Here is a 70,573-nt window from a genome sequence, read left to right as displayed (position 1 = left end):
GGGGGGTGGGCACCATTTAACCCAATACACCACGTGTCCAGTTCACATGGAAATAAAATTCTTTTATTAGGAGGATTAAAAGGGAGGTACGGACACTGGGAGACAACAGGCAGCCTACTCCCCGTACAGGAGGGTGGGCACCCTTGGGAACCCACAGGGCCGAGCTTTGCAAAACCGAGAGAGTGGTTGGGGAGCTGCAGGTGGCTGGGAAGTTCTGGGAACTGGTTACATTGTCAGTCCCTGCACAGCAGCACCTGCCACCACTGTGACCACTGTGCTCTATTTCTGCCCCTCCCTCCTGCCACTGCCCATCAACACCCTCAGCCCGACTCCCTGCACCCCCCAGGGCTCCCCTGGGCTCTTCTGTCTCAGGGCCTGTCCCCTGCCTTCTCTCTCCGTGTCACAGGCTGGGATCCCGGTTGGGTAGACTCTGAGATGGAGTTGAGTGGGTTGGAGGGTGTTTATATGCCCTTGGGACCCGAACCGAGAAGAGGGAAGGACAGGAAGCAGGGCAGATAGCAGAAGTTGAGCTATGATACGGGTCCAACCACAGACTGGGCCCATGATGAGTCTATATCTATTCTTACCTTGGTCTGCTTCTCTTCCCACACAAAGTAAGTGAGCAGATGCCCTGCCCAAAGCTCTACCCACCGGGAGGACTTTTCCCTGCCCCCGTCTTTCAAGACAACTCCTATGTGGGCTGCCACTCCTTGCCTGCTGGCACCCACATACCCAGCTGGCCCGAGTATGAATCAAGCTTAGCTTTTACTTCTCTGTTAGCTTGTCCTGCGGGGCCTCCCGCCCTCTGCCGCCTAATCGTGAGCATGGTAGGTGCCCTGGTGCAGGCAGGCTGCCCGTTCCTGTTGCGTGTTTGCTTTTTGCCCTGGGTCCTGTTCACACCAGAGCCAGGTGCACCACCTCCACCTGATGGTGTCATGCTCCAGGCCTGCCCCCCATCGCGACCTGGTGTGTTTGACAACCACTGTGGCCAGTTGCAGCCATGTGGTCATGGGGTGCCCCATAACCAAGCATTGTGTCTTTATTAGGACCCCAGAGCGTGCAAAGGACTGTCTTCCAAACAGTGTACCATTCTCCCCTGCTGACGGCATGGCCTTGCCCCAGAACCCCAGGGATCCCCGTCACGATGCTCTCACTGGGGCCTGCTGTGTGGCATCTTCGCCCACCACTGACTCCTCCAGTAGGATCCAGTCTGCTGAGCCACCCGGCCTGAGGGGCAGGGCTAGGGGCAGGGCCGCTGGCACAGTAGCTCGACCTACTGCTGAGCTCTTTCCTCCTCTGGGTCCCTCTCAGATCTGGCAGCATTTTAAGTGGCTCCACTGGGCTGGGGGGGGTGGGTCGGGTCACAGACATCTTCCCAAGTTTGGAATATGCGACATTTTGTCCTTTACTGTGGATGGAATGTCCCAGTACTCCCTCGACCACTGGACCCTGAAAAAGTGAAAATCCCTGAATTTCCGTGGGTTTATTTTCTACGCACTGGGGCACACGGCACTCGAGCACACGTGTCTTATCAAGGTTGCTAGTGTGCTAGCTGTTTCTTGCTCATCGGGTTGGATGAGTACGGCGTTCTTTCAGGATTCGTGGGAGGAATTGGTTTCCCTGGTGGGGGAGCTGCTGTGACGTCCTGCAGTTGGAGAGTTTGTGTTTTGAGCCCTCAAAATTCCACCCCCCATCACTGGACCATCTCAGGGGCTTTGCCTTGCACCAGTAGCTCTTCCAAGGCCGAAGGGTGCCCAACACACATCTCCCACTGGCAGGGGCGTCCTGAGCCCCACAGGGGGAGCTGTTGAAGGAGGCCCCCCCAACCACCTGCTGTTTTTCAAGGGCAGGCCGAAGTGGTGAAGGAGATAGCAGGAGCTGAACTGTGTGGTTTGGAGTCATGAGGAAGATTGGAGCCTGTCAGCCTTTCACCTGTGCAGAGGCAGATGAACAGCTGCTCTGGCGAGCGGATTCCAGGAAAACCCCTGCCCTGCAGGCCGCTCCTTTCTGAGATGCATCTGATTCACAAGCTCTCCGGGCAAGAAAGTTCAGAGCTGAGAGACGTCAGGCCGTTACTAGTGGCAGGTAGCAGTCACCCAAGGAGAGGGGTGTCCCTGTCCGAGGCTGAGGAAAGTGACAGGGAAAGCAGGCTTGTTCTGAAGGGCAGGCTGTCAACGCACCCGAGGGCTGGGGGCTGAGAGCACTGGACGCGGGGTTAGGAAGCCAGCTGGGGAGGGGCAGAACAAGGCAGGCCTTCATCTTGAGCTTTAAAAAGAATTGTAGGACTTCATTTTTTTAGAGCAGCTTTAGGTTCACAGCAAAATTGAAAGGAGCGTACAGAGATTTTCCCTACACCCCCTCTCCCCACACATGCATAGCCTCCCCCAATATCAACATCCTGCCCCCCAGGGCATGTCGGTGACCATCCCTGGACGTAACACATCATCGCCACCCACGTCCACAGATCACATTAGGCTCACTCTTGGTGTTGTGCCTTCTATAGTTGGGACAAGTGTGTGACGACGTGTATTCACCATTATAGCACCTCACGGAACAGCTTCGCTGCCATGAAAATCCCCCGTGCTCCTACGCATTCCTGTCCCAACCCCTGGCAACCACGGATCTGCTTCCTATCTCCATCGTTCTGCCTCTTCCAGAAAGTCCTATAGTCGGAATCACATGGCATGAAGCCTTGTCAGACTGCTTTTGTTCACTTAGTAGTATGCATTTAAGGTTTCTGGGTGTCTTTTCATGGCTTGATAGCGCTGAACAATATTCCGTTGTCTGAATGTCCTACAGATTACTTATGCCCTCATCTGCTGAAGAACATCTCGGCCGCTTCCTGTGTCGGCCATTGTAAATGCTGCTGCTATAAACATCTGTGTGCAGGTTTTTGTGGGGACATAAGCATTCAGCTCCTTGGGAAGGAGCCTCCCAACTGTTTTCCTAGGTGGCCGTGCCATTTTGCACACCCGCAGCAACGGCAAGCCTCCCCGGCGCTCCACAGCCTCGCCGCCCTGCTGCCGCCGGGGCTCTGGACCTGGTGTGCGGGGCGGGAGGGGGGGGTGCGTCTCCTCATTGTTGTTCTCGTCTGCGTTTCTCCGCTGACCTAGGACATGAATTTTTTCATACGTTTATTTGCCATCTGGTCATCTTCTCTGGTGATTTTTCCATCCAGTGGTTGGTGCTCTTGTTGAGTTTTAAGAGTTCTTTGACTTCTTTGGATCATAGCACTTTACCAGACGTATCTTTTGCAAATATTTTCTCCCATGCTGCGGCTTGTCTTCTTATTTTCACGACATTGTCTTCTGTAGAGCGGAAGTTTTTAACTTTACTGAAGTTCGGCTTATCGAATTTTCCTTTCCCATATCGTGCCTTTGCTGGTGTACGTAAAAGTCGTCCCTCTACCCTGAGTCACCGAGCTTTTCTCCTGCGTTGTCTCCTAGGGGTGTTGTGGTTTTGCATTTTACATTTAGGTCGGTGATCTGCTTTGAGTTAATTTGTGCGAAGAGCGTCTAGATTCATTTTCCCCCCTATGGGTGTCCGGTTGTTCCAGCACCTTTTGTTGCAAAGACTGGCTGTGCCCCGTTGTATTGCCTTTGCTCCCTTGTCCAAGTTCAGTTGACTATATAGACGGAGGTCCAGCCAGGCTCTCTACTCTGTTCCGTGGATGTATCATTCATCTGTTTCCTCACCAGCACCTCACTGCCTTGATTGCTGTGGCTTTACAGTAGGTCAAAGCCAGGTAGCATCGGCCCTCCCACTTAGTTCTTCTCCTTAGCACTGTGGTGGCGATTTTGGGTCTTCTGCTTCTCTGAATGTATCAGTTGATGTCCACAAAATAACTTCCTGGGGTTCTGACTGGGATTGTGTTGAATCTCTAGATTAAGTTGGTAAGAGCTGCCATCTTGAAAATAATGCGTCTTCCTGTCCATGAACGTAGAATACCTTTCCATTTAGTTTGTTCTTCTTTGATTTCATTCATCAGTTTTATAGATTTTCTCATATAGATCTTGTATTTTTTTTGGTAGATTTATACATAAGCATTTTATTGTAGGGGCTAATGTGAACGCCATTCTGTTTTTAATTTAAAATTCTCCTTGTTCATTGCTGCTGTAGAGGAAAGAGCTGACCTTTGACTTCGGTACGTGAATCTTGTATCTTGCAACCTTGCTGTAATCACTTATTTCCAGGAGATGTTTTGTCACTTTTTTTAGATTTTCTATATAACCAATTCCATCATCTGTGAACAAAACCAGTTTTATTTGGTACTTACAATCTTTCACTTTATTTCCTTGTCTTCTGCATTAACTAAAAAATCCAGCGCAATGTTGAAAAGCAGTGTGAGAGGGAGCACCCTCGGCTTGCCCCTGATCTTGGTGGGAAAGCTTCGAGCTCCTCATCATTAGCATAATGCCAGAGGTAGGTTTTCTTTGTAGATATTCTTTAACAAGTCGAGCATCACCCTATGTTTTTAGGCAGAAGTGTAGGAGTTCAGTAGTCAGGCACAGGGGGGCCCCGGCTCTCAGGAAGAAGGCTGGCCCAGGGGTGAGGACCATCTCAAGGGGAGCTGAGGAGCAGCTGCCACTCTGGGTCAGGGCTGGTGCTAAACCTGAGAATGAACCTGAGTCTCCAGCTGGGGGGTGAGGGGACAGCGGCTCAGCCATGGGTACCAGAGAACCTGAGGACATCACGGAGGACACTGTCCTGGGGCCGTGCTCCAGGTGAGAACGCAGAGGCTTCTGGGAAGCTTCTTGAGGAGGGGCCTGGACAGAGGTCCTGTGAGTGTGAGTCAGAGCTGCCTCTGACCAAGGGTGTTTGTTCCGAGGACAGAGGTGCCAGCGAAGCAGCCAGGAGACGTGGGTGCAGAGTGCTGTGCTCAGAGAGGCCAGGCTGGGTGGGGGGCCTGCACAGCCCCGGGGAGTCTGGGGCACTGGCCCTGAGGGGGGAGCTGACAGACAGAGGGGGGGAGCTTGAGGCCCACGTGGCTCCTCTCCCCATTCTGGGAATCCCCACCCCACCCCACTATCGGAGGCCCTGTCTGGGACTCCTGGAGTGCTCAGAGTCACTCCTAGTTTCAACGTGTCTTCCCTGAGGCCCTGCGTCTGTTCCTGCTTCCTCTGTCCTGTGCTTTGGCCTGATCTCTATCTCTAGGCTGCTCTCTGTGTTGCCTAATTTGATTCTTTTGAATCGATCATTTCTTGAGTACAACAGAGGAAGTGGTAAGCATGTGTCTCGGGGTGATTGGCCTGGGAGTGGGGGGCTGACTGGACATCTGTGGTCTCTGACACCGCACTGCCTTGGGTGATGGGCAAGGGAGGCTAGATTTTGGTGAGGAGGCAGAAGAGGCGACTGAGTAGACTCAGAGTATGTGAGGCCATCGACCCTGGGGTCCAAGGCCATCAGTGCCTCTCCCATCTGGGTGCCGCCCAGGGGCCTGACACCCCACACTGTTTCTTCCTTCCAGCCTGGCCAGTGGGGTGGCTTTTGGTGCAATGGAGTCTCTCTCAGGCTCCAGGAATTCTCTGTATCACCTGCTTCTCTTCAAGGGGCAGCTCCCCCTGCCACCTCAGGGCCCCATGCCCCTCCCCTCACTAAGGTGGATGCCTCTGAACGGCCCTAAGCTCACTCCGTGTTCTTATGGGTTTTGTTTTCCTACTTATTACAAAATGAAAGTTGATGGGGTAAGCACTCTGGCTAATTGAGGGATGTCAAAAAGGTTCTGGAATTATCATGGATCTTGCTCTGCATGGGAGAGTCAGTGGAGTTCAGCAGTGCTAACTTGGTTCTCCGATGGCCTTAGGGGGACCGTCTGTCCCTTTATTTCTAGGAGGAACCCCTGCCACCCTCCACGCTGCCTGAGAGAACACCCCGAAGAGGCTACAAGCCCAGTAGGCAGCGAAGTACAAGGAGTGGCAGAGAGGGAGCTAGAGCTGGTTGCCATCTTCCCCAAGAGAACACCAGCACCAGGGCCAGCCCACTGACTCCCTGGCTCACCCCGTCACTGCCGGAGTCCAGGCTCCCGGGGCCTCTCAAGACCTAGAACTTCACATGGGAGCACTGGGTATGCTTCCCAGTCAGACCCCTCTGCAACCTCTCAGCCTTCCCAAACCCTTGCCGGCACTCACTCACGGGAACCCATGGCGCCCACGGAGAGCTCGCTGTCTTAGTCCCCTCCCTGCTCCTTCCAGTCTTGTCAGGGCTGAACTGCACCCCCACCATCGAGTTCACACATCGAGGGCCGAACTCCCAGTCCCTCAGAATGTGGCCTTATTTGGAGTCTTCATAGAGGCGGTCCAGTTACAACGAGGCCCTTAGGGTCCAAACGAGGTCCACACGGGCCCTAGCCCAGTGCAAGGGGTGGTGGAGCGGCGGTCCCCAGGCTGTTTCCTTCCTCGACGCCGCAGCCAGCGGGCGCAGCGCGTGGATCCTGGGGCTCACTGCCGCCCCGACTCGAGCTCGGAGACCCCCGCAGGCCTTTTCACCCGTCGGGGTGTCGGCAGCCTTGGGCACAAAGTGAGGATTATACTAGTATCTCCTTTATGGGCCGTTTTGAGGGCTAAGTGGGAAAATACAAATAAGGAACCACGGGGCACGTAATAAACTCATAGCCAGTGATAGTACTAGTACTATTATTAGTATAATACTAATTACACTCATAATTACGAACAGCCTAGCAGGTAGAACTTTGTAAACCAAAAGGTGGGAGCAGAGTGAGAGGGCCCGCTGAGGGGCCATGTACTCAATTACTTCAGAAACTGGTGGTAGAATCAGGTCTGGGACTCCGACCTCCTAAGTCCCAGCAAATGACGATGGCGTATATATAATTAACTTATATGTATCACACAAATTAGGGACAGAAATCACACCAGTTACTCTACCGGAGAGAACGTAACGTAAAGATTTGTTAACTAAGTGTAAAGTTAACTAGGCATCGTGCTAGGTGAAATGAGCCAGACAGAGAAAGACAAGGACCACCTGATCTCACTCATGTGTGGAATCAAATGAACAAACTGAATTCAGAAGCAAAACAGAGACAGACTCAGAGACGGAGAGCAGATGACAGCTTGTGGGGGGGGGGGTTGGGGTGTGGAGGGCTCGAGCAAAAAACAAAAAATAGAGAAAGAACTCATGAACTCGGACAACAGTGTGGTGATTGTGGGGGGGAGGGCGTGGGTGGGGGTGGAAGAGTATATGGGGGATAAAGGGTAATGGAAAAAATACAATAGAATAAAAAAAGTATACAGGTGACTAGGTAACTAAAAGTTTGGAGAGAGAGAGGGAACTTTAAGATGCCAGGAAGGCAGTGACTGCAGGAAGCAGCCACCAGCCCCTGGGCTGGCAGAGCGAGGGGGAAGGGAAGCGTTTGGAACAACAAATCAGAGACTCAGAGGAGAGACCCCATAAAGGTGGGGGGCGGACCTCTGAGCAGGGGACACTTGTTGGTGTTGGAGTCTGGGGGACGGGTGTTGCTCAGTGAGGCTGGTCCTGCCACAGGACAGAACTGCCACAACCAGGGGGACCCTGGGAATAGCTGGGCCCCCCCTTCCCACATAACAGTGAGCCAGGCCATCTCTTTCCTTCAGCCTCATCCTCCCCTCCCACGCCCCCCCTTCCAGACCAAAGAACGGGAAACCAGCTGACAGTGCAGAAATGTGACGGGGGAGGCCCAGCCCCGCATCCTGACAAAGCAGAGGGCCGAAGGACCTGAGGAACAATAGCTTAATAACCGTCCAGGCAGGCTATCTCCAGGGGAGGAAAAGAAGGACACGGGCTGGGGGAGGGTTAGGAAGGGGCTGGGTTATTCAATTAAAAGGTGAATTCCACCACTAATGCCGTAAATGGTACACTTAAACTGGGCACACGACTGTTTTCTCTCCTGGGGGGTCAGTGGGACAGCTGATGGGAAGCGCTGGAGCCGGCCCTGGCTGAGGTCAGTGTGCTCCTGTGGTCGGAAGCCTGGCCGTTCCTGACTCGGGGCAGTTTTACCCCTTCCATGTGGTCGGCTTAATTAACCAAGCCAGTCACGTGTTACCCAAGTGCGTTTTAGTCTTTGCTCCATTCATCTGATAGAAACTGACGCATTTTTAAAATATTTTACTTATTTTTATTTACTCTTTAGCAACCGCCCCCTTTTTTTTTTTCTTAAGAGAACTTTACTTTTCCCCTTTGGCAATGTATCTTAACGGTTTCAGCTGTTGATTTTTTCTGAGTTATCGACTTTCTTGATGTTTTTATTAACCCTGCAGGACCAAGAGCAGTGATGAGTCTTTCAGAGCCTTCCGAGGAAGGTGGGAGGGGCATCTGGTGGCTCGGCCTCACCCTCCGGCCACCCTTTCTGTGAGCCAGCAGAGGCTGGCACTGATAGCACCTACCTGATGGCCTCTGCCTCCCCTGGGACCAGGGGGCAGGGAGCAACGCTGGAGCATCATCACCAGGTGTCTGTCTACTTCAGGCTTCAGAAGCATTTTGTCTTTCGTGTGTGACTGATCTCATCCACCACATGCCGGTTGTGTTGTTTTGCTATCTCTGCCCCACACCCCTCTCCCAATATGTGTGCACACACGCGTGTGCGCACACGCACATGGGGCTTCAGAGGGTCTGTGACACAGTCACGGGGATTCTAGGGTTCCAGCTGCCCAGGTTTATGAGGTTCTGAGGCTTTAGCATCTCAAGAGATAGTGTTGCTACTCAAAGGCCCCGCTTTCCAAGCAGGAAAGACATAAGCGCGGGACCAAAATCACCAAACACCGCAACTGGTGTTATTTGCGTTCGAGTGTACGTTGCCTAAACGTCCAGTGGTTGAACCAGTCGATCCGCCTTACAGGAAACCTACCAATGAATTCTTGTAGGCACGAGAGGGAAAGAAGGCAGTTTGGACACACCCATTTCACAGTAATAACTGTGTCACAAGCGCACTTCCTGGATGATTTCATGTGCACGGGGGCAGCTCTCTGCTCTGAGGAACTGTCCAGAACCCCTGGGCAGGGGCGCGCTGGGAGCTACGATGGCGGTGTCTGCGGTTCCCTCCAGACCCCAGTGGCCCTCACTGGGCCCCATGCCCTGTGGCGCCATGGGCCCCGCTCAAATGCTCACAGTTGCCTGTTAAAGCTCCTTGATTCAAGTCTGCATTTATTGGGGGAGTGTTGTGTGCCAGGCAACATGCAAGGTACATTTCTTTATTTTTAGCCCATTTTACACACAAGGAAACTGAGTCTCTTACACAAGTTACCCAGCCAGGAAGTGATGGAGACGGTCCCACGTTTTCACCCATGGGGCCAGACAGCCTCCCCTGCTTTTCCTCCCTGCACAGCAGCCTCCACGTGGGCAGCCGACTCCCTTTCCTTTTTAACATGATGCTTCCTCTCTACCCTCCGCCCTCCCATGTCCAATTACACCCTCCCTCACTTCCTTTATTCCCATTCCTCCTTGGCCCCAAACACGGACAACCTTCCAAACCAGAGCTATTGAAGAGTTTACTGTACTTGTTTGTGGGGAAATGGCACATTAACCAGAATGTCAAAGGTGGAAAGTCCCAAAATCTTCAGCCTGCGAAGAGAGCTCCAAGCCCCTCCCCGAAGACAGACTGAACCCCCGCCCCAGCCTTATTTTCGAAGGCCAGGCTCGCCAGTCCACAGTCTGGTCCTGCTGATTTTCAGGAAAGCCCCTCTCCCATCACATTCCTTGGCCAGAAGAGCAAGCACTGAGGTCCCGTGGCAGTCTTGGGCGCAACAAAAAACGGGAATTCACTCCCTCTCAGAAATACTGGCATCGCCCAATCACTGCAGAGAAGGGAAATGCCACTTCTCACTCCTGCTGTGCCCCTTCTGGAGTCAGGAGAGGAAGAATTGACCATTGTCACAAATGTGTGAAGTGACCCAAGGTAGGGAGGGAGCCAATGGTCTCTTAACAGAATAGATCAAAACAATTCATTCAAATAATAATAACAAAATAAAGCCAAAGTTCTGAAAACTGGATAATATGAATCTCCCGTGGAAGTCAACTTTTAAATGTTTAATCTGTATCGTATCTTTAAAGTCATATGTGAGACACAGAAAGAATACGTGTAACTATATGTAAGCTACAAAGTATAATATAACAAACAGTTGTGAACCCACCACTCAACCCTGCTAGAAGACATTACCAGCCATTCGTCTGTGTCTTCCTCCCAGTGCCTTCCCTCTCTCCCTTCCTCCCAGAAGTACCTCTACTCCGAATTTTGTGTTTGCTATTTTTTTTTTCATAGGGTGAACCCTGAGAAAGAAGACACTTAGTACAAAGGGCTTCAGGTGGCTAACTGGGCTCAAATTTTTAAAAACAGAGCCTAGCAGCCATTTCTACACAGGAGCCCCTCACGCAAACTGCGCTGCAGGGGGAAGCCTGCACTGACCCGCCCGCCCGCACTGTGTCTCTGCCATCTGGCCCAGCCCTCACAGTGGAGTCCTGGGATCCCGTTTCAACCAATAGCAGGGAGGCTCTCCCCACCCAATAACTCCCAACAACCAGAGCAGCTCTATTCTGACCAATCAGGACAATGCCTTTTGAACCAATCAAACAGAGGATTTGGGGGCCTCATTTACATGAGGACAGACCAAGCAGGGATCAGGTCCCTTTGAGCCAGCTCCGCTCTGGCTTTGAGAGTGGGTCCCGACCCAGCGACGATATCTTGGCAGAGCAGACCAGTGCAGGGCAAAGCAGGCCGGTGTGGAGCGGACCGCCCAGGAGCAGAGCAGGGCTGTCTACCAGGAGAGAGGCCTTGGCCCCGGCGCTGCCTCACAGCCGGGCTGTATCACAGCCAAGCTGTTCTGCACTAAAATTTCTTCTCCACACCTCAAGCTGGGGATTCCGGTCGGGATCGGTGCCAACAACCATGAATTGACAATAGTTCCTGAACTTTGTAAGAGTAGGACCACATCTTCCAAGACTTGCTTTTTTCATTCCACTACGTTCCTAAAAGTCCTTCACGTCTGCACGTGCGTTTCACCATTGTGCTACAATCGGCGGATGAGCCTGCTGATCTCTGGGTGTTCGCATTTGTGTGTCGGGGGGCGGGGGTTGTTTGAAAGAGGGCTGCCATGAATATTCCTGCTTGTGTCTCAAGAGTTCATTGTGGGGTCGTAAAATACAAGAATGGTCAACTTCACACAGTAATGGCAAGCGGCTTTCCAAAAAAGATTGAATTAATTTACCTTCTTCTTATTATTATTACTGAACATCTTTTCATATATTTATTGCCCATTTATTTTTCCCCTTCAGTGGAAGACGTATGCATCTCTTTTGCTCATTCTAATATACTTGTCTGTGTTTTTCTTATGACACGTGGGAATTCTTTATATATTCTGTATACTAGTCTGTCAGTTGCATATCTTGCAAATATCTTCTAGTTTTGGGCTTATCTTTCCCTTATATCTTTTCATGAACAGAACTTCCTATGTTTAATGTAGTCACATTAATTAATTATTTGTCTATTTCGTTTTGTTTAAGAAATCCTTCCCTACCCCGAGCTAAGGTAGCTAGTAGCCTATATATCTTCTCAAAGTATTGCTTTTCCTCCTTCTGACGTAAGCCATCTAAAACGGCTTTTTGGAATGGTTTGAGCCAGGGCTCAGCCCCATTTGCTGTGTTCCCTACAGCTGAGCAATTAGCCCAGGCACCATTCTTTGATTTTGCTCTCCTTTCTCCCCACGGATCCATTAACGACCCACCCCCCACGTCTGGTACAATGAATACCAATTGTGCATAGTACTTCTGGAGGCTGTCTTCTGCTCCGCCGCAGAGCTCCCAGTCCCTATGCCAGCAACACGCTGTTGTCACTTCCTTTGCTTTATATTCTTCGTGTTTTTTAGAGAGTCATTTCAAACATTTCAATAACTTTATTTTATAATAGTTTTATTTTTACATTAAATGTGTTGGGGTGACAGTGGTTAACCAGATCACATCGGTTTCAAGTGTAAAATTCTGTGACACATCATCTGTACCTTTCATTGTGTGCCTACCCCCCAGAGTCACGTCTTCTTCCGTCACCGAGCATCTGACCCCTCCCCCTCCTCCTGTCGCCCTATAGTAAGTCTTGCTGCCTGGAGGGCGTCCCTGTCACCTTCCTCTTCTTCAGGACTGTGTTGGCTATTCTGGGTCCTTAACTCTTCTGTCTAAATTTTAGAATAAGTTTATGAAACTCTAAACAAACCAACAAAACCAGAAAAATATATATTGAAAAATTCTTTTCTAATTGCATTAAACCCATGGGTATCAGTGGGTCCATGGGGAAAACTGACATCTTTATATATTAGCTTTCTACCCATGAACATGGGTTCTCTTTCTATTTATTTTGGTTTTCTTTAATATTTCCGTTGAATTTCATAATTTTATACATGCCGGTCTCATACACCTTTAGTTCGATTTAGGTCCAGGTACCTTGAAGATTTTACTGATGTTGTAACATGTCTTTTCAAATTGCTTATTGCTGGAGTATAGAAAGGCAATCAACTTCTAGCATTATTATAATGTTACGTAGTTAAACTTTATTAACTAGCTAAACTCTATTATCACGTCTAATAATTGGTCTGTACTGGGTTATCTCTGTAGATAATTGTATCAGATGTGAATAATGACAGATATACTTTTGCCTTCCAATCCTTACGCTTTAATCTCTTTCTCTTGCCCTCTTGCCCTGGCTAGCACTTCCAGTGTCGGAGAGATGGGGGACAACGGGCATTCTTGCCTTCTTCCTGCTCTTTAAAGGAACTGCTCTTCGAGTTCTGATATCTTCTCATTCAGGACGACGTTTGCTGTAGGTTTTCTTGAAGACGGTCTTCATCAGTGTGAGGAAGTCTCTTCGTCCCCGGGAGACTGAGTTGTGTGTGATTGCATGTGCGATTTCATTATCACTGGATTTCTAATTGTTTCAATTTTCTCTCCCCATCTGTTGGGGTGGCCGTATCGTTCTTCTCCTTTAATGCCGTACATAGTGGTGAATGTTTGTAGATGTTCAAATGCTAAACCTCCTTTGAATGCCAGGTTTAAACTCAGTGTAGGCATTTGCGTTTCTTCCCTGCCCCCTGCCCCTTTGCTGGATTTAATTTGCTAAAATGTTTATCTATATTCATCTGTGTGATTGGCTTATACATTTTACTACATGTACTGTGTTTGGGCATCAAGATTATTCTGTGTGCGTAGGAGAGCTGGGAAGTATTTTGCCTTTTCTATTCTGGAAAGTTTTTTCATCATATTAATGTGCTCTGTCCCTTGAGTGTTTGATAGAATTTGGCACTAAACCTTTAGATGCTGGATGAAGCCCAATACTTCTGCTTCAATTTACTTAACTGTTAAAGGAAAATTCAGATTCTAGTTCTCTTGGTGTGTTTTTACCAAGTTATACTATTCTGAGAATTTGTTTTGTCTAAAACTTAAAATTTGAGCTGTACGGCTTTTGATAGAGTTCTCTTAATTTCTTTTAAATCTCTGTTTTACCTGTAATTGCGCCTCTTTTCATTCCTAGTACTGTTTTTTCCCTTCTTTTTTATCGTCATCAGTCTTGCCAGAGTCTTTCCAAAGAACCGATGTTTAGCTTTCTTCACCTGCTTCTGTTGCATTTGTTGTGGACATGGGCTCTGCGCTTACCCTTTACTGTCACTTCTTAGTGTCCTTGACACAATTGTATTGTTTTCTCCCTTAAACTTTTCCCCTGGGAGCTCACCCTGTTAATTTCCAGCTATTTTTCATGTCTGGTTATATTTTACAGTGAAAAGTGGTTTTCTAATCCTCACCAATGTAGAAACGTAAAATCATACACCTCAGGAACCGAGAGCTCAAAGCAGCGATCATGATTGAATCTGCAGACCACTTATGGTAGAGTGACGTGGGCCGTATCAAAACTTGTGGGATATGGCAAAGTCACATTTAAAAAAATTAGAGCCATTGGGGGCGCATTGGGCCACCGAGCCAGCAGGCAGAGAAATGAGTCCCCGTACTGACGAGGGGCGACAGGGCAGGGGGTGAAGTCAGTTGTCGCTACACGGGAGTGGCAGTGTCTGGAGCTACGTGATTCATCTGGGTGCCTCTTACCCACTGGTGTTTCCTCCCCCACTAGTCCCAGCTGATGGAACACTAAGGCAACCCAGCGAAGACCAGACTTCTAGGAGCTCGGGCCCCGTAAGAAGGAACGCTTGGGCCATCCCACCAAATAAAGGCCCCAGTTTGACCCACACACAGGCAGAGAGTGAGGGAGCGTGCTGTGGGCAGCGACAGGGAGAAGCTTGAACTACCAATTTAAGACCCGTCACCAGCTGGGGATGCAGGCACTGCAGCAGCCGTGGGTCCTTATCTAAACCAGCGCCCCTCCCACCACCTTATATAAAACAGCTCACACTGAGGTTTCCCGTGAGAGTTTGGGTTGGTATTGACCTGCAATGCCGCTGTAGCCGATGAGTCTTTCCGTGGTGGCTGCCCGGAGGGCGTGGCACTTTCACTTGGATGAAGGACAAGAGTAGGTGGTGAGGGACAAAATGGGTAGATTGTGCCAGCTGTCTTCACTTGGCCATTCCTACCTAGCCTACCTTCTACTCCGCCCAGCTCTGCGCCCTAGGAAGCCGACCTGGGCGAATTATAACAGCCTAGTCCTCTGGCTTCCACTTAGGTCTGGCAATGGGGAAACCTTCCTCCAGAGATCAGAGGGAGGAAGGAGGAAGAGGATGGGATATGCATTTCTCTGGTTCTCTCCTTGCAGTTACTTTGGGCCAACTAGGTTCACTAGGCAAAGGCCACTGGCCCTCTCCAGGTGGGCTTCTCTACACAACTCTGCATTCTGGTCTGGTAAATACTTCTTTGCTTTATTCCTATGGATCCAGGAAGGCAACAGGTCCATAGTCCTGTCTCTGGAATATTGAACTATACTTCGTTGTTTTCCTACACACTGCCTCTTTCCTTATAAGTAACTCCTTTATTAAACCGTCCTTGAATTACCCTAATTTGAGGATGCTATGGTTTTCCTATTGGATGTTTGATCACGGGTCAGGAGCAGGGTTTTCAAATGTAGAAGCAGCATTGCAATCAATTCTTTTTTTAATGAGTTCGTCCAGGGATGTACGCCCTTGATGTAGATTTCTACCTAAGAAGTCTATTTCTAATTAGGTAATGTGCCATTACCTTCTACTCACTATGAATTGCGAACTGTTAACTGATCACAAATAGTCACCATATTACCGGTGAGAGTGTTTTCATCTGTGTTCATGTCGTCACTGTTACCCTGATTACCAGGCAGCTGCTACCTGCATTTCACGCTCCAGCGAGTTCCCGGTCACGCAAGGAAGGAGTGATGGATGAATCACAGAGTTCAGCATTTTTCTGCCAACGGCTCCTCTAACTTATGCACACTTTTGGCTGATAGATGTTTTCTGCAAGAATGAGGTTTTATATCATCATCTTTTCATTTGTCACAGAAAGGTCTTCAAATTTCGTATGGGCAGGTTCATTTTTCAAACATTCTCGTAGACAGAGTCTGTGCCAACCCTTTGGGAAGGTTGATTTATCAGCATCATTCCTAACATTGGCAACTGTATAAATGGCGTTCTTAACCCTGAACTCTCTCGGGAAGTCATGGAATTGTAGCAAGTACACAGTCTGAAATAAGCGTTTATCCTCGCTCTCCAATTCTTTGTTCAGGCTGCGATACACATATCCCACTGGGAAGAAATAAAAGCTGAAACACTGCTTTTCAGGAGTTCAGGAAGGAGGTGTACATAGCAATTTTCGGGGAATGATGATAACATCTTACAGCTGGTGTTTTCCCAGTCCGGAGTGGCCGCAATGGTTTGCCCCAGAGATACAAAGTGGCTGCTAATCGGGCAGAGAGCCTTTCTCTGGTTACTCCTGCCGTCTCATTTGCATAACAATGGGCAGTAAATTGCAAGCGCTCTTCGAAGATGGCCAACGTCGCCCATTCCAGGCACTCGAGCGTGTCCTGCGTGTGCCCGCAGCACCTGGCGTGGAGAACAGTGAACAGAGCGGAGCCACTCTGCAGAGCAGGTGCATTCCCACGGTCGACTGATTACGTCAAAGCTTTCATCAGAAGATAGAGCAATCCCGCTGCTGCGATTTCCAGCAGCCTCACGATCAGTAAAATCATTCTCAGCTCCGGTGTTCACATTTTCTTACTTCGGTTAAACATGAAGCCTAAAACCTTTCCCTAAAAGCCACAGAATGTAAAAGAACCACAGTGGCAAGCGTGGCTGGTAAGCGTAACTACTCAGTTTAGGGTCAAGAATTGCCACTAAATGAGTTTCGGTGCCAAGTTTCCACAAAAATAGACTGTGAGTCTCATCGGCTGCCCCCAAGCTGTCTTCCGCTTAGTAGCTGCCAGAAATCCATTTTCTGCGCCTTTCCTCTCAGTGCGCCCGTGTCTTCACCTTCTGTGTCCCTCATGTGTGGGGCCCTTACACGGGCGTGGTTATTTCCATCCCATCTGACAATCTTTTCGTTGGTGCTTTGAGTCCACATATGTTTACACTATCAAAATTATTGATATATTGGTACTTTGATATATCTGTACCAACTAGCCTTTGAATCCTCTTTTTTCCTCTCTTGCCTCTTTTTAACAGATTTCTCCTTTTATTATCAATTTTGATCTAAATATTAAGAAATACATATGTTCTGTTTCTATTCTTTTTGAATTACTTTCATTGAAATTTTACCATGCACATTTTTTTTGGCAAAGCCTGATAGTTAACAACTTTTTTTTAAAACTCTGCTTATGAATAGCCTAAACACCTTAGAATATTTTAATTCTGCCTTGCCCAATGCCATTATTATTATTATTTTCATCATCATCCAGTATTTTAGTTCTGCCTTTTTTTTAACCTGACAAGTTAGACACTGTTATTACTTTGTGCTGAGAATGTTCGTTTGGATTTACATGCATGTGAATCAGAGAGGCAGGGTCGCTGGGAAAGATACAGCAAGAGGTCTGCTTTGAGAGTTCAATCTTCCTCCATCGTGGGAGCTGGTCAAACCATTTGCATGACGCTATTGCATCTGTGTGAGGTCTGCCAGCCAGACAGGCAAAAATAGCAGATGCGTGTGGAGTGAGAGAAGCAAAGCCAAACTGTAACCTGCAGGCGTGACCTGGAACCACAAAGACAGACGGTAACCGGGTCAGTCTCTCACCCCTTCTGAGACTCCAGTGAGGGTGACCTGCAGAAGAAACTGGTGCCCTTGTCATGAAGCTAAACACGCACCCGGCCCAGGAGGAGGGGAATCCACGGGAGCTGCGGCCTGACTTTAAGGCGGTTACTGAGAAGTCTGTTCATCGGTCTAAGTGTTACTCTTTTGCGGTGCTCCGGAGACCTTTCCTTTGGACTCTTGTGTTCTGAAGTTTCAGAATGTGAACTAGCAGACAAGCAACGATGTGCACAAGTTGAAACAATCTCTTACCTGAACTAAAAAGAAATTGGCTGCTGCCTCCCATTTGCCTTCTAATCTGTTACAAAATGTCTCTGATCACCGGCGCTAATCCAGATCCACACGGGAAAGGTAATTCTCGGAAATCTACTCCCAGCCAGGCTAAATCAACAGAATGCAAATCCACCAACACAAATCCACAATACAAAGAAATTACCATTGTCTTTGCTTATCATTTGTTCTTGTGTCTATTTATTCTTCAAGGATGACTCACATTCCTTCTTCCTGAAGAAAAAGCTTTAAAGATGCTTTTAGTTCAGGTATCTTGGTGGCAAGTTCTCAGTTTTTATCTGTACTTGTCTTCGTTTCATCCTCACTAATGGAAGATGATTTTACTGAGTATGTCATTCTTTTTTTAAAAGACTCTATTTTTAGAGAGAGAGGAAGTGACAGAGAAAGAGAGGGAGAGGAACATCATGTAGCTGCCTCTCATGCGCCCCCTACTGGGCACCTGGCCCGAAACCCAGGCATGTGCCCTGACTGGGAATTGAACCAGTGACCCTTTGGTACACAGGCTGACACTCAATCCACTGAGCCACACCAGCAAGGTGTGAGTTTACAATCCTCAATTGAAAGTTATTTTGGTGCGAAAATTTGCAGCTATGATTTACATTGACTTTGGTTTCCATAGATGCTGTTGATCAGTCTGCTCCCATTCTAATTGTTTTTATTTTGTAATGATCTCAACTTCTTCTGACTGTTTTTAAGATCTTCTCTTTGGCTTTGGTTGTAGTTTCAAAATGTAGCCAGTGGTGCACCAGTTTTTATTTGTCCTCTTGCCCAGGCTTGCTTCTCATATCCATAGATTTCAGTTTTTCATTACTTTTGAAATATTACATCCACTGTCTACTTAAATATTGCTTCTTCTTCATTCTCTATTTTCTCTTTCTGAGACTCTGATTTTAAAAGAACTCTCATTATTACGTTGTTCATATCTCAATTTCATTTTCATATTCTCTAACTACTTGTCTGAATTATATTGTGGATAATTTCTTTGGTTTTATCTTTCAATTCACCAGTTTTTTTTTCTTCACCTGTGTGCAATATACTATCCGACTCATCCACTGAATTTTCTGTTTCAACAGATTTATACACACACACACACCTATACACAGGTATAAGTATAAGTATATATATACACACTTGTATGTTTTTATATATTCTATCTTTCTTTTGTAAATTTGCCTGGTCATTCTCGTTAGCTTGCTCATTGTGATGATTTTGTTCTTTATTTCTTTAAACATTTTAGCCATGCAGTTCAATGGTCCATAGTCCCTGGGACTCTAAAGCAATTGTCTATTGTTACTGCTTATTCTCACTCACAGAAATCTGTTGATTTTGACAATAAGCTTTTTGCTTCATCTTAATCTGAGTGATTCCCATCACCCTGAACTGGGAGCACTTTACTCCGAGGGGTGGGGGACTTTTTCCTTCTTCTGCTTCTATCATTGTCCCAGGATCACCTCATCCCTTACCCCCAAGGCCTTGACTTTGCACAAGAGCCCCCGGTCCAGACTCCCCACCTCATGGCCTCCCCAGGGCGCAGTATTCTAACAGCGGCATCGCCTCTGCATTCCAGAACGATTCCAAAGTGGGGCCAAACGGATTCTGGCCCCAGCTCAGATCACGGGTGGGAGGGGGAGAGTGGGAGGTCGTGAAGAACCCCACTACGTCTTTTGAGGCTCTTTGCAGGGCGTGTCCTATGTAGGGTCTAGTTGATTTGCAGCAGTTGGAGCTCTTCGTGAATCTGGTCAGGCAGCACGTTAGAAGCCAAACAATCGGATTTGTGTGAACAGACGTTGCGAGGTCCATTTAATTTTTTTAAATGGGGTTTTTGCAGGTGTCCCCTCACTGCCCCAGGAACACCATCTGCTCAGGGCACTGTGTTGTAGACCTTGTAGTCGTCCTTCTGGGTGATGTGGAGCTTCCAGGGGAAGAGGTGCTTCTGGGAGGGAAGAGCTTGGGCCCGCCTCACCATGAACCTCACGTCCTCGTCTGAGAGCAGCCGAACCAGGTCCCCGTCGGCGTCCCGGTAATTCAGGGCGATGTCCTCCTTCTGGAACTCCCGCCTGCGTGGGAAAGATCGGGCTGGATGAAGGGCCCAGAAGCCTTAGGCCTAAGCATGGGGGCAGAGAGTGGGGCAGAGAGTGGGGCAGAGGGAGTTTCGGGGACTGGGCCTCCATGTCAGAAGAAGTCAGAGCTTGATACGGGCCTTATCACCTGACTGGTCCAACCTCCCACCGCACAGACGGGAAAACTGAGACCCACGGGCGGAAGGAAACCCCACATTAAATTAGTGACACAGCCCGAAATGTCTTGTGTGTGAGTGTGGCGAACACTTAGGAACTGTCGTGGGGAAGAGGAGTGGGTTTGGCCAGGCGCAGAGCAGGGCAGAATAAAGCCCACGAGACCCCTGTGTGGGGCTGCGTGGGACGGGATGCCCTGATGTGGGGTACAGGCAGGTGGGCACTCTTACTACCTGGGGGTACAGGCAGATGGGCGGTCTGAGCTTTCTATGGGTAATTTGACAGAACGAGTGGAAAACATAATTGACTTGCAAACACCTTGGTCCCAAACTTCCACTTCTAGAAACTCACCCTAAGGACATAATCGGGCAAGTCGCCAAACGTGTGATACCATGTTAGTTACGGCAGAAAGTGGAGGATAACTGAAAAGGCCAATGACAGGGGATGGTCACATTAATTACAGTGCATCCACAGAATGATACTGTGTAGCCACTTAGAGTGATATTTATGCGGGGGTGGGGTGGGTGAGCCCTAAAGAAGTCTGAGTGTACATCCGATAGTGACAGGAGTAAAACTATGGGGTGATTTCGCTCGTCTATACCTTCCTGTGATTTCCGACATTTATGAAAACAATGAACAGGCATTACTTTCAGAGTCGGGAAGGGAACAACGCTCTCCCCCTTCTGTGCAAGAACCGTCCAACCTGGATCCTGGGAGTCGGCAGTTCCCTGGTGGTGGAGGACCCGGATTCAGGGTTTTTACCTAAAGGGACCTTCGCTCCGGCTGCACACCTATGCTCACAAACTGTGGGGCCTCACCCAAGCACCTTGACCTCTCTGCAGCGCCCCCTCATCTGTAACTCGGGGCACTGATATGCAGGGCTCTGCAGGGCTGGGCTGTGGGTAAAGCAGGAAGGCAAACCAGATGCAGAGAGCACCGTGACGCCTCGTATTTCTCCTTCTGGTGGCTTCTCCCAGGGATGGGGCCACCCCCACCCCCGTCCTCCCACCCCAACCCCTCACCTCATGAGCTGCAGCAGGTCCTTGAAGAGCGGAGTGCTCTGGAGGTCTTCCTCCACGGCGATGTCCCTGCGGGGGCAACGGGAATGGGCGAGGAGGCATTAGGCCAGAGGGGGACATGAGAATGACCCTGGCCAGGCCACGATGGACCTTGGCATCCTGTCGTGGCTTATCCAGAGCACAGTGGGGGCCACTGCAGGCTTTCAGTGTGTGCGGGGGAAGGGCGTTGGGGGCAGCATAATATCTGCTTTGGATGTCAGGGCCCAGAACGTGATACAGAGGTGGGAGTGGGGACGGGCAAGGAAGGTGGACAGGCCCCGCCCACAGGCCACGAACTTGATGGTGCTGATGGTGTCCTCATAGTAATAGCAGCGCAGCCAGTTGGTGGGGTCGTCTTCCTCCGGGAAGTCCTTGAGGATCTTCACGAAGGACAACGGGAAGATGCCTGTGGCCCCCCGGACGGTGCCCTGAGGAGGAAAGAAAGGGCCGCACTGTCAGCGCGAAGAGAGGTAGGACCGCCACGGCCCAGAATGCCCATTCTTTCATCACGGCCGGGAAAGGCAGGTGAGGTTGGGCTCCCTGATGTAGAGGGAGGAGAAGAAGTGACAGAGGCCGCCAAGCTGTACACCCCAAGGGGAGCTCCATTTTAGAATAGATGGAGATCTGAAGGTATTGGAAAGTCTGCTATCATCTTTCATTCACTCACTCATTCACTCACTCATTCATTCAAAGATTTCTTGAGCACCAGCTGGCTCTGGGCCTGCAGAGTAGCTGAAAGCCCTTTGCCTTCTCTCATGGAACTTCCCCTGTCATGGAAAGTGCGATGTGCAGGTACATAGGTGAACTCCGTGCTGGGTGTTAAGGTGGAAAATAGAACAGGGAAGGGAGAAGGGGTTCCCGCTCATGCATTCATTCCCCAGATACCACTGAGCACCCGCTTTAGATGAAACGGCCAGAAACCTCCCTCTGCCGCCCAGGCCTCTCGCCCAATGGCGGCGCTTTGCACGCGCCCTCTTCATCGTCACAGCCCTAGGGAGGGCGTGGCTGACCTCCTGTTTCACAGACACATAAACAGGCTCAAAGTAGTCTCCTTGAGTCACCCAATTCTCCCCTCAACCTGAGGCCAGACGTTGGCCAGCATACTGACACAAAGAACTTTCCAGAGAACAGGAAGGCAACAAACACTTCCTGTTTGCAGAGAATGGCCCGAGATACCCCTCTGGAAGCTGTCAGAGCTGATACAAACCTATCACACAGAGTTCCAGGACGGGGTAAAATCAAAACTGCCGAGTCCGCCAGACCGATGGTTCTTGTCCCTGTCCTGGCCTGGATGCAGGGAACCCCCCCAGGCCCCAGCGTTCCCTTTGGGACCTAACCCATGATCTCCTTCAGAAACCACCACCCAGCCGCCCTGGGAGAAAGGAGTCTTATTTAAGAACAACAGGCCCTAACTTCCCATCTCCATTCCCGAGACACTGTGTGAGCCCTCACACGTGCCCCACTTGCTGGGTGCGGGGACAGAGCAATCACCGTGACAGGCCCTGGCTGCGGAGTCTATTTAACTCTCTCAACGGCCCTGGCGCCGGCCAGACACCACACACCCAGGCCGCGTCTCTGTGGGCCGAGCCCCGAAGAGCTACGCCTCGTCTATCTCTTCCAGGAAGCCTATGAAGAAACCGCGCCGTTGCCTCCATTTACAGAAAAGGAAACCACGGGCTGAGCAAGTTCACCAAGGTCACAGAGCTGGTTAAAAACAGAACAAGGACAGACACCAGACAGGCGGACTCCAGAGCTCAGGCCCTTCATTGTTCCTTTCTTGCTGCTGCTACGGCAGCGATGTTATCATCCCAGGTCACAGAGCCCCACACGCATCCCAGCTGCCGCCCAGGGACACACTGACCACGCACTGAAGGGCTGCGGCTGGCACCTAGTGGGCAGAGACCACGGCTGTCGCTGAGGACCCTGCAGGACGCAGCCCGCCCCACAACAAAGGACGGCCTGGCCCAACCTCAGCCTGCCGCGGCTGAGGAACCTCGTGGTAGACCAGAAATTAAACTTGCCTATAGCAACCGTTTCTTGGGGCAGACAGAATGAAAGGCAAGGGTAAGCTTCAGACTCATCTAACCAACCTCACACCTGTCTGCCCAGTGTCTATATTCCCTCAGGCTCTCCCCACTGCTGCCAGGTCTCCAGAGCTATCACCCCCAGACTGCGGCTCCTCCCTGGGGTCCTCCTTGCCCTTCCTCATTCTCTGATTCCCTCATCAGACTTGAAGAGATCTCACCTCCACTCTTACCTCACCCTCACCTCCACCCTCAGTTCCACTCTCACCTCTACCCTCACCTCCAAACTCACCTTCAGTCTCACCTCCCTCCTCAATCCCACCCTCACCTCCAAACTCACCTCCAGCCAGTCTTTGTTGACCCGACTGAGAAGGAAGACCACATCTCCAGCTTTCAAATTCAGCTCCAGTTTGCTGTTCCCAGTGAAGTCAAACAGGGCCTGGAGAGAAGAGTGTGGTACGGCAGGAGAAAGGAACATCTTATAAGGAACAAAGGACTTATTCCCTACTAAAGTGCTTAATTTGCTGTCCCATTTAACAGGTGAGGAAACTGAGGCTCAGGAAGAATGAGTGACTTGTTTGCGGCCATTCTACTGGTTATCAGAGGAGCTGGGTCTCCCTGACTCCAGAGTGGGTGCTCCTCCCACAGCTGCGATGAGGATGGGAGGGAAGGAGCCAACCTCCCTGGACCCAGCACCTTCCCTGGCTGCCCAGGCCTGCCTGGGCTCCGGCATTCCCATAACCCCCAGTTGCTGACCACACCGGTTCTGAAATGCATGTCTTCATGTGCATGTCCTCAGGGAGCCACGGGCTCCTAGAGGACAGGGCTGGTCTGAGTCACCTCCAAGGTGTTCGTCCCCAAGCAAGGCTGGCCCAGAGGGGCCGGGAAAGCTGACTGAATGGGTGGTGGGTGGACACCCATTCTATTCTACCTCTGTATGCTCAACACGTCCCCCCCTCTCAGCTGGGCTGGGGTCCTCAGCGTCCAAGGCTGAGGCTGCATCCCTTCCTCTGGCAGCACCCAGTCCTAGATTCCAGCCAACGCCCAGCAGGAGGGGCTCAGAGGTGAGGGGTCGGGGCAGGCCCACAGGTACCTCTGCTCTCGGGGCTTCCAGGCGGTCTAAGGCGGCAGTTTGTGGGGACTCGCTCTTGCTGTGGAGAGAAAAGAGGGGCTGTCAGCCCCCCTGGCTCTCTCAGGCCCAGCTCTCTGCTTCTGAGCCAGAGGCCAGGGAGGCAGGAGGGAGAGGATGTAAAAAATGCAAGTACAATTGCTCCTGTGGGCATCACACTCCGCCCTGCAACCCATCTTGGTTCTCACAGCCCCTGGAGGGGAGATTGTACCCCCTTTGTGGACCAGGAAGCAGAAGCTGAGAGAGGAGGGGGTGGGGACATCCACTTAGTGCCATAACCTGCCAAACGCTTCACACCTATTCTGCCTTCTACTCCCTACACTGAGCCGCTGAAGCTGTGTGACTATTCCAACTCTGCAGCTGAGCACACAGGCTTGCAGAGGGGACATGCCCTGCTCCAGGGCCCAGGGCCGCCATGCAGCCTGGATGAATTCCTGTGTGGGTGCCCAGCAGAGATGGCTGGGTCCCCAGAGGTGCTGGCTGGAGGGAGGAGGCAGGAGCAGGTGGGGAGGTTGGGGCCCAGGAGCACTACCCCCAGACTACTGGCAGCAGCACGCTCGCCTTGGGACCCCCAGCCCCATCTCAGTGGCTTGGAGCTTCAGTGATTATTTCCTGTGGGACAGGAATGATCTCTACTCCTTCCCTTCCTCCTGGGAAAAGAGGGAGCTGGAACACCTGCTTAGGAGGAAGGGGCCCTGGCTCTGGCCCGTGGGGCTGCAGGGACCCGGCACTCACACTTTCCGGGTGCGCGGGCGGAGTCGGCGGAGAGCCTGGGGCACCTGCTCCGAGTCATAGGGAGACTGATAGAAGAAGATCCGGACATCTTCGTCCATCAGCACCCAGATGGGCAGGCTGAGGAGGCCCTGCGTTCGGGTGAGAGGACAGGACGGGGCGGGTGGTCAGCAGAAAGGTCTGGACATCCTGCCCCAGCTGCTCCATCCTGTGACCCCACACTGAGCCCCTCTTCTCTGCCTGGTAACAAAAACAAGGTATGTTTGAATAATTTCAGTAGGCTACGGTAACATCTCGCAAGCTTTGCTCCTGGGTTCAAGGTCAGGAGGGGCCAACTGACTTGAGAAGAGCTTGTTTGGAAAAGACCAAAAGGCCTCCAGATGTGGCACGAAAGGACGTGCCAGGTGACGTGACGTGGTGGTGACTGCCCGGCACTGCCCTGGGTGACACCCTGTGACCTCCCTCCATCCCCTGGTGACCTACGAGTCAGGGTCACAAAGGTGAAGGGACCTGCCTGAGGCCACACAGCACACAGCGTAGTAAGTGACAAAGCTGGAGTACCCAGGGCTACCTGCCACCAAGGCCCATCCCTTAGTTCCATAGGAGACAATAATGGGGGAGAGATCCCCCAAATAACCTAAATGAACAACAGTTGGTAATATTCTGGCCTAAAAACCTTATCTCATACCACAATGGGGAAACTGAGGCTTGGCAGGGCTAGGACATGGTGGGGTCAGGACCCTCATTTGATCCCAGGCTGGGTATCCCACCACAATGCAAAGACCATGGGATGCGAGGACCCAGAACCTGGCAGGGTCCCACGATGCACACCGTGCAGGTCCCCCCCACCTCAGCCACACACCACATGGGCCCCCAGGAGCCTTGTGGTAATAGCTCTGGGTGCTGAAGCCCTACAGGCACCCAGCACCCAGACCTCCTCTGAAAATCCCATGGAGGTAGCAAGGTGGGAGGAGCTGGAAACTGCATCCCGGTGGGACTGGGAACTTGGAGTCTGGGAAAGACACAGCTGTCATAGGGGAGGGCTGAGCGGCAGCCCACAGCTGGGTCCCAGAGCCCAGGCGTGGGGCCAGGCGGCTGCCGCAGGCTCAGGCTCCAGCTCTGCCGCTCACCGGCTGGGTGAGCCTGGGCCTCCACATGCCCATTCGTAAAATGGGGATGGTAACAGCATCTCCCTCGGGGGCTTGTGTACGGAATAAATACATGAGTGCATGACACTTAGAACGGCACTGGGCATCTAGCAAAGGACCAAGTGAGATATGACCATCATAGCTGTTGTTTGTATTACAACACAACACCGTGGGTAAGAGCACAGCCCTAGTGTCTCAGGGATGTGAGTTCAATCCCATCCCGCCTACCTAACTGCTCTGTGACACTGAGTGAGTGACTCTGCCTCTCTGTGCCTCCTGCCCTCATTTCAAAAGAGGAATAAAAGTATCTAACGCACGCATTATTGCAGGAAGTATCAATGAATAAGCCCATTCATTTACCTGCCAAGCGCACACCCAGAGCCTCCCTGTTGCTAGTCAGAGGGCCCCACGGAGTTCCAGGGCATTGTCATTATCACGTGGCCCATATTCTCCATCAGGGAAGAGGTGAGAGCAGGGGGTGTGGGCTTTTCTAATAGCTGTCCAGCAGTGGGACGAGCAGCCTAGGTAGGGGGGAGTGGTAGTGAGCTCCCTGTCTCTGCAGGTGTGCAAGCACAGGATAGGGTTACCGTAGCAGATCCCTGCACTGGTTGACGTCTGGGCTTGAGGAATTCAGCTGGACACAGATAGGCCCAGATGGGACCCTCCCCGCTGCTGGCTGCTGAGGCCAGGCATGGGACGGAAAGCCCCAGCTCTGCAGCCTCTTCTCTCTCCCCACAGACCACACACTCCTCTTCCAGCTCTTTCAGAGGAGGGTGGGACTTCCAGCCACCCTGTGGGAGCAGCTGTCACAGTGCCCCCTTGAGAGGAGATGCCTCCAGTGCAGCCACCAGGGAGGACAGGCATGCCATCTGCGCCCTCCTCCCACGTCCTCTGCCCCCTCCTACGTTGCACGCCACTAGGTTCACGGTTTCCCAAGTGCTTTCCTGTCCTTTTCTCCACGGACCCCAATGCCACTCCTGTGACACCGGAGAACTGGATGCACGGCCTTATTTCCTAAGAGGGGAAACCAAGGCCCGGAGAGGACGGGCAACTTGCCCCAAATCACCGACACAGTCGACATCAGAACAAAGACTAAAGAGACTCCTAGCTCAGGGCTCTTCAGTCGTGAGAACGGGGAGGCAGGAGAGCCCTCCTGTCTGTGAGCATGCCTCCGGGCTGTGAGGAGGGCTTCCTTCTCCAGTTCCTTTTCTATTTAAAGATTGTATTTATTTTTAGACAGGAGAAGGGAGGGAGAGAGGGAGAGAAACATCAGTGTGTGGTTGTCCCTCGTGTGCACCCTACCGGGACCTGGCCCACAACCCAGTCACATGCCCTAGACTGGGAATCGAACCCACGACCCTTTGGTTAGGCACTCAGTCCACTGAGCCACACCAGCCAGGGCCTTTTCCAGTTTCTTGAGGTTGCCAGCAAGCCATGGCTTGTATGCCTCTAATGACAGGGTACTCACTACCACACAAGGAACATTGTCCCTTTCTGGCCTAGCTCTGTTTGATAAAAGGGCTTTTCTGACCAGCCTGGCTTCTGCCTTTAAGATGCTCCTTCCTCAGTCTCCCCCACCTCCTAAGGATGCAGACAATTTATAAGTTGGGGAACATAGAAGGGCACCAAGCCAAGAGCCATGAATGCAACTACCATCCAGCCTGCGCCCTGACAAGGGGGCCTTTCTGCAGTTTGCACAAAGGCTCTGTGTGACAGAGCTGGGGCCCTGGTCCATCATGCCCCTGCTATATAGGCCAAGTCTCTCTGTGATGTCTTGGCCCACCTGGCCGTTCCTCTGGGCCTGCACTGGGTCCCATTCACCGCTGTGTTGGAACACTCGGCACAGAGGTTGCATTTGTTGATTCAAAGTGTGGTTCCCTGTACCTTCCCCATTGCTCCTGTGCCCTTCTCTCCCCCCTACCCCCCCCCCCCCCCGGAATGCTGAGAACACATCCTGCTTCTCCCCCTGACCAGGCCTTTCAGGATTGAAGGCCCATCGGAGTGGGAGAACCAGCCCCAGGTCCCAAAGCTATGCTCGGAGGTGGTCCCAGCACCCTGCGTCCTCCCAGGCACCCCGGTGGCATAGCCCCACAGTTACCTTCATGTAAGCATTGAGGGCAGGTATCCGCATCTCAGCGATCTCCTGTTTCACACCCACGTAGACTTTGGCTGAGGAGAAGCAAAGGGTGTCCTCGCCGCTGGCCCGGGCTCTTCCCCTCTCCTCTCCACGGCGCTGAAGCGGCCACTCCACACCATCCCACCACCCAGCCTGCGTTCCCTGAGTCGCAGCACTGCCCGCTGATGTTTTTCTTGTTTCAGTTGTTCCTGTGCTGCCTGACTGCACACCCCCCCCCCCCCCCCCCCCGCACACACAGGATTCTTAGCTCCAAGAGGGCAAGATCCCTGCTTTGCTCACAGCTGGGTCCCCATCACTGTGGCTGCACATTCAAGTCACCCAGGGAGCCTCCAAACCCTCATTGTGTTGGACTCACCCCAGAGCAATTGGATCAGAATGGCTGGGGTGGGCCTTGGGCAGTAGGGTATTTGAAATATCACATGACTCCAATATGCCGCCAAAATTCAGAACCACGGGTCTTGAATATTGCCCCAATCAACAAATATTTGTTGAGTGAATGAATGAATCATTCTTTAAAAGCAAGATGGAATGTTTGCAGGAGGGGTGAGGGAAACAGTGTGAGGGGCAGCCGACCAGAGACAAATGTCCTCTCCAGGAGCCTCAGGTGGGGCCCTGGTGGGACTGCCTACCTAGAGACTCCCCCACCCCCACGGGAGCCAGGGATCTATAAGGAGGCACAGGAGCCGCTGGTGAGACAGAAAGGGGACTGGCAGACGCTGGTGCCACAGAAGCTTGGAAAGAGCTCCCTGGAAGAGGAGGCAAGACAACGAAGACGAGCTGTGTCCACCGCAGTCAGTGTTAACAGGTTGCGGGCCACCGTCCTGCGGGGAACGCAGTGGAGCAGGAAGAGTGGAAGCCCAGGCGGTAGGTCGGTGGGTCAGGGAGCAGATGGGAGATTAGGAGGGGAGAGAGCGAGCGGAGATTTATCATGAAAGGAAAGAAAGGAGATCTCTGAGGGCTTGGGGAGGCTGGTTGCAAGAATGTTTACCAGCGGCCCATGTTTATTCAGAGATGGAAGCAGGCTGAGCCTGTGTAGAAACGTGGTAGAGTCGAGGCAAAAAGGAGAAAGTGCACGTACAGGGAGTGTGCAGGACAAGCTGTCAGGGGGAACCCCCAAAGGCAGGAGGGTGAGATGAGAGCAGGAGAGACACCCTCCTTCCTCTGCAGCCCAGAGAGGGGGGAGCGGCAGGTGCAAGCAAATCCAGCTCCCAAGGAGGACAAGAGAAGCCAGAAGCCGCTGGCAATCAGCATTAGCTCCTCCTGGAGCTGGGTGAGGAGGAACCATGGCATTTGCCGAGACAGAGAAAGTAAGAGCTAGTAGGTGTGGGGTTTGAGCTTGCAGAAGGGAAGGGCAGGAAGGGTTCCGTGTCCGGGCGACAGATGCTTGCATGCGGCTGCAGGGCCTGGTGGGACCGTGGGACCACGGGGGTGGGGGTTTCTCCCGCAGGGCTCAAGTGGGCCGGACTGAGAGGTGGGAGGTTCAGGCCTGTCCGAGGTGCGGGTTAGGCTCGAGTTGGGGAGGAAGGCCAGGGGGCAACGGGTGACGGGACTGTCCAGAAGCACAGGTGTGACATGCACAGGCTCTCAGCAGATCGGGGAATGGGGGGACCCATGAGGCCACTGGGGGCCAGGACTGCAGAGGCAGAGGGCAGTTCTCATGGAGTGGCCCGAGGGAGGGCTAGAAGGTGTCTGTGTGTTTAACTAGGGAGACACAGAAGGCCTGACTCAGGGGGAGGGGCCAGTGCTCACATGCCCCACGCCACGGCCATGGTCACTGGTGGATAGTGGACACAATAAAGGCCAGCAGGGCATAGGAAGCCACGGGCTACGAGGCAGGAGAGCAAGAAGGCAGCCCGTGACTGCTGGGAGAGGGGCATGGACTCAGTGGGTGCTTTTCACGTGGGCTGGAGCAGACCAGCCCAAACGCGTCAGTAGAGCTGGCAGGAGAGCCGAGGGACAGCTCTGTCCTGGGCCGGGGTGGGGAGGTGGGGGGGCCCAGCTCTGCCTGCAGCAGGACTGGGACCTGCCTACCTGGGAGGGTGGGCAGGCTGCAGGTCAGGGGGCTGCTCTTGCTGTCTGGCCCATACCGCTCCTCCAGCTTGCTCTGCAAGGCGTAGAACTGGCGGTAGCGGCGGTAGATGAGGTACTTGGAGCCCCCCTTTGTCTTCACCTCGATGACAAAAACCTAGGACAGAGGCCAGGGGTAGGACCTCGGAGACCAGGGGCAAAAGGGCGGGAGGTTCTGAGGGTCTAGAGTTGAACAGGGTTTCTCAGCCTCGGCAGGACAGGCCTTGCTGGGGGCAGTCCTGGGCACGCAGCGCGGGAGGCAGCCTCCCAGGCCTCCGTCCCCCGCCCCCCCCCCCCCAGTGCCCATGGCACACCTGCCCCAAGTGGTAACAATCAAAAACTCCAGAATGTACACGCTGCCACTGTCCCCTGGAGGGCAGACTCGCCCTGCTGAGAACTGCTGGGGGAAGTTAAGAGATGGGAGAGTTGAAGGTTCAGGGGTCAGAGGGGGGAGGTCCAGGGGGCTCTCTTACGAAGTGGCTGGTGAAGCCCCTCTTCTCCTCGATGTCGGCAATGTTGGCTGAGATGGCGACATCATCAGGAAGCTGCTGAAAGTCGCTGAGGGAGGCGGGAGGCAAAGACACCTGGTTATCACCCCGATCTGTTCGGGGGGCCCGCTGGGTGTGGAGCAGTGGGCGAAGTGAGCCCAGGGTGTGCCTGACACTCCTCATTCAGCACTGCTTCCCGGGGCCAGGCCAGCACACACAGATCAGACCTCAGAGCGGAGGCATCTGGAGACCGGGCCACAGAGCAACAGCCAGTGATAGTCTAATGTCACCTGCGACCGCATGACCCAGCCAGGGCCAGCGCTGCGAGCCCCTCCTCTGCCTCAGACCCTGTTCTTGGTCCCAGGTCACCAGGGTGAACAAGGTCAACACGTGCCCCACCGAGAGAACGGCTAATTATGCCCAGGTTGGGGAAATGTCACAGAGAAGGTAACGTTTGAGCCAGGACTAGAAAGACCGGGAATCCTCCAGGTAGGACATGCGGGGACGGACTTCCGGGCAGAGGGAACAGCATATGCTAAGGTTCCAAGGCCTGAAGAGCGGTCAGATGAGATTGGAGACTGAGCAGGCAGATGAGTCGGAGGAAGGTCTCTGGTGCTGAGCTAAGGAAGTTCTACAGGAAACAGGGAACCACGTGAGGCTTTGGAAGAGAGTGAAAACGCAACAGGACCCCAGCTTTAGGAGGCCACCGCAGGCGGCTGTGCGGAGAAGAACAAGAGGGCAGAGGCTTGAAGGGGCAGAGCCCCACTGGGAGGCTCTGAGATGCTCCAGCTGAGAGACGATGTGACGGAGAGCAGGCAGGGACAGGAGGAAAGGGCAGGGACAGGGGACACCGCTCTTAGCAAACGCTGTTTCATTTGCTGTGTCGAGTTTCTTCCTGCTAATCAGGCTCCAATTTTGTTGACGACAGCAAGAGGCCTGGCTCCAAGGTGACTGGGCTGAGCCGAACATAAAGATTCCGTTCCTGTCTCCCAGCCTCTCTTGCAGCTAAGAGCAGCCACGTGACCAGTTTGGCCAATGAGACCTAAGAAGGAATCTGCGCAGGGGGCCTCTCAGAGAGTGTTTTTTTTTTTTCTTTCAAAAATTTATTTAGTATCAAGCAAGAGGAAACTGCTTAATGCTACAGAACATTTCAAGACTTGAGTTTCAAAAGAATACCACATTATTTGCATTTGTAATTGGCTTCCCTTTTCATGTAGGTTGGCAAGAGAAAAAAAAAAGCCAACATGTAGCTGAAAGGTAAAATAACCAAATTCTATGGAAACTTTTAAAATGAAAGGTAAGGCTTATATTAAAGGATGAATGAACATATTTAGTAAACGTATTTTTTTCTTTGACACTAGTTAATCAAAGTTATTTTTTTCCCTTTTGATAGCCTATTTTTTTCATATAGAGACTGGAAATAACAAAATTTTACCTCTTTTTTTTTTCTGTCCAGGTTGATGTTTCCACGAGTAGTTTTAAGTTCCATCCATTCAGATTTTATGCATTTTGATTTATTTTAAAAGGGATTGTTCATAGAAAAAAAAATGCTTTGAACAGTATAGGAGTACAAGGCTGGTGGAAACTGGCCATTTCGCAACATCAGACAGGACACTCACTACCGGCCACATGGCTCATCTCTGTAGATGCCCCTCGCTGCCCTGGCTGATGGTGCCTGGTGTCTTGCATTAGTCCACTCCTCTGTCCTTAGGAGTCCATGTCCACAGTCATAGTAACCAGCACCCCTCCACGCTGGGGCACTGTAGCTGTTAGCATTAGCAATCATAACTCTGGCCATTATTGGCATTGGTGTATCCAACCTCAGAGCCATAAGCTCCATAGGTCTCCTGTGTTGGGGGTGGCACGGGAGGTCTGTACCCAGTTGGGGAAAACACCTCTTGCTCTGGGCCTGGGAAGTCCTCTTCCCCGATGTGCTGGCCCTAGTGGAGAATAGGAAGCTGGTGACTCTCGTGGTGCACCAGCTCCAACTGGCCAGCGGTGACCTCTCCCCATCCCCGGGTTGTCATTTGGGCTGGCACACCTCTTGCACGCAAGGTGGATTTGAGCAGCTGGCACGCCTGCATTTTCTGAGCCACCATTCACGTGTGTGAATCCCTGGAGCTGTGCCTGCCTGATCTCACCACCAGCGCCACGCTTGTCCCATCTGGCATCTGCTTCCGAGGGCAGGGGGCAGACTTCAGTGAGGGCGCGGAGCTGTCCCTGCGGTGGGGGTCCTTTGCTTCCTCATTTTTCCTCAGCTCTTCTTCCTTTGTCTCGTCTCTCACGGAACCTTTTCCAAGGCTGGAGGTTTTCATTAACCACATCAATGTACTTTTCTCATCCTTTCCTTCTCCTTTTTGAAACTTTTCTATTTCTTGGCTCACCAACCATCAGTGTGTACATAGGAGAGAGTCCGGCAGGAAGTTCTCCTCCATGCCCATTGGCCGCTCAGGCCCAAGGATACGGACTCAAGGCAGACAGACAGCAAAGGACCCTGGAACCTCCCACCACACCCATGCCCCAGCGGCGCAGACCCAGGTCAGACAGTGTGGCCTAGCTAAGCTGGGAAGCCAGCCTGGTAGCAGCAGCAAGGGGCAGAAACCTGCTGCGCAGCTCCAGTCTTGCCGAGGTGACCACCTTCCTAGTGCCCCATGCTGGCAACCACTCCTCCCAGAAGCATCCCCGCGCTCCCGCAGGGCCACACAGGGCCTCGGGCCACCCCACGCTCTCTGAGCTGTGCAAGGGAGAGGGTTTGCTTTCCTGATCCAGAGAGATGGATAAAGCCAGCATGGTCTCCTCCCTTCTACCTTCTGCCTGCCTTGAAAGCAGGTGTGACATCTGGACCTGCAGCAGCCACATTGCATCCATGAGGTAAGAACATAAGGAAGACCAAAGGAATCTCTGCGATGCCGGTCCTGAAGTCACTGAGCTGCAGAACCAGCTGTGAACCCTGGACTTCTTGTTATTTGAAAAATTAAACCCCTGCTTTTTTACGCTAATATCAGTTCCTCTGTTCCCTGCAGCCTTATGCATCTCCAGTGGACACACTGCCAGTTTGCCAGACATTCCTGAGGATGGGTGGTTAGAGAGTAGAGTTGATGGATTCAGTTTCTGGCAGGCCAGTTTGGGAGGCCTCTTGGGCATGCAGGTCGAAGTCCAGCAAGAGCTGGTGTGTGGCTCTGGAGCTGGTTGGGGGCTTCTCAGAGGTAGCGGGAGAGGTAAGAACCACCTGCCTGTGACCATGGTTAAGACCCCCAGAAAAGAGCAGTGAGCAGAGGGAGGGGCTGAGAGAAACAGGTGGAGGAAGAGCACTCAGACAGCCAAGGAAATGGAAGCAGCCGCCGAGTCCAGCCACTTGTGGACACATAAGGAAACTGGAAGCAATTATGACTCTACCATTGCAGCAACTGGGAGACAGGGTGGGAGCTGGGGGGCAGGGGCTGCCACGGCTGAAGGCTCCGAGCTGATCGGGACTTCAGGAGATACTGGCTTCCCAGTCTGCACAGCCAGTCCCAGCCCCTGCTGCTTCCCCGTGTGACCTGGGCTGCTTGGGATCTCGGGCTACTGCAGCACGCAGGAGGCTGCCATCAGGAGGTGACTCAGGGTGGCAGAGGGCAGGCAGAGGAAATCCCCGTCACACCCAGAATGAGTTGGTTGGGAGCCACTGGCAACCGACCTCACCACTCACTTTCCACACATGCCCTTATGGTAACACCCTTGGGAAAGGCTTCCTCCTCCCCTGAGGCTGTGCATTTCATGGGTATTTCATCTGTAATATGACTGGGGTGGGGCAGGAAAGAACCAGAGGGGTAAGAGGCATTGAGCAGGGAATCGGGCAGGTTGGGTAATACTAACCACTATTTCCTGAGTCACTATTTCCTGAGTGCTCACTGAGGCCCAGAGAGGTTAATACACTTGCCCGAGTAGGTCGAGAGGCTGGGCTGGCCCTGGTTTGAAGCATGAACTTAGATAAATCCCAGCCCTTCCCAGCCTCGGGTTCCCCATCTCAAGTAATAATAACAGCAAACCCTCGTAAGCACCTGCTATAGCTTAGACACTGTTCTGAGCACGTTGGGATGTGGCCTCTGCCTGCCTGAGTCTCCCGGCCAAGTGGGGAAGCCACTAAACAAACAGTGACATCGCTTCAATGGGCATAGATGCCATACAGGAAAAGTGCACAGTGTTTGAACCACAGCAGGAGATGGCCATTAGTCTAGCCCCTCAGAGAATCAGTGTGCAGTGGGCAAGAGAGCTTGGCAAGCAGACACATCTGGGATGGGGGGTTACATCCATCACAGAGAAGAGCAGGAGTGCTGTGCAAGGATGAGGGCCAGGCTTGTTTGGACTGAGAGTGGTCAAGGAGGACTTCCCAGAGGAAGCAGCACCGGGTCAGTGGGAAAAAATTGGAGCTGCCACAAAGATGGCAGGCAAGGGAAACATGGAGTGCCAAAGGCCCTAGCCCTACAAAAGGGGGCAAGTTCAAGGATCTGCAGTGGGGAAGGGGTCGTCTGAGTGCACCTGAGCACAGAGCTAGAGGGAGAAAGCAACGAGAGAGGAACCAGTGACACCAGTGGGGCCCACTCACTCGCCAAGGACCCTTGTGCCTTGCCCTGGGGAGGTGGGGGTGAAGGGCATCACGAGAGGGCATCAGGGGGCCTGTGTGCACCAGAGCAGGAGAGCACAGGTGGGAGAGGGAGACTCCAATCCCCAGCTCTGCGGTTGCCAGCAGGGCCCTCGGGAAGACTCTTCTCTGCGCTCTGGCTCTGCCCCCCTCTGTAAAATGGGGACCACAGATGCATGTACATCCCAGGAGGGTCAGGGGGTTCCATTGCAAGAAGCACAGCCCGAGAACCCCATGAGAGCAGGAACCCTGCCCACTCTGCATCCCCAGAGCCCAGAACTACACCAGGTGCATAGTAGGTGCTCAGCGAGGGCCACTGCCTGTGTCTGTGTTTTAGCAAGTCCCCTGGTGGGAAGTGTGGGAATGGTCTGGTTGCCTGCTGGGCAGGGCAGGGATGCAGCAACCCCCACCAGCTGTGCCCCTAGAATAACCATTCCCCTGGAGACTTCGCCAGGACCCCTCAGAGCTGAAGCCAACTCAGGGCCCCCGCGGGCCAGGACACTCGGGGCTCACACACACTCATGCAAAGTCTACTCGGGTGTCTGGGCAGGTGAGGCTGAAGGTTGGAAAGACCCTTAGGTGGCAGCTGGTTCAGGTTTTGCGGTTCCTACACACAGTAGGTGCTCAAACCCTGTTTGTTGGAACTAAACTCACTACCCCTGAGTAGTCCTTTCCATCCTCAGGCCACTCGGGTCTTAGAAAGTCCAGCTGTGGGACTCTGTCACATGCCCACTGGGTCCTCTGCTTTGGCCTCGAACAGAACGCACGTAGGGCCCGCTTTCAAATAAGGCCTCTGAGGGACAGGGAGGCCAGTGACCCCAGGACCTGGCTCGGGGCCCCATGAAGGGCCAGAGGAGGTGGCCATCCTCCTCTAAGGGGCAAGGGCAAGTGAAAAGGACCAGGGAGTGGGAGGGAAGGAGGGAGGAACACACAGTCACCCTGCCAGCTCTTGGAGTCCTCTCTCCAACCCCGAAAAACAGGAAGTGCCACAAGCCTCCCGCGGCAGCTGTTTCCTGCAGGTTGGAGTTTGCGTGTCAGACCCAGCTGCCAATGAGAACTTGTGGGGAAGAGGGGCTGGAATCTGGGGATGACCTCGCCCAGCACCCCAGCACCAGCCTCTGCTGCTCACCGAGGCCATTCAGGATCTGTCCTGTAAGCTTGGGCTTCTCCCGCCCCTTCCTGCACACACACACAGCCTTCCTTCTGCCATTCAAGCTTCGGAAATCCCACCCCAGGCCCCATTTCCAGCCAGTTCCACCACGGGCCCTTCGCTGCCTGCTTCGGTCCAGGCCAGCCTGACCATCTCCAGCGACCCCGAGTCCCCTCCACAGTTAGCACACTCTTTTTTTGACGACACCTGCTGTTCCAATGCTGGAAGGCAGGCGCCAAGCCCGGAGTCCTCCGGCCCCCGAAGGCCGGAGCACAGGCCTGGCTACCAAGGAAACATTCAGAAACGCTGCCGGAGATGATCCTACGCCCCAGCGAGGCCACGTTCCGAGCATAGGCCTCGCCACTCACTCCCTGTGGCCCGGGGAGGTGCTCTCTTGTCCCTGGGCCCCCATTTTCTCATCTGTACAATGACAGGATTGGATGAGAAGGACCTATGGACATTTCCCACTCAAATATCCACTCGATTATTCATTCATCAGCATCTACTGAGCACGTAGTCTGCACCAGCATCCCTCTACATCCTAGGGATACAACAGTGATTGAAAGAGACAAGTATTGTACCCTCATCAAACTTTGTTCTGAAGGCGGAGCCAGTGATAAAGAATACAAATGAATGAATCTAGAAGATTATGACAGTAATATAAGGACAATACAGAAAAAAGAAACAGGGCAAGGGGTCAGAGAACAGTGAAGGGGCAGTCAGGGAAGGCTTCTTGGAGGAGGTGACATTTGAGCCAAGCTGTAGACAAAGAGGGAAAACAAGCAAAATTCTGTATTCCGTTTGAACAAAAGATGGAAAGCCATTACTGACCACAGTGTGGAGCAGTGAGTCTGGCCTGGGAGACAGATCATCTGAGATCCCATCTAGACTCTGCCACCCACTCCTGTGTGACCCTGGGACAGTCACTGCCCATCTCTGAGCCTCAAACCTTCATCTGTGCCTGAAGGAGGTGAACCACAATTTAATTTCCTTAAAATGGTTCCAAGAATCTGCATTTCTGAGTATTTGGGTTCTGACTCAACTCCAGCCTCTCCACTTTTGCTATTAATAAGGGGCTATAGGAGGGCCGGCCTCTGTCCCCTGAGGCCTGCTGGGAACAGTAGGGACGCCTGGGGAGGGCAGCACCCTGCACTCACCTCTCAGCCCGCAGCTGCTGGGCCACGGCCATGGCCCTCAGCAGTCCAGGAGAGTGGGTGACAGAGGGCCTCAGCCAGCCAGGCCAGTCTGGGCTCACCTCTCACTTCCCTCCAGCCACCCTGCGTCTGGGCTGTGGTCTCAGGGGTCCACAGGAACCGCCTTTGGGGAGGTCCCGCCCCAGCTTGTCTCAGCTCTAGAAGAGGCCCCTCCTCCTGGCTCTCTGGGTCTAGCCAGTGGCCCACACTTCCTCTTCCCCATCTCCCAGCTGTGCTGCAATCGGGGAAATGCACCCACTCAGAGGCCAGAGTTGCAGGAGCCCGCTGACCTGGGGACTTTGAGGACTTCCTCGATGCCCATTCTTGGTGCCAGGCCTCAGGTGGGCATCAGAGACAGGCCCTCAGTGCTGGCTCAGCCACCAAGGGGGCTTGTGACCCCCTGGGGAGTCACTCCTCACTGTCTGGCTCATGAAACCCAACCCATGTACCCTTACTGCTGAGCCCTTGCTGAAGTAAGTCCCTAGGCCTGGAGTGCTGGCCTCCACCACGCCACCACTCAAGCCCAGCTCAAATGCCACCTCTTTCAGGAAGCCTCCCTGGTTCCCTCTGCAGGTAGTGCTCATGAGCTCTTCTGTCATATTAGAGTGCAAAGGTTGGTTTACACCTCCACCTTCCCCTGGAGCTCTGGCTGTACTTACTCATCCCTAGATCCTCAGACCTACACAGGACTGTTCCGGCCAATCCTCGCTGCAGGGCTGCTAACCGGAGCAAGCACCTGTTACAAACCTAATCACACCTTCTGTGCTGAAACTCCTCCACTGCTCACCCTGCACTTGGAAGAAAGTCCAAACCTAGCCCTGCCTCCCTCTGCAGCTCTGAAGGTCCTGCTGGCTTCCCCAGCCCCCTCTCCCAGGCTGCCCCCTTCCCACACTGGCCTCCCTTCCATTTCCAGAATGCTCTAGGTCGTCTGCCCCTCAGAGCCCTCATGCATGCTGTTCCTCTGCTGGAATGCTCTTCCCTGTCTCCTTTGGGACTTAGTTAGGAAGTCCCTTCTTTAGCGCACTCACGCACCACCGATGCCAGCAGAAAGACAGCAGAGAGGGCGGAGACGAGGACGCAGCCATGCTCTGGGTCCATGAGTCACAGGACGGGCCCTTCTGACTCTCCCGGCCCCCAGCGCATACTGCCATTGGACCCCCAGGACTGGGACAGGTGTCTGGGGGGACAGAGTCAGCTGGGTGCAGCCTGGAGCCAGGGTCTCCCGCAGCAGACCATTTGTCATCTCCCAGACTGGGGACAGGAGCCATCCTCAGGATCCCAAGGGCTGGCTGGCTCAGAGAATGCAGAGCAACTAGCAGCCTCAAGCCCTTCATCTGAACCTCCTCTCTGTCACCCCAAGGGACCTGTTACCCCAAACAGAGTGCAGGGTAGAGCAGAGTCCCCAGGAGGAAATGTGCTCCGGTCCCAGCCCTGCAGCCCAAACCGAAGAGCATGTCTCTCTCTTCATCCAGGCAGGCCAGCGCCAGGGGGTCTTCTGAGCCAAGCTCCTTTGTGGGCTCCCTGGGAGGTGAGGACAGAGCTGGGAAAAGACGGAGCAGAAGACAAGAAAGGAGAGAGAGAGAGAGAGAGAGAGATCCAACCAACAACTATTTATTGAGCAAAGACACTCAGGATACAGAGATAAGTTCAGATGGCAGGTCGAACACAAGTTGAAATTTCCCATCCTCCTCCAGCCACATAAAATATGCTGGATAATACATTTTTAAGTATTTTAAGCCTATAGAACCCAGCTCAAGAGCAAGAGAATATAATTTTTCGGTTTTAAGAGAGGAGGAACCTACACCAGTAAGAGAAGCGGGAGCGCCACACCCCATAGGAAAATTGAGGGTGCTTAAGGGCCTTTGGGGCCGAGATTTTAATGCTAGTCTGGGTCTCGGTCCAGGCTGCGGCCGTGGTGCGCTGGCAAGAGGTCAAAGCTGAGCTCCCAGTATGAAGCCGGTGTCAGGACTGATTAGAGGAGCAGACTTCTCAGCTGTCAGCCTGGGTCGCTGCAGGAGTTGAGATGCTCCCTCCCGGGCCACAGGAGGAAGGAGTACAGACCCTGGATCAGAGCCTGAAGCCTGCAGAGTGCTCTAGTGGGGGCCCAGATCCAAGCTCAGGACTCCCAAGGTGAGGCACCACATCACGACGCTGGAGTCCACGAGCCTGCACGGGCCCCTGACCCCAAATCACCCATCATGCAAAGAACGCCTGGCCTGGGAAACCCAGCTTAGCAAGCCACATGCTGGAGTTGTCATCTGAAGACCGGGAAATCTTACAAAGGACGACTCTGATCCGGGCACTGGAGGCTCGGGGCTGCCAGACTGCAGGATGAAGCAATCCGGCGAGAGTAACAGGCGGGGTTAAGCGTGGCAGCTGTGACAGGCAGGTGCCAAGAGGTACAAGCACCTTGCCGTGGTCAGGGACAAGACCGAAGTGACACCAGTTTTTGCAAAAAACCAATCCAGCCCGAGCATCTGATTGCGTGTATCGCCACACGCGTATATTTGAAAGCAGATATCGTTATACATAGATGTCGATGTAAGAAATGGCCAAACCTGTAGAGTTTTAGTGAGTTCATCTGAGCCAAAAATGGATCACAGCTGCCACGAAGCAAAATCTCAACGGACTGAGAAAATACCTCAGAGAATGGCAGTTTTGCAGCTTATTTGATGCCTTAGACTCAAAGGCGGAGACGGAAGGGGTCACATGAAACCCACTGGTGGTGGATTAAGGGGGTGGGAAAAAGCAAAGTGGGGAATCTCTGGCGTTGGGTAAAAAGTCAAATGGAGAAACACACGCTTCTTTTGCATCGGTGGGTATGAGACAGTTAATAATAGACGTTTACAGCACATAGAGATGGTATTTGGGGAACCAGACAGCAGTGAGGGGTCCTGTGGCCTCCGCTCAGCGAGGGGTCTGCAGAAGGAGAGTACGCTGGCACCCCGAAGGCCGGTTACCTTAGAGCAAGAACACAACAGCCAGCCTCGCTTACAGTAAAGACCGACCTCTGTCCAGGAAGCTACTGCAGGCCCGGGCTGGGGCTACCCGCCAGGCAGGCCCCCTGAGGGTGTTGGTTTTAGGATGCGGACCCTTTCCTGCCCACAGCGACATGTCTGTAAAGACACACACTTGTGCAGGCCGGCGTGGGTGTGTTTGTGCCACGTCTCCACGAGAGCCCTGAGGGTGTGCGGTGGTGGCCCGTGCGTGCAAGAGGACGTGCCGGATGCTCACATCCACATCGGTGCACAATGGGCATCCGTGTGAATGTGTTCACTCCAAGTTCACGTGCCCTGCCGGACCCTTTCTTGACTCCTCCGTACAACAGGTTTACCAACTGGGGTTGTAGTGAGAATTCACGAGAAAAACGCAAAATTCCCAAAGTGCCTAGACACGTGGGAATTTCCTATTTGTGTTTATGGTTTTCAGTGTGTGTGGGGGTGGGGGGGGGTTGGGCAGGGCAAGCCCTCAGGTTCAACTTCCCAGGTTTCTTGAGGTCTTGCCTTCCCATCCACGCCCCCTTGACTCCAGAAAGCCTCCAGGCTCTGACTCAAGCAAGGTTGTCCAGGGAAGGGCCCAGGGCCTGGGGCGGGCCTTCCCCTCTCCCCACCCCTTCTTCTGTCCCTGCCATGGTTCTGCTGAATGTGGGCATTTCTCTGGCTCCTCATACACAGAACACCGCTGCTAATTTTGTGCCTGGGCTCTGCTATCGTGTCATTTGAGGCCAGACACTTTGTCAGCAGTGGGCTCCCATCCTGCCACCGCTGCTGCTGTGGTTCTGTCTCCCTGTCCCTGCTGGAGAAGAGGAGACACGCTCTTCACACGTCCCATTAAGCAAATATTTCTCAAGCTCTGTGGGAAGGTACAGAGAAAGGCCTGAAGTGATCTCTCCTACATTGAAACATAACCTCCAATCTCCACAGCCTGTGAGTAAACAAACAAACAGTCACTGATCAGTGGGAATGCGTAGCCCCAGCCCCGACACTAAAGTCCACGTGCTTTGTCCTTAGAAGCCCCTCCTGCCCCTCCTGCCCCCCCTTCCCCGCCAGGTTATGTCGGGAGCACACCAAACCTAACAGTCTGAGCGGCTAGTGAGGAGGAAGAGAACTGCCAGGGGCCGTGAGGCTCAAAGTGACAGTGAAGTGACATTCTGACGGTGACAGAGAGGATGGAATGCTGAAAAAGAAGAAAGGCTCAAATACTGAAAAACAAAAGCCAGGGCCTTTTAGAGAAGGGGCCCGCTGCTGCTCCTTGGGAAGTTTACCTCCCGCCTTTGGTAACCACGCCTTGGGAACAGGTTCAATACTCTCAGACCAGACCTGGGGGATTCCCAGACTGAGTGAGGCCTGGTTCTAAAAGTCACAAAATGCGCGTTCCGGGTGCTGAGGACCCAAGCACGGCGCTCAAGTTAGAGATGGGGAAACCCTCCTCCCAGTCGTGCCGACGGCCCCCCGCTGTGGGAAATGGAGCGTGGTGGCCTGTGACGGGTGACAATGGAGGGGGTGGAGGAGTGAGCGCTTTCTGCAGGACCAGGAGATGCCCTAGGGAGCTCATTATGGGAACTCAGCGGATGCCGGCTGCCTGAGTCAGCGGCCCTCCTAGGGAAGGGAAGGAAGATCCCACATTAGACTAGGAAGATTCTGGATGATCCCTCACACACTGCATTCCCCAATCCTGACCCACATGTGTCTCCCTTCATAATTGATGAGGGGAGTGCCACTGGATCGCCTGCCTGAGCCATAAATAGCCACCTCTGGCCGGCCTGGGGAGCAGTATGTGAAGACTGCAGGGTGAGGTGGGGCCCCGCCCCTCCAGGAGGCCCCAGCACCCGCAGGGCTGCTCAGGAACCCTGGTGCCCTGGCTCCGACATGTGCCAGCTGTGCGTCCTCTCTGACCACCAGCTTCCTTGTTCATTTCTAAATGGGAATGATCATAGTTGCTTCATAGGATTACTGCGTTATTCGTTTGTTCAAAATACATTGAGCACCTACTATGTGCCAGACACCTACTGTGTGCCTGGCTCCAAATGAAACATTGTTCTCGTCATGCATGCATTCTGGAGGCGTGTTACATAGACAATGAATGCCAAGGGCGTAGTACAATGCCTGACACGTAGAAGGCAGTCAGTAAATGACAGATGTTAATGTGATTATTATTGATGATAATTTCCTTGGTATGGCTTGGTCTCTTCTTGCTCTGTCTCCCCCTGCACTACTTATTCCGTTTTGTCTTAAAACTTACCACATTAAATTCTAATTTTTTCCCCGTATTTGCCATCCATTCTAATGAGGCACTTGACAGGTGGAAACGACTCTGCACTTAATCAAAATGTTGACGGGAAAAGACCACCAGGGGACGCTGCGATTCAGCATCGGTTTCCACTTTGCAGCGCCACCTGGAGGAGTAATGTCATATTCGCAACAGAAGGTCTAGTCTAACCGCAGAGTCAAATAGTGAGCTAGCCCCATCACTCAGAATCTGAGCAAGATTCCCCGGATGGTAGGGATCCCGAATCACCTGTCCGTTGATCATAAATATGATAATGGCCAAGATGCACTGAATTCGCCATTTAACCATCCCTTCACCATAAAATTGCAGGAGCCTATGAGTTAGCATTTGCAAAGCCCTTAGAACTGTGCCGGGTCCGAAGTCCTGCTCAGTACAGGGGGTTCGGATTATTGCTACTTAATCCTCATGCCAGCCCCCATAACATAAGTCATATTTTTATTCCTGGTCATATTTTTATCCCTGGAGATAAGGAAACCGAGGCCCTATGGGGTTAGGAGACTGGACCAAAATGACTCAGTGAGTGAGTGGCAAAGTAGGATCTTGGCCTCACATCTGGCTGACCCCAAAGCTCCCACTGTTACAACGGTGTGATGCCGGGCCCCATCATTTACTCACCCCTCAAGCACTCACTTGGCATCCACTCTGCCCAGGTACACAGAACGCAGAGATGAGTTTGGCACAATTGTTGCTCTCAAGGAACTCGTGCTCCCGCTGAAGTACACACACACACACAGGCATGCACACGTGCATGCATGCACACACTTATACACACATATCCACAGGTGTGCACACATGTGTTCACACACATGCACACACAGAGGCGTGTGTGCACACATAAACATATTCCCATGCATGCACACACGCACACAGAACAAAGTGTAACTCAGGGAGAAGCCAGGAGATACATGTTAAGAATTCCATTTCCCCCGCTGCATGCTCAGTGCTGTCCCAACCCTCAGAGGGTTACAAACGCACATGTCTCCAGGGGCCTAGCAGGCATCCTCCCTGTGTCAGACGGAGCTGGGGAAGGAAGGCTCACAACTATGGCACAGGACTCCAAGGACTCTACACTGGCCTTCAGGCTAGACCTTGACTTACCAGCAGTTCGTTGGCCCTCTCTACAGCCTTAGGTGTTCACGCAGGTCCGTTGGCCTCTGTCTGCACTATTGCTCCAGCACCTGCAAGTGTTGGGGTCAGGAAGCAGGGCAGAGGGACCTGTATGTAAGGCACAGCAATCCTCTGGACTTCCTTCAAAGAGCAGAGAATCCACTGGAGTGTTTAAATGAAGAGGGATGTAATCTGACTAAGGATTTAAAAAGATCCCTTTGCTGCTTAGCTTGTGGTTCACAGGAGGTGTCACTGGAAGGGAGTAGATTAAGCGTCTCCAACACCTTCTAACTCAGTCTTTAAAAGTCAGCTTTATCGAGGTGTGATTTACATGCAATAAAACTCACCACCTGAAGCCTACAGTTTGATGGGTTTGGACAATTACGCAACCACATGTCAACATAGGACATTTCCATTATCCCAAAAGATCCCTTGTCTCTTTCCTAACGGTGTCCTCCTTTCCCCACCCCAGGTGGCCCTGGCCACCACTCACCTGCTTTCTAGCATTCAACTTTGTCATGTCTGAAATTTCATACGAATGGGCTCACAGAGTGTGTGGTCTTTTATGCCGGGCTTTTTCCACCTCGTAGAAGGCTGTTGAATTCCATCGGTGTTGACGTGCACACCAGCGATCTAGTTTTTATTGCCGAGTAGGACTCTGTTACATAGATACACCACGACTTGTTTATCCAATCACAGATTGGTGGACAGCAGGGTTGCTGCCAGTCGGGGCCAGCAGAACAAAGCTGCTACAAACATCCGCGCACGCAGGCTTGTGTGGGCGTGCACTTCCGCTTCTTTTGACTAAATGTCCAAGAGGGGGACGCTGGGTCGTATGGTAGGTGTGTACTTCACTTCGTGAGAAAACTGTTTCTGAGGAGGCTGTAACCATTTTGCCTTCCCACCAGCCAGGGTCTCAGGAGGCAGACAGTGGAAGGTTCCAGGTCCACACTGGCTCAGAGACGGTGACCCCAGGTCTGGGAAGCCTGGGGGTCTGCATGCAGTCACAGCCTCTGGGCTGGTCATTAAACTGCCTCCTCTGAGCGCCGAACCTATCCCCCTATCCCCCTATCCTCCGCTTTCTGGCACTGGGTTTGGGACTCAAACCACATTTCTGCTCTGTGGGCTACCCCATTAGTCTCTGTCAATAGGGGGCGCTAGAGGGAAACCGAAGGACAGAGAGGAGGAAGGCATTTGCTGGTCCCAGTAACAATGGATTCTAGTTTCCAGTTCTTCCCACATTGCCAAGATGACTCGCATCTGCCCCAGCCTCAAAGGCCCGAAGCTCTGAGTCCGGACTCTCTGAGGGCCCTTGTCTCAGCTCTAAGGCACCTGCACCAGTTGGACAACACCATCCTACCAGCTCCCTCCTCCGAGCTCCGAGGCTCTGACAACCCCACTCTCTTCCTTCCGCCCCACCCCTCTGGCGGCAGGAACAGTTACCATCTTGGCTTACTTCAGGTGCCCCTTTCGCCTATCTGGTCTTTCAAGATCTATTCAACCAACCCCCTGTGTTACATTCTCACTGCTAAAATAATCTGTGTGCTTTCGGTTTCCCCAACATACAGGCAGACCAGCAGCCCCCAAGTCTAGCTTCCGGCTGGAGGTTCCCATCAGAGAAGGATGGGCCCTCGGCCAACCACTCTGACCATCAGTGTCTTCCTCTGTGAAGGCACCTGACAAAGCCCGATACAGCTGAGGGCTCATGAGGAAGGAAGTGGGGGAAGGGGGCACTTTATGTAAGTCAGTGGCACCTGCTCAGTTTGGGCAAGTCACAGATTTTGCTGGGAATGCAAATTCCTCCCCCTCCTCACTGTGCTTTGCTTCTTCCTCAGTAGGGACTGCTAAAATCCCCTAGGATCCACGCTCCCCTCTTCCTTCGGTGATAAAGCCCCTGAGCTGTAGCTGGGCTTGTGGCCACTCAGCTAGAAGTAATGTCTCTGAATGGACCTTGCAGCTACATGTGACCATGTGACCAAGTGCTGGCCAGTGGGAAGGGAGGGAAAACTACAGGCACAACTTCTTGGCTGTGTGCTCAGAGGGTGAAGACGGGTTCTCCCTGTCCCTTCCCCTTTCCTACTGGCTGGAGGCACCAAGGAGGGAAGACGGTTGAGCACTAAAGTAGAGGGAGCTTGGGACTCAACCCCAGACTGCTGCTGTTTATGAGAAAGAACCCTCTTCTCTGCTGAAGCCACTGCTATTTTGACTTTTGTTACAGCAGCTGAATCTGTGTCCTATTTCCTGCACTAGAGCTGGGCTTAGCCAAGGTTTTCTGTAAAGAGCCAGGCAGCAAGTGTTTTAAGCTTTGCAGTGCACCATTCTGTCCTCACTATTGGTTCTTCTGTCATTACCTGAGAGCCATCGGAGCAGTAAATCACTGAGCGCACGTGCCTGTCTCCCAATAAAACTTTATTTACAAAAATAGGCATCAGGTGTGGCCCTCGACCCTGCAGCGAAGTTGAGAGCCAAGAATCTCCGTGGTCACAGTCCCCAGACTGGGTGTCAGGAGAGCTCAGGAGGGCGGATCCTTGCCGAGGAGGCTGAGCAGCTGCCCAAGTGCTTGACTCTGCTCCCACCCAAGGGTCACCTCCTCCCTGGGGGTCTAGTTCCACTTCTTTGTGCTACTAGATGCCACGGCCTTTCACACCTCTGCCCCAGGGCAGGAGGGCATTTGCATAGTCTAGACCTGTTAGACTTGACTTTCTCAAAGGCACCAAAAGAGGGGGGAGGGTGTATAACCAGTAGAACAGCCAAGGCTCCAGGCTGTCCAGTCTCCACACAGGGAAGGAATGCCAACCTTCCCTGCTCCTGAGTCCCTCCCTCTTTGCGCTTTGTAGCTGTTCGAAGCCCCTGGCCCAAGCTCCCTCTCACTCCAGACCCAGCCCCCAGGGCGCATCTTCCTCTTGCCCTCCCCGCCTGTTCTTCCTGTAGATCCACCTGGCCTCTGTCCATGCATTCTCTCCACTGTCATTCCACCTCCATGACTTGATGGTTCTTCTTTATCCTTTTCATTCTGCATTGTCTAAGATTCAAAGCTGGTCAAAGAGTTTCCTCGAAGTCTGGGGGGCCCCTCCCTCTGGTTTCTATGGGTGGCAGCCTCTCTCAGAGCATCCTCCAGACTTGCCTCTTCTTCCTGCTAGGGGTTGTGTGCCATGAGCGCATTTGGGTCAAGGACTGGGTCATACTCATCTATAAATCTCTGCGTTCAAAACAGGACCAACAGAAGCTTGTGGGAGGGAGGTAAGAAGGGAGAGAGGGAGAGGGGCATGTGAAGGGGGCACAGCAGCTGAGCTTCCTGTGCCAGGCTGGACCCTGGTGACTGACATAATGCATTTCCTCCTCCCCATAGCCTCTGCCTTATACTAGGGAAGAGCTCTTCCTCTCTCCCAGCCCACAAAGCACAATAACTGCCCACAGCGCCCCACTACCCCGGAAGTGCACACCCAGGAACCAGGCAGCTTTGCAATAGGAGGTTCTAGAACTTCTGTAACTGCCCTTCTGTCCCCTCACCCTTTGGCAATCTGCTCCCACCCCGAGGCCCTAGCCCTCCAAGAGGGTTGCCGTGGCCTCCAGGATGGCACCCTGCTGGAGCCCCACCTGGGGTCCCCGTCTCTAGCCCTGGCCTCTGCTGACTGCCCAGGGTGCTCCCTCCATCCAGCCCCCTCACCCACCACTTAATCGATCATCTCCTCCTGAGTGCCTGGGACTCCTTCCCAGGCTCCTCTTTACCGGCTTCCTCAGCCCCTTCCCACCCCCACTGTCTGTGGGCTTCTTCCACGCCCATGCCTCTACAACCATCTGCACACCGACGGTCACCCAGTCTCTCCCTGGAGTGCCAGGCCCATGTGTCCAGCTCTCACAGGCGGGCATAGGTAACCAGGTTCTTGGTGATCAGAACAAAGAATGGAACCGAACACAATTTATAGCAGAGAACATGGGAGCAGGCCAACTCCAAGCAGAGATTGACCTCAGGGGCTGGAGGGATTCTATTCTTATAAGGTGGATCCTTCCTGGCTAGTCTTGGGGGGCTTTTACTATGCATGTGCAAGTAGTTGTATCACTTTAAAGCTACTGCACATGTGGTCTCCCATGATTTTCCCTGATTGGCCACCAGAGAAGGGGTCACACAATGTTACTGAATGAACCGCCCCCTTCTCCTGGGGCCCCTGTACTAGGTGCGCCTTGCCGGCTGAAATTATTGCTCTCCATGTCAGAGATTGGTGAAAAGGAAAGGAATTATTTATTCAAAGGTTATACAGACTTAAGAGTATGACTTAATGTCTTCATTAAAATCCCAAAGTCCCTTAAACACACACAGTTCCTTCCTTCCTCCCTTTGCCCGGTCTGGGGTACCGTATCTCAGGAAAAGAAATAGAAGTACGTGGCTGAGGTAGCCCCCGGCTCTTCCCAGGAATCCGTGCTCAGCTGGCAGGCCTCCCTCGGTTCCCCACACCATCAGCTGTGTCGCCGGGATCTCCAGTTCTTAATCCAAAACCACGTGGCACCTTCTCATGGCCCACCAGCAACAGTCTTCTCACCCCTTTCCTTCCTGCAGCGTCTCTCCTGCATTCTTCCCAACTGCTGAGCGAGAGCTCTGCATGGTTGCTACATCCTGCTTTCTGGCTTCCTTGGCTGCGTGGCAAAGGGAGCCCCAAAACCGCGTGGTTCCTCTGTTATGGCTGCTGCTCCTGGGCTTAAATCCCAGTGCCCACCTTCCTCTGCAGCCCCATTCGACCCCTCCTACAACCAGTTACACCTGCCAGTATTCCCGTGTTCTTCCAGCTTTACTGGGCTGCCATAGTAAGTCTGGGCACGTGTGGCCCTGCGGTGTGGAGCCAATCATCTCCTAGCTCTTACGCAGGCTCTATAACCAGGGGGAGTTGCCTCCCAGTTACATCCTGGGTGGAAGTCACTCCCATCTCCCTGGCTCAAAGCATGGCTACAGCTGTTTAACATATCCATGAAACCAGTTAAATGCTATAGATATTAAATGACTGTTCTAGAGGTTATCTGCAAAACTATTGCTATGCAAAACAACTCTCAATGGCCCTGCTCCATGCGTCCCATCCCCCAGTTCAGACTTCTGGGGGTGAGACATCCCATATTTTTAATATTTCCTGGACACCCTGAGTTCTGGACCCCATTACAAATCCTACTTTTGGGGGGCCCCTGGCTGCACCCTCTTACACAGGTGTCTCTGGTACCCCCCCCAATGCCCCTAGTTCCTCCAAGCTTGCAGCCCTCTCTCTTCCCAAAAGCTCTTCCTCATGCATTCTGTCTCCACCAGTCACCAAGGTTAGAAACCTGTGAGTCACCGTGGCCTTCCTCTCCTTCGTCAGCTACTATGGCCCATCCATCAGGAGCGGATTTTACCTCCGAAGTTCCCCTCAGCGGCCCCCTCTCTCCATCCCTCCAGCCTGGTCTTAATTCAGGCTTCCCTCCTCTGTGGCCTGAGCTGTCCCAGCAGCTGCCTAACTTAACTGGTCTGCTGGTCCCCTCCGAGCCCTGTACTCCCTCATCCACACTGGCTCCAGAGAGGCCTCTCTAAGTATAATGAACTCTCAGACTCCCAACCTCTGGCTCTTTGGAGACCGAGCCCAGACTGTTCTCATTTACGCCAGGCTCCAGCCTGACTCTGGTCTCATGCCTCTCCTCTTCCGGCTCAAACCCACATTCATGCCCACATCTTCTCTGCTTGGCCAACTCACGTTTCTCCCGAAAAACGACATCCACTGGAAAGGTGTCACCAGTGTCGCGGTGGGCTCTAGTCTTTCTCCAGCCCCCACCCCGACTCTTTCCAAGTGACCCCTACCTTCTAGTACTGTGAGTGAGAGGGCCTCATCTCCTCCGCTCCTCTGCAGCCACACCTGGGCACTGCATCTCCCCACGTGGGGAATGGCCCTGCCCCTCATGCCCAACCCCGAAACCACAAGTGCAGACTCACATGGATGAGTGGAAGGTGTAGACGTGTCTGAAGGGGTCCTCACGGGCTTTTTGTCCCCGTGTGTGGCCTATTGGGTGACTCTCCTCCCAGGTGTGACCTTCCCTTCCACCTCTCCGCCCTGCACAGTAGCTCTGGCTGCACAGCCAGCTGCTTTTCACTGACTTCGAGGTTTGAATGGAAGATGCAGGCACGTAGTTCACAACAAGGAAGAAGAGGATTGAGAAGCCCTGCTCTCCCTTTCCTACCCCCGAAAGCATTACTTAGACCCATTCTGCTAGTTCCTCTGAATGCCTCTGTATTTCTAAAGAAGAAATGTACATTTCTGTTTTTAATGGACTGACTTTTAGATACGATGTATCAGTTCCCTCTTACAGTAAATGAGAATCCATCGTCCTGGCGTGAGTGTTCATACAACACGATACTCCTCCTTCTTCCCATCTTCCCAAAACATTGATCTTGCAACTTGTATTTAAAACCATCCTTGTGTATACGTTTACAACCCTATATATTATTTATTTTTATATGTTTTATGATTAATTTTTTTCTCTTGGGCAACTTTTGGTGTTCCTTGAGTTAATAATTGTCTTGAAATTTTACTTGCCAGAATAGTCCAGATATATATTTTTAATTATTCACAAGAGACTCCATTGTGTTACCTAATGTATCACCTACTTTACTAAATCTACTTTTTTCCTAAAGCTCTCTGCAGTAGGTTAAAAAGTAAGTTAGCCCTAACTGTCCTAACTAGCTTTTGCTTTGCTTCCCCATTGCTTCCTGCAGCTTTTCTCCTTGTTGTCCTTCTCCTGAGTTGGCCCCACTTCCTGGATGCCGCGTCCTTCTTTTTGTTCCCCTCCTTCATTCTTCTGGAGCACATCCTCTGATATGTCTCTAAGAATGGATACATTACAGGTCCTTGAGTTCTTGCATGCCCAAAAATGTCTTTATTTATCCTCACATTTGATTGAGTTTAGCTAAATATACATTTATTTGTTGAAAATCACTTGACCTCAGAATACCAAAGGCAGTTTTTCATGGCTTTCTCATTAGTATCTCATGTAGATCTTGGAAAAAAATACTGATTCCATTCTTATTTTTGCTTAATTGTATGAAACCTTTTTCTTCCCCTTGGAAAACTTCAGGGACATGTACTCTGGTCTTTCTGAGTGACATAGAGATGTGCACGGTGTGGATTATTCCTCACTCAGTTCACTTGCCCATGGCAGACCGACTCAGTCTGGAGGCTCACCGCCTCTCAGTTTGGGGAAATTTCCTTGAAGTGCTTTATTTAAAAAATAATTTCTGTTTCAATTTTTTCCTGTTCTTTCTTTCTTTCTTTCTCTCTCTCTCTCTCTCTCTATATATATATATAGAGAGAGAGAGAGAGAGAGAGAGAAATATATATATATATATATATTTCTTCCAAGTCGGATGTTAAGCCTCCTAGATTGTTTTTCTGTCCCCCCACATCCTATCTCCCACCTGAATTTCTTCCTTGGACTTATTTTCCAGATCTATTACTAAAATCCCACTTTGGCTTTTTTATGTTAAATTTCCTAGATCTCTCTGTTTCTCTGTCTCTCATTCTTGTTCTCTAATTGTTCAGTTGTCATAGCTCCTATTCCTGTTTTATGGGTTGTATCAGTCAGTGTTTGCTGTATAACAAACAACAGCAAGAGTCCCGATGGCACACAACAATAAGCAGGGTATATCACTCGTGCATCTGTGGTTTGACTGGAGTCATTCTGAGTCATGTGACTTATTCCTGAGTCCCATCTAGAGGGACAGTATTTCTTCCAGGTTTGTTTTTTTTTTAATCTTTTTTAGTTTAGTGCCTCTGTTTTATACTGGGGGCTTTCCTCGTGTGTCTAATGCTCTTTGGTTGTTAATATTTAAGACAAATGTGCTAATAGGGCTGATTAGAAGTTCTGCAAGGGTGGGAGAGGGCTTGTCGATTGACAGGTGTCAATCATTTGGGTGTTGGGGCAGGGAGACAACTATGTTGTTGGGAACCCCCTCAAATGACAACATGCAGAAGACTTTTTCTCTAGTAAATGTTCCGATAACTTGTCAGGCAGCTGACATCCTATGCTTGAAATGAAGGAACGGACAAGGGTGGACTGGGGGTGGGAGGATCAGGAGGCTATTTTGACCACTCAGAATGCAGACTTCCAATTAACTCCTGGTTTTCAGCCTTGTGTCTTGTCCTTGTCCACTGTCATGCCAGTGGCCTTGATGTCCCAAGAGCGTCCCCTCTACCAGTCTCCAGAGAATAAACCTCCTGCAGGAGGATCAAGGGCAAGACCTTGGCTCTCAGCTCATTCCATCATCCTCCCCACCTGTTCTCCTTAATCCCCGAACCTCGTTGGGTCTCTGAAGCCTCACTCATTTGTTTTCTCACTGCCATCCCCCTTGCGTGCTCTGGTTTCCTCTGCCTTTCTAAATATGCTACTGGCATTCCATGCAAATCCCCCTTCTAAAGGGGGCCTGAGCTCTCATCTGTTGATGCCCTTTCTATTCCCTTTGTCCCTGTGGGATTGAACTTTTTATATCTTTTCTCTATAATGTCAGCGAGTCCTCAGGAGGGAGGAGAAACCCACTCCTTCACCTTTTTCCTACAAAGTGATTTATTGCGCGTGTGTGTGAACGTCTTCCACCCAGACCCTGCTCAGGATGCCTCCCTTCCTCGCAATGACACAAAAATTAATCGAAGTGTTTTTCTGAACTAAGAAGCCATCATCCTCCGGGAATAAAGTATAACAGGCATTTCTTCTTCTTTTTTAATTGGCTATGTGTATTCCTTTTCTTTTCTTTACGTTATTTCTCTCATTTCATGGGCGAGGAAACCAGTTTGGAAGAAAGAAGGATTTGCCCGAGGTCACAGAGCTGGGACTTGATTTCTATTCTTTTCAAATCAGAGTGCACAGCTTCCCTTCCACCAAGTGGCCTGGTGCTCCGAGCGCCACCTGGTGGAGGACACAGGTGAGTGCGCCGGCCAGGGGCTTCACCTGGCTCCTTCGGCACTGCGGGCCCGCGCAGCCCCGACTCACACGCAACGAAACTGAGACTCAGAATTGCCAAAGTGACACAGTACATGTCGTCATAGGGCAGTCTCGTCACATAAAGCTGCCTGCAACCATTCCCTGCCTATTCCTTGCAGGCATTTCTAACTTGTTACACATTTGAAGATGGACCCCACAGGCGCCCCTCGCTGCTGACTGATGGGGCGCCGTGGAGAGCATGAAGCAGCAGACACGTAGGAGGGGGTTTTCCCTTGGAGCCAGCGTCCTCCATGACGGGGGTTGGGGGGACCCAGAGGCCTGGAGAGGCAGATACCCTGAGCAAGGTCACCTGGCTCCCATCAGCACTCAATTCGCACCTCCTGAGGGACCAAAGTCTTTATTTGTTAACCTGGTTACTAAACTGTTGTCTCCAAGGCTAACCCAATTTGCGACCCATGGCCGGGAATCACCATTTTGCACGAGCCCATGCTGTTTGTTTCACCTGTGCTGGGGAGAGCTCGGAGAGCAGGCTGGGGGCTCCCTGTCCCCCTCCTGAGTGTGGGGGACGGGGAGGGTGCAGACCTTTAGGCTGGAGAACCAGGCCAGATGGGTGTCCACAGTGCCATGTGGGGAGGAGCCTCTCCAAGCCCCGTGGACAAACTCTGGAAAAAACGGGGTCACCTGAACCCTGTACAGGTTTCAAAATAAAAGCCTCCAAGTTGTGATGGGCTGGAGGTGGTGGGCAGGGCAACAGACAAGGCCTGGGGACACTGGGGGGAGGGGAGGGGGCTTTCTAGAGAAGCAGACCCAGTGGTACCACTGTTCAAATTTAGGGATGCTTCTACACCAGTCTGTTACAAAGCACTGCCCCTCAGCACCGACCCCCCACCCTGGCCCCCCAGAAAATCCTCCCGATCCAGCAACTAAAGGGTTAATGCCCTTTCCAGAGGATGCCTCCTGGAAAAAAATAATGACATTAGCTGATGTGGGGGCCACACCACCTTACTCACTCTTTGCAGTCTCCCACCGCCAAGATGTGGACCAAGGGGACAGAGGCCCCAGGGTTGGGGGAAGGAGGGGAGAAGGCCCTGCGCTGGGGCTGGGGTGTCAAGCAGGAGGCAGGCACAGCCCAGGGTCAGGGGAGGCTCTCACACCTGGGAGTGGGTTGGTCTGGCTGCAAATGGAGCAGGAGCGGAGGGGAGAGGAGGGAAGGGGAGCGGAGAGCCTGTCAAACTAAGGAGTCTGAGCTTTGTCAGGCAGTGCAGGGACATGGTGGGGAGGATCTAAGCAAGGAGGGCCAGTTCAGTGTGGGTTTCCCAAGAACGTCACTGGAGCCCAGGGCAGGTGGGTTGGGACAGGACAAGACTGGAAGCTGGTAGAGTAGGTAGCTGGTCGAGTGTGTATCCGGGGAGGGTGGATAGGGTCTGAGGAGAGGGGCTGTGGAGGCGGACAGACAGAAAGGGGGTCACAGAATCTCTGGCTGCTTCCACACGGCCATACTGAGTGCTGCCACACCGGGTCCCAAGCAGGTTCAATAGCCGCATCCCCGGTTGAAAGGCCAGGACCGCGAAGGCTGCAGACCGTGCAAGCAGCCCGCCTTCGCTGAGTGCTCCCTGCGTGTCCAGACTGCTGCAGTGGCGTGTGTAACCCTGTGACTCCCGTTTCACAGATGAGAAAACCGAGGCAAAGCACAGGAAGTGGCCCAAGGTCCCACTGCTAGGAGGTGGTGGATCCCGATGAACCTGGGCGATGTAAGAAGCGGAAAAACTCAGAAAGAGACTCATAATGGCGTTGAAGGGATGTAAATTCATTCCGTGTATATTTAAAAGGAAATTCCAGGAACAGGGAAGTGAATGGAAGGAAATGCGGCCCTGTAAGGAATTTGTAACAATCCAGGCTGCCTTGTAAAGCCATAAGCTCATGACCGATGGCCGATGGCTGATGGCCATATGCAAGAAAGAGGCCCATGCCCCAGCCAGGCGGACCACCTGGGGAAGAGTGGCATCCCTGAGAAAAAAGGAGAGGTTTGGATGAAAGGGGCTCTGGATCCAGACTTACTGGGTTCAAATCCCAGCATGCTACCTACCAGTGAGTGACTTTGGGAAAGTCACTTAGCCCCACTGAGGCCCAGTTTTGTTACCTGTAAAATGGGTCAAGAATACCGCCTATCTGTGGTAGTAAATGAGTTCATACGTGGTTCACTCACCATTATCACACCCCTGGGGGAGGATGGCAAACGGCGCTGGGCCCGGGGAAGTAGGCCAAGAGCTAGTGAGAGAGGGACCCGGGACGAGGAATCTTTCCCTGGGTTCTCTGAGGGGCAGGCGCAAGCGGATTTCAGAGGCTGGGCCATGGGCTGAGCAGGTCTGGCTTAAATCCATGCCCTCATTTTGGTTGCTTCTCAGTGGCCCTCCCTTAGGTTTCAGGAAAGCCTCTGGACAATTCAGCCCGATGCCGCATTCTGAGGATAAAGGGAGGAAGGAGTTTGTGGTGATGGTTGGATCGCAGTGTCCCCTTCCCAGCCCTTGAGGCCAGAGAAGTGTCGGAAGGGGTCAAACCCAGACTCCAGGGATGGTCCTCTCCACTGCCCGCTGTCTAGGACGTCGGACTGTCTGGGGCCCCCACCCCATCATCTCACTTTGCTCACGCCCTGTCTGTCCAAGTTGTAACGTAGAAAATCAAAACCAAGAAGGGTGGGGGAGCTCAGGAAGCCACACAAGAAAATCCACCCATGCCTTCATGGTTAAGCTATATTTCGAATGCAAAATGGTGCCAGACAGCCCAGTCATTTTAACAGAGAGAATTTACTATTGGGGATGGTTTAGACAGGCCTTGGAACCCGCAGGTCAGAGAAGGGACCCGCAGAGCTGGGGCTGGGACTGCGGAGGAAGGGACACTACACAGCTGGCTCTGGGGTCTTGAGGGAATGTAATGGGGCTGCTTTGGGGGGTGCTGGAAAACCCCAGAACTGGTAACCAAAACGAAGGGCCATTGCTAGGGTGCGCATGTGGGGCTGGGTGGTGTCCAGGAGAACAGCAGGCAGAAGGGAACACTTAAGCTTAAGGCCCCTCCTCCCCTTCCCACCTCATAGTCTTCTTCCCCACGCCCCCCGCCCGTGTCCACTAGTGGCAGAGCCTAACAGGAGGCAGCTGGCCGTCTGCCGAGTCCCAGCCCCAGCACCACAGAGAGGGACACGGAGAAGGCTGGATTTGGGGCTGAGAAGGCGGCTCCATCACCAGCTCGCCTTCTGTTTTCGCCACGGGGAACTCACAAAGAAGTGAGCCCCCGGCCTTGCAGCAACTCCCAAAGCATAATTTAGGGGAGAGAAACCTCTTTCAGAAATAAATGTTGGTTCTACCTAACATTTATTGATCACCTACTCTGTGCCAAGCACTGTGCTGGGTGCAGTGGGAAGGCTTGAAACCCAAAAGATCTTCGGGGTTGAGAGTTTCCACACTGACGCTTTATCAAGAAAAAATGCAAGGCACACACTGGCCCCGCTCTTGCCTGCCAGTGACCTCAGACAAGTCACAGTCTGGACCTCGGTTTCCCGGGTCACACAGTGCAGACGGGGTGGCCACATCCTGTGCAGGCCTCGTGATGTGATTAGAACAATGGCGGGAGCTAAGGAGTGGCAGGTGGGTTCTTCCTTTTCCCCCTCATTTTCATTTGCCTCACCCTGCTCCCTCCTCTGCTCCCAGTTTTCCTCCTCTTCCTCTATCATCACCATCACCATCATCATCATCACCATGTGCCGGTCTCCTCCTGTGTTAAACACTTTAGTGTATTCTTTTACTTACTCTTCACAAGCCTATAAAGGGATATTATCATCCACACTTTACAGATTAAGAGCCCAAGTCTCAGAGAAGCAAAATCGCTCGCCCGGAGTCACCACACAACATCGGAAGTATTTGTCTCATTTGTACCAGTGAATGCGCCGAGGCCCAGAGCTGGCCCACCGGTGACAAATGGCCAAGCCGCTCAGAGGCCGCCTCCGCCTGCGGTCTGGAACGCGGCTGGCTGAAACCCGCTGTCGGCATTTCAATCTTGTTTTATGTTACACGTCATTAGGTTTTTTTAAGTCAGAAAATAAAAATGGGTTAATCACCCTGTGACCCAGATTATCCCCATGAACCTTTTAAAATAAAAATGAAAGCTATACACAGTAAAAAAATAAACTCCACAGGATAATTCATTGACCAGTTAGTCCGTAGGTGTCTCCCATTGGTGGAAAGTTAAACTGTTTTTGGTTTATTTTGCTGTTACCCAAAGCTTCTGAAATAAACATTCCTTTGAGAGAATGGCTGTTAGTATCCATTCGGTAACTACCTACCTAGTGGTGGAATTTCTGGGTCAAGGGCTTGTGCTTTTCTAATTTACATAGAAATCACCAAATTTCCCTCCTGCAATGGAAATTCACATTTCCTGTCCTCATTGCCAAGACTAAGTATCATCCTACTTAAATTTTTGCCCGTCTGAGAGGTTAAAAATGTGTTTCGTTCCGATTTGTGTTTCCTTGATGGGCACGAGGCAGAGCACATTTGTGCACATTTATCGGCCATTTGTATTTCTTTTTCTTTTAGCCTCTGTTTGTGCTCTGGACCCTTCACCCCGCTGGCTTCTTCATCCTTTTCTCCTGGATTATATATAAACTCCCGGAAAGCCAGCCGCAACTAGCCCCTTCTCTACTGTGTGTGTGCAAATACCTTTCGCACATTCTGCGGTTTGCCTCTGACTTTGTCAACAGCATTTCTTGCCTGCCTCGCACAAGTTCGACATTTTTTTAGTCGTGTTTGTCAATCTATTTGTTTATGGCCTCTGGGCAGCTGTGTGGCTTCAGCGGCGGCGTCTCCTCTTTGGCAGGTCGGAGGCATTGCTCGGGGTTGCTGGGTGACTCAGTGATTGGCCACAGTCCCGTGTTGCAGCGCCCCCCCCACTTCCATGTGGAGATGCTGCCCCCTTAGAAGATGAGCAATTCCAGTGGCTCAGAGCGGGCTGCTGCTTCCTCTTTCACGGCCAAGTTCAAGATGCGCCCCACTTTGCCTCTCCCCTGGCGGCAGCTCCTTTTAAGGAGCTCTGCATCTTATACGTCCCTTAATCCTCCGACTAAATTTATCAGCTCTCGCTTGCAGCCAAGACATCAGCTAAATTACACTTCGGAGGCCTGAGCCCAGTGTATCAGATGCACCACAGGGGTGAGGAGTGGTGGGCGCACCCCCCCACCCCCCCACCCCATGTCCTGAGGGCTGGGGTCAAGCTGTCCCTGTCAGCATCGCCCTTCCGTCAGAAGCGCTGCTGTCCTCCCTCCAAGACCCCGTTCTCCCCAAGCTGCCCCCACCGTCTCAGGGACTCACCCGCTCATTCAACAACGGTTCAGCGAGTGCTTCCTTGTGCCTCCATGTCCTGGGGGCGGGCAGACCTCTGAGGCTTTCCTTCTAGGAGGGCTGACAGGTGACAGAAGTGTGGGCCCCCAAGTCACACAGCAGGAGAGCCTGGGAGGAAGGAAAGCAAGTGAAGAGAGAGAAGTGGAGGGGAGCGCTGGATGAGGCGCTAGAGGGTCATGAGGACGGGACCTGGTGAGGACATGCACGGGGTGTCTTGGGACCGGCGGGGCATCTGGGCTCCCGAGCTCATGGTAAAGGAGGAAGGCGGTGGGAGGCAAAGTCAGAGAGACGGCGGGTGGAGCAGCCAGAGCCCTGTCTGTGGGTTGGGGGTGGGGTAAGAACTGGGATTTCCTTCCACACGTGGTGGGGAGTCACGGAGGGTTGAGAATTGGGAGGAAAGGGATCTAACTTGCATTTCCCCTCTGCAGCAGCCTACCAGACCTGCTTCCTCCCCCACCTACTCCCCACCCCCTCCCTCACCCCCATGCTGAGGAGGCTGCTCTCAGCCAGCTCAGCCCAGCAGGGGTATCGCAGGCGCCAGCACCAGTCTTGCCCAGTTTGCACCAGGCCTACCCTTCTCTGGGCACAGAGTCACGTGCAGTAGTGTCCCCAAACCTGCAACCTTTTACCTGCAGGGAGAAGCCCTCCATCTCACCTGGAGACTGCGGCCCAGCAAGCAGGCCCAGCTGTGACCCTTCATCCCAGTGCCAGCCTCCCGCTGCTCAGCCTGGACTCTGAGGATGAGATGGGAGTGGCAGAGGGTGACCGTCCTGTGCAGACACAACAGACCGGGTCTGGCCCGCGGTGCGGAGGCTCCAGAGTCGGACTGGCCAGCGCACCCAGAGCTGAGCCAAATGAGCAGCCCTGTGCCAGCCTGAAAGCCTGGCGGCAGGAGCAAATACAAAGCACACGGCAACCCAGTGGGCAGCGCGGCCTGGACAAGGGCAGCTCCCTCCTGGCTCCCTCTCCTGTCACAGGGCAGTGAGACCAGCGTGTCCCCCGGAGGGGGCAGCCAAGACAGGAGTGTCAGGGCCAGCCCAGGAAGAGCCCGGCCACAGTGTGCTGATTCGACATCCAGCGCGTGTGTGTGCGCGCACGCACACACACACACACACACACACACAGTCTGCTCCATAGGAACAGGTCCCACCACCCATTTCTGCTGAGGGCTGCTCCCCAGGCCCAAGTACCGCCCCCATCATTCTTATGCCCCAAATGCCACCATTATATTCCACGTGGACCACCAAACTCTGCTCATATGCAGCCATGAGCAAAACTGCACTCGATCTGACTTTCTTTGAACATACAGAGCACAGTATGTCCCTACACGTGCCACTTAGTCACTCTCAGTCCCTACACGTGCCACTTAGTCACTCTCAGTACCGTGGAGGTAGAAATTTCACGCCAACCTGAAAAAATACAGCTTTGGGGAGAAATGGTCAAAGCTTCACGTGAGTAGGCCCAACCTTTGGAGCGTTGGAAATGCCGAACGTGCCAAAGCAGCTTGGTGTTCAATTCAAAATAAGCACGACCACGCTGCTTTTAATGCATTCTTCATCTTCCTGCACAAATCTTCCCCCAAACAGAAGTGAGCTTTGCAAAAAGAGCACTCCGCTGCCATTTCCATGCTGTGCGTTCATTCCTTTTCGTTACTGGGGCGACGGGCGAACAGGAGAGAAAGCTCTTGGGCCTTGAAGTGATGGCTCAGCATCGTCAGCGCCTTTTAAACGTAATCAAAGGGAGGAGAAGCTGGGGGTCCAAACACCCCTTGACAAACCAGCTGGCGTGTCAGGGGGTCTGCGGCAGGTCTGAGCGGGTTAGTTTCCTCCCGGCATAACACTCCTTCTGATCATGAAGAAGTCTACTCGAAAGTAACTCCAGCAAATCACAGAACTGTGACAGGAGGGCTGCCGAGTGACAAAGCACAACTTTGATGGTGACAAAAAAGAGAGAGAAAGTGAACGCCTCTGAATTCCACTTTGTCCTTTGCTGTCATCTGTCAAAAACTAAATCCCCAATGCCTCATCTCACCTTCACTAGGGAGCTATCAGTCTCTCACAGCCTAGTATGAATGAGATTGTTTGTGAGCCGATGGGCAGGCAGCCAGATGATCCCAGGGAGGAAAGAGGGTAGAGAGGTCAAGGTGAAGACAGGACCGGGCATTGTGCCTGGCTCCACGGCACCTGTCTGAATGTCCACCATCTCTCGTCTCAGGCCACGGGGTTCCCCAAGCATGTCACGGGGACCATGTATCGCGTAAGATGTTCCAGTGGAAAAGGTTCCAGAATATTGAGGAAATCATGTTACCGGCCTCTTTTTGCCCCTCTGGAGAGAGGGCTGCAACTAAAGACTCTCGTTTAACTTTCGTTTTTCCTTTGTGTATTTCTCAAGCGGGTCTGGCCCCAGAATGCGCTGTGCCAACCCCCTGACACAGGATATTAAAATTAAAGTAATTCCATCTAATTTTTAGCTGAGCATCCAAACACGAGGTGCCAGCTGTTCCCACATACTGAAGTGGGAATCTAGGTTGTACATTTTTAAAATTTATTTATTTATTTATTTTTAGACAGAGGGGAAGGGAGGGAGAAGGAGAGGGAGAGAAACATGGTTGTGTGCACGCCCTACTGGGGACCTGGCCCACAACCCAGGCATGTGCCCTGGCTGGGAATTGAACAGGTGCACGCAGGCGCTCAATCCACAGAGCCACACCAGCCGGGGCTAGGTTGTACATTTTCTCTTAAAGGGCCAGACAGTAAATATTTTAGTCTGTATGGGCCATAGCTCATGAGCCATTAGAAAAAAAGAAAAGGAAGGCGATTGGCTGGATTCAGGCTAGAGTTCGCCAAGCCCTGCACGAGACCCCTTATGCTGGTATTGCAGGGAAAAGGGTTAAAAACTGTTCTGTGACCCTGGCCTCTCGTGCACTGAGGGCTATAAAAGGGTTCAAGTTGGAGAGCCAGAGAAGCCAAAGACCACATTTTTCTTCAGAAGGAGTTGCTGTAGGGCCATGTGCCCCAACCCTGAAGCACCATTGTTGGGGTGCGTTTCGGTGAGATACTGCAGATAAAAACGTAATCTCCAGGGACATGCTATTTCTGAGGATTCTTTGGGTTGGGTACTTGGGTAGTGCTTTTGCTCCACGTGGCATCCTTTGGGGTCACAGCTGTGGGGGGAGCCCACGGTGCTGTCACACAAGTCTGGCACATGGCTTTGGGGGGGCTCTGGCTGAGCGCCTCTCCCCATGGGACCCTCGCCATTCAGTGGCGAGAGCTCTGGGACACGGCGGCTGGGTCCTGAGGAAGCCAAGGCAGACACTGCAAGGCATCCGAGGCCGAGGCTCTCAGACTCACTCAAGTTAACTTCCGCCTGCATTGCCGGTCAAAGCCAGTCACAGGGACATCGCAGAGTCAAGGGGATGGAGAACTAGACTCCACGTTTTGCTGGGAGGAGTGGCTGCACAGGCCAGGATGAAGTGTTGGTGGCCACCTTTGGAGATATTCTACCACAGCCTTCCCTCTGGCCCTAAAAGTTTACAGGTCGCCGACAGGCACAGCACACCCACTCCCCGCCAAGCCCATCTTCCAATTGGAGCATCCACTCAAAGTCCAGCCTCTCCTCACCTGCCTCAGGCCCAGAGGCAGATGCGGTTCCTCGGGTGCAGCCCAACTCAGTCTGGTGACTGAAGAACTAAAAGGATCATTTATTTGCCCACCCACGTCTAGCCACACACATCTAGCACACAATGGGGAGATGGAGACGAGGTAACACAACAGACACTCCCACTAAGAAACAAGAACAGAGCAAAGAGAAGGTGGGTGGCAGGCCACGGGCCAGAGCAGCTGGACACCCAGCCAGGCGCCTGTCACGGGCAGATTCAGTATTTATTTGCATGGGTTCAAATTGCATGTCTGGTGCAAACTTCTGTATCCATTTTCTACTGCGGAATAAATGTTAAGCCCGCCGTTCAGTGTGTTAAAACAACAACAGCTGTTTATTTGTTCATGATTCTGCAACTAGTCAAGGCTTGGTGAGAACAGCTTGTCTCTGCTCCGTGGGGTGTTGGCTGAGTCGCTCCGGCTCGGGCTGGGGGATCTGGGAGGGTTTTGCTAACACGTCTGGCACCGCACAGCGTGCCTGGAGCGGCTGGGGGCTGGGTAGGTTCTCTCTCCCCCCTTGTCTCTCATCTCTCTGCCTGGTGATCGTATTTCTGCAGGTGGTGACTGGCTTTCTGCAGCGCTGTGCCAGTCAAAGCAGGTCGCAGAGCAGCCTGGATTCAGAGAGGGGAAAGAAACTTCGCTTCTTTCTCTCTCTCCCTCTCTCTCTCTCTTTTTTTTACATTGCTTTTTAGAGAGAGAAAGGGAGAGAGAAACGTCGATGTGGAAGAGAAACATCAATTGTTTGCCTCCTATACACACCCTGACTGGGGATCGAACCTATGACTTAAGTATGTGCCCTGACCAGGGATCCAACCCACAACCTTTCGGTCCACGGGACGACGCTCCCACCAACTGAGCCACAGCAGTCAGGGCAAGACCTGACTTCTTGAAGAGAGAAGATACAAAGACTTTATGACTATGCTCCATTCACCCCAGTCTGCTCCGTGGCCACAAATATGCCATACGTGGCATATATACCCTCCCTTCCTCCCTCCCCAGAGTCTCGTCTCAGGCTCCAGGTCTCATGACATCAGTCAGGTCCAGGTGCAGATGAGACTCCTCAGAGGCAGCTCCTCAAGTTCAGCTCCTCTCCATCCAGAGACTTGTGGACTAAAATACCAGTTGTCTGCCCCCCCCCACACACCCAGCACACAGCGGTGAGACAGGGACCAGAAAACCACAACAGACATGGCACTGCCATTCAAAAAGGAGGGGAGGGGACACCTGGGACGCGCACGGCAGTCTCAGGTCCACAGCAAATCTGCAAATCTTCCCCTACTCTGCTGCACTGGGGGTGGGGGTGGGGTAATTCCCTAATCCACTGTCCCCCTTGGCTCACGGTCTGCCCTCTGGGCTTTTCCAGAAGACACGGCTACCCTCTGCAGCAGAGTAGCTTCCTCAGTTTGCTTCCTGACTACGGGAAGTGGAGGTCCCAGCGGCCTCTTTTCCATTTGAACTGCCTCTGTTTCTTTAAGTCCAGGCTGCTGGTTTCTGAACCAATCACCTTCCTTCCTTTGAACACCACGTACCCGTGGCTGAGAAGGACCGTCTTGCTACATTAGCTTTATCTCACACATATTACATTTTCAATAAAAGTGAATTGAACTCTGAAGACTAGGCAAGTCACTGGACTTATTAGAGTCTTGATTTTCTCTCTGAAAAATGAGAAGCGTGGGGTATTACAGTCATTCGCTGCACCCAGAGCTTATCTGGGTGGTACAGCTGTTGGCTGCCTTGCCCATATATCTTGGGGTGGCTGCCTGGTTTAAACCAGTTCCCTGCCCTGGAGAACAGCCCCCTGTCACACATGAGTGAGTGCCCAGGGGCCACACGGGTACTACACGGCCTTGCCCCCTTGGGCGCGTGGTGCAGGGAGGGAGAATAAATGTCCCGGCTGCCACTGGTGTTTCTGGTTCTCCTCTCCTCTGGCCACAGCAGAGGGCTGCACCTCCTGAAGTTAGGCGGGGCCATGTGACTGGCTTTGGCCAATGAAATGTAACCAGAAGTAAAGTGTGTCCCTACTCTGGGAAAGAATGTAAGAGCCAATGTGGTATTCTCCACGCCCTGCAAATCCCCCGGTGCACCGACCAATGAGAGCCCATGTTCCAGAAGGTGCAGAGAGGTGGCAACTCCCTCGGCATGTACCACCGACTTGCTACAAGAAGAGCAGTTGCCCTGGGAAGTTGTCTGGGCCCTCGGGGGCTCGTGTGTCCTTTGGAGTGAGGGCCATCTGAAGTATGTTCAAGTCAAACCAACACATGCTGTGTATAAACTACGCATGCGTTTCTGGGTTTGCACTTTGCACACACTTCCCTTTGCTGTTCCTTCCTTCCTTCCTTCCTTCCTTCATGTATTATTCATTCATTCATTGAAAGCACCATTGATGGAATGTCTACCATATGCCAAGTCCTGGGCTGGGTCCCGGGGACACAGCAATGCAAATGGCATACTTGCCACCCTCAAAGAGCTCATGACCTAGCTCGGGCAGCACACGCGCAGTAACAACACAGGGAATAAACAGCGGATAGCCAGAGAGCACTTTCTGTGTGGCAGGCAGGGCGCTAAGCAAGTCACATGTACTATGTTACCTGGTTCTAACACCCACCCTATGCACTAGCGTGTCAGTCAGCGCTTCCACTCTCTGCTGCTGTGTGACGAGTGACACCAAGCACAGGGCTGAACACGGCAGTCATTTTAGTGTCTTTGTGTCAGATACACCCCAGCACCTCCTGCCCAGGCCTGGGCTCTCTCCCTCCACCCCTGCTCTTCCCTTAGGCGCGACCCCCACCCACCTCGTACCCCCTGCTGGGCCGGAGGCGACCCACGGGCCTGGTGCGAGTCCTGGTTTTTCCATTTCCCGCTGACACGCTCTGACTTCTCCAGCCTCAGCGTCCCCACGTGATGGTGGACACCAGCGTAAATATACTTAGCCCCACTGGACCGCACACTTTAAAATGGCAAAAACGGTAGGTTTTGTTGTGTTGTTTTATCACAACGACAGCCACCACAGAAAGCAGAACAAAGAAAAACCTTAAAAAATGAGATGGCGGATTTGATTAATTGATTGCTAAGGGCTCCCCAATTCTATGGGCCTATAAGGCCAAGGACACGTGATTGAGAGCGAGGAAGGGAAAGGCTGGCTAGGGAGACAGGAAGCGACGGGAAGGGTGGGGGGAGGGCTGTGCTAGATCCCAGACGTCTGTCCTTCTGTCCTTCCGTGCCTCGCCTTTATTCCCCGATTCTCCGCTGTTGTCCTCTTCAAAGCTCAGCCCTAATCTCCACCTTCCTCTGCAGGTCGGGCTACACACGGTCCCGGAGCAAGACGGGGACCGTGGGTGTTCAAACAGAGTCAGTTTCTGTGATTTCAGATTTTTTTTTCCAATAGAATTTGACCCGGCATCGAGATGAAAGCAATACATATTTGATAAGAAAAAACAATGATCCGACCGTGCCCTCAAACACATCGGCCGTGTCGCCCAGGGCTTCCACGCTCCGTGCCAAGAGCAAGCCGCCCCCCCACCACCCCCGGCGGAAGGGCTACCAAGACACGTCCCAGATCTGCTCAGCCTGGTTTCAATATCCAGTTTCCTGTTCCCCAAAGCACCGTCTCCTATCAGAGTCTGAGCCGCGATTTTGGGTCAGGAAGAGAGAGCCCCGTAGATGTGAGGCTTGAGCCCCAAGGGAAGATCCCCGTTCCCACAACACTAATCACACACCAGCCGCTGCCCCTAAAGAGCAGGTGAAGCAATGGATGTAGGCAGCATTCTGAGTAGCCATCCGACAATGTCTTCGAGAACAGCCACCCCTGCCCACACACAAGCGAAAATAAGAACATCGGTTTGATTTATTCTCCTCAGAGGCTCTCCCGGAGAGAGGCCAGACACCAGTGTCAGTGCCTCAAACTCCCAGCCGAAAAGACGACTGGAGAACCGGGGAATAATGGGGCCATTATTGAGGTAAGTGCTAGGAGGACCATGAAGTCGAGGGAAGAAACCCAGGAGAGCTTCCAGTAAGCAGTGGCATCCAAGCTGAATCATCAAGAGTGGGTGGCCCAGCAGGAGCGAGAAGGCAAATACCTTCAGAAATGATAACAGTGGTTGCACCTGGGTAGCAATGGCTTATCAGCGACTCCTCCTCCCCCTGACACCGTCTCTATTTTCTATTGTTTCTTCAAAGAGTACATGTCACTTTTCATAAAATTGGTTACAAGAAAGGGAAGGTAACCTTTTCAAAGGACTTTGAGAGTTTTCATGAGGCTGTGGTCCATTGTCCTTGTCATCACGGGAACAGAGAGAGAGCCTTTCCCCTCTCACACCCCCTCGGTCAGCCTCTCCCCTCGCTGGTGTGTTAGCGTGCTGGGGCGGCCACAGCAAAGCATGGCGGGCCGGGGCTTAAACGGCAGACATTTATTTCTCACAGTCCTGGAGGCTAGACGGCCAGGTCAAGGTGTCCTCGGCAGGTTGGTTCCTCCTGAGGCCTCTGTCCGTGGCTCGTGGACGGCCGTCTTCTCCCCGCGTCCCCACACGGCCTCTTACCTGTGCCCTGACTTCATCGCTTCATAGGGCACCAGTCGCACTGGATCAGGGCCCACCCTAGAGGCTGAGGTGAACTTGATCGCCACCATAAAGGCCCCACCTCCAGATACAGTGACGTCCCGGGCTCCTGGAGGTTAGGGCTTCCACAGGTGGACTTGGGGGGACACAGCGCGGCCCATGGCACTGAGGGGCAAACAGATGGTGCTAGAGGAGCCCTCTGTCTCCCCCTTTGCCGCAGGAGAGCTCAGAACATGAGCACCCACCTCATTTGGACGCAAAGATGCTGGATGCTGGAGAAGACGCACGTGGGCTGTTAACGCTCTGAGGCCGCCAGGGGGAGGTGCCAGGCATGGGCATCCTGTGGCCAGTAAAGAGCACACTCGCTGGGGGTCCCCCAAAATACACGGAAACATCTCCTGCCCCCTGAGGGTATATGTGGGCACGCATGACACACACATGCACACATACACATACACATACCTCTTCCAGTGATCATTCTCACTCTTTGCTGCAGGGTGTGAGTCAACATGGAGATGGCTGAGCTGGAAGAGGCCTAGGAGGAGACGCCAATGCCTTTATCACGTGGGATCGCCTTAGAGATCGGAGCTGGGCTCAGGAGGTGTGTCGTCCAGTCCCCTGATGTCAGCAGGCATCCGGAGCCTGGAGCTTTCTGAGAGGCTCTGCAGACCAAGCCCTCTCTGCTTCTCCACGCACAGCACAACCCAAGACGGGGGACTCCCAGAGACCACCATCACCAATTTCTACCCCGTCTTTCGATTTCCACAGCCCTGACCTTGGGGTGCCCTGCTCCAGCCCACACAGGGACCAAACATTTCTCTGGTTTCCTCTGAGCGCCAACGAGACAGGGCAGGGGTTCCAGGGAAGGACACAGCCCAGGTGGCCACAGTCACCTCAGCTGAGACAGCCCACCCAGCTCTCCTCACAGAGCCCCAGGCTCCTCTGGGACCAGGAGGCCCGCTGTCGGCCCCTCCCACATCTCACACTCTCAAGACCTCCCCGCCTCCCTCCAGCTGTGGCTCCTGACTTCCCCAGCAGGGACACTGAGTCCTGGTCCCAGAGACCGCCCTGGGTAAGCCAGGGGTGATTAGGGGCTGGCAGCCCCTGCTTCTCCGCATTTCTATCCATAAAGACACGCCCGGGTCCTCACCCTCAGTGGCAGGACAGGGTCAAGGATGAACTCTGCACGATGACGAGAGCACCCTGATCTGATCCATTTCTGTAGGAGTTTGTACCCTCCAAGCCCCTTCCTCAGACATGACGTCACTCAGCACTCACCGCAGCTTCCTCTTCAGCCGCATTTTACAGATGAAGAAAGTGAGGCCCAGAGAGGTGAAGCCACTGGCTCAAGGTCACACAGCAGGTAAGCGGAGGAGCCAGAGGAGGGACTCGTGTCCCCTTACCACCCTTAGGCCTCTTTGTCGGTGGTGAGGGGTGGGAGGGAACACAAGGCCACAGCCTCGAGATCTGCCTCTCAGGGACAGGGCTGAGGTTCCTTCAACATAACACATGTTGTCTCCCCGGGCTGAGCTCATGTACAGCATTAGATCTGGCAGCAACGGCCCCACCCACCAGGTCCCTGGACGAGAGGAAGTCTGTCTCCTTCTTGGTCACAGCAGGTGGAAATAGTGTGAACTCATGAAATACCACCAGTGAAGCTAACAGCTGAATGCTCGTCTCCTGGCACAGGGCAGCTAAGAGACTGCTGACCTGCGTGCTACGGCCTCTCCCCCCACCCGCTGGGAGGCCAGTGTGGCCTGTGGGGACAGCACCGAACAGGGGTGCAGGCAGACAGGCCAGGCTCTGGTCTCCGTGTGCTGTGTGACCCGGGGCAATGACTGGACTTCTCGGAACCTCAGTTTTTATGTCTGGGACCCACTTCTGCAACATATATGTGGAAGCATCCAGCTCAAGGCCAGGCACAATATTTGGACCCAGGGGACAGAAGAGGTCAATGTCCCCACACTGTGTCATCCATCTGTCCACCTAGCAGCCTCATGGTTGTTCAGAATAAGGAACCTAAAGCTAAGGGGAAATGCCCCGGGTACTTCTACTACCTGGAAGCAGAGGCCTCACAAAGGACAGGATGGGGTTGGGGCTGTCAAGTCCAGAAAGGCCACTTTGGCCCCAGAGTGACTCATTCCTTAGAAGTTCAATGTCATCACACTCACCACGGACTTAAGGAGTAAACCTTGCTGATGCCTGGCACACTTGGGCGCCCCGAGAGATTCCCTCAGTGAACCGTTCACGGTTTTCAACACCTAGGATCCTCTACCTCTCGAGAGGGTCCCGGGACAGTCCAAACATATTGCGTTCTGCCCCATCCAAACCAAGCTAACCGCAGCCAGTGAACTCAGTTCTGGGACTTTGATCAATGTCCTGGGGCAGTGGGCCCCCTTTTCCCCTGGGACTGGACCCGACTGTGTATAGCCCTGCAGGAGAGAGCTATCCTGTAACCCTCCGGGGACAGCCAGGCTGAGAAGGTGCCCCCTGCCACCCAAGGCATTACTGAGAATTAGAAACAGCATTAGAATTCTGGATCAAGCCGTACCTGAACCTTCATGGCCTTATCTGTTACATTTTGTCCTTTTGGAGGGGGCAGGCGGTGTGAAATGTTTTTTTTCTTACTGAGGTATAACTGTCATCCAGCATTATACTAGTTTCAGGGGTACAACATAATGATTCAATACTTTTATATGTTGCAAAATGACCACCACGATAAGTCTGTTTAACACCCTCACATGCAGAGTTACAGAATTAATCCAGCCGAGCCAGGCCTTCTGTCACTTGCAGTCAAAAAAGTCCTCCCTGGCATCAAGGCCCCTTGTGAAACCAAATTCATAAAATGACGGCTCTTGAATAGATTCAGAGCAGAAGGAACTGAATAATTTTCCAAGATGCTCTACGCAGGCTTTAGGATACCCCCACCCTACTTCAGGTGTTGTGGGGGGGTGGGGAACACTTCAGAATTGGAAGCCTTAAGTTTAACTCTCAACTCTCTCACTTACTTACCAGCTGTGTGACCTTGGACAAGGCACTCACCCTCTCTGAGACTTTGCTCAAGCCTCTGAGGACTGTAATGAGGGTAACACGAAATAATTTGATACAGCACTAAGTACATAGTAGGTCCTCAATAAATGCACCCCCTACCATGGGGGGACCTAGGGGGACAGAGAGGAAGGCCATCCTGGTTTCAGAGAATCGCTCATGGCGCATACTGCCCCGGTGTGTGTCTTCCATTGGTCTCAGCAAGAAGCAGAGCTGTAGAGTAGAGAGAAGCAAGGGCTTCGGGGCAGAGACCCGGGTTTAAGTCCTCCCCATGCTCTGCGACCTCGGGCAAGTTGCCTAACCTCTCTTAGCCTTGTTCCCTTGTTGGTAAAATGGGGGCGGCAATGCCCACCTTGTAAAGAGGTTCAAGGGCAAAAGCATAACACAGTGCACAGCACACCTGGCACATTGTTCAACAAACGAGTGTGATTATTTCCCAGGCTCCAGCCATTCCCCGAGGATTGGTCCTCAAGACTCTGCCACATTCCCACCTCCCTGAACTCAGCCATGCCCCTGCCCTTGGCCTCCCTGAGGACCACCAAAGCTCTGTGTCCAGGCCCAGACCCTTGCCAGAGCTCAGAGCTCCTGGGCATCTCCACCAGAACATCTTCCAGGCCCTCCAAACCCAGCACAATGTCCCGGCGTGTCCGCTACTCCCTGTGAGACTTGGGTCCATCACCTTGGCCTTGGTTTCTTCATTATAACACGAGCAGATTATAGTCCATCACTTCGGAGGCTCTCCCAGCCCTGACGTCCTAGGATTCTCAACTCCCACGCGTCATCATCCCAACTTGGCCCCACCTCCTCGCCAGACTCAGTGCCTTCCAAAGCAGCACCTTCACTCTCCAAGGGACCCCAGCTTAGAAACTTAGAGTTAGCTTGGATTTGTCCATGACAGCCCCCAAGTCTAGAAGAGTCCTCTCGGAAATGCTACCCAGGCTCCACACTCCTCCCTGTCTTCATCACCCTCGCCTAGACCCCCGGCATACCCAGGCTTCCCCCTCCAGTCCGCCCGCTGATCTCCCGACCCCTGGGGCCGATGGTCGGTGAAGGACTTGTGTGGCTTCCCTCCTTATGTCCCGGTCAAGAACTGGACTTGACTGTTGACAACGGTAGCGCCCTGGAGACTCCTTTTAAGGTTGGGGA

General features: G+C 52.7%; 1 protein-coding gene and 1 pseudogene across 1 annotated transcript; both read right to left on the bottom strand.

Annotated features, from left to right (window-relative positions):
• Positions 1-11,918: 11,918 nt before the first annotated feature.
• On the bottom strand, positions 11,919-37,582 carry NCF4 (neutrophil cytosolic factor 4). Its single transcript, XM_024579456.3, has 10 exons — positions 37,412-37,582; positions 30,469-30,553; positions 29,960-30,113; positions 27,890-27,960; positions 24,647-24,774; positions 23,876-23,933; positions 23,123-23,221; positions 21,056-21,186; positions 20,723-20,788; positions 11,919-19,523 (listed from the first exon to the last, which is right to left on the bottom strand). The coding sequence occupies exons 1-10, from the start codon at positions 37,441-37,443 to the stop codon at positions 19,328-19,330; spliced, it is 1,020 nt and encodes a 339-aa protein (XP_024435224.2). The 5' UTR covers positions 37,444-37,582; the 3' UTR covers positions 11,919-19,327.
• On the bottom strand, positions 32,102-32,856 carry LOC112321945 (KH domain-containing, RNA-binding, signal transduction-associated protein 3 pseudogene; annotated as a pseudogene).
• Positions 37,583-70,573: the final 32,991 nt, after the last annotated feature.

Source organism: Desmodus rotundus, chromosome 3 (genome assembly GCF_022682495.2).
Source record: "Desmodus rotundus isolate HL8 chromosome 3, HLdesRot8A.1, whole genome shotgun sequence".
Classification (NCBI taxonomy): Eukaryota; Metazoa; Chordata; class Mammalia; order Chiroptera; family Phyllostomidae; genus Desmodus; species Desmodus rotundus.
The sequence above is the reverse complement of the archived record's forward strand: the minus strand, read 5'-3'. Positions and strand labels throughout refer to the sequence as shown.

Excerpts from the sequence above, each read along its gene's own strand:
- NCF4 (XM_024579456.3), bottom strand. The coding sequence starts at position 37,443 with ATGGCCGTGGCCCAGCAGCTGCGGGCTGAGAG. Across the intron at positions 27,961-29,959 it reads CAGCCTGCCCACCCTCCCAG|CCAAAGTCTACGTGGGTGTG; the intron begins GTAGGCAGGTCC and ends GCTTCTCCTCAG. Across the intron at positions 20,789-21,055 it reads GACACCATCAGCACCATCAA|GGACATCGCCGTGGAGGAAG; the intron begins GTTCGTGGCCTG and ends TTGCCCCCGCAG.